The sequence below is a fragment of the Cucurbita pepo genome, chromosome LG08 (assembly GCF_002806865.2).
Source record: "Cucurbita pepo subsp. pepo cultivar mu-cu-16 chromosome LG08, ASM280686v2, whole genome shotgun sequence".
Taxonomy (NCBI): domain Eukaryota; kingdom Viridiplantae; phylum Streptophyta; class Magnoliopsida; order Cucurbitales; family Cucurbitaceae; genus Cucurbita; species Cucurbita pepo.
The window spans coordinates 5,725,426-5,795,862 of record NC_036645.1 but is presented as its reverse complement, the minus strand read 5'-3'; the positions used below and the strand labels follow the sequence as shown (position 1 = coordinate 5,795,862).

The 70,437-nt window shown below is 35.6% G+C and overlaps 7 protein-coding genes across 16 annotated transcripts in view; 4 read left to right on the top strand and 3 right to left on the bottom strand.

The window, feature by feature from the left end:
• Nucleotides 1-2,233, top strand: part of LOC111800371 (O-fucosyltransferase 29-like) — a 12,077-nt gene extending 9,844 nt beyond the window's left edge. The window contains exons 7-9 of the mRNA XM_023684029.1: nt 1-18; nt 184-512; nt 1,351-2,233. The exon at nt 1-18 is cut by the window's left edge and continues 85 nt beyond it. Of these exons, the coding sequence (XP_023539797.1) occupies nt 1-18; nt 184-512; nt 1,351-1,657 (654 nt within the window). The 3' untranslated portion in view covers nt 1,658-2,233. The remainder of the gene's footprint in view (nt 19-183; nt 513-1,350) is intronic.
• Nucleotides 2,234-3,606: 1,373 nt separating this feature from the next.
• Nucleotides 3,607-21,654, bottom strand: LOC111800653. 9 transcript variants are annotated; one of them, XR_002816002.1, is made up of 18 exons: nt 21,269-21,654; nt 15,375-17,152; nt 14,629-15,150; nt 12,715-12,816; nt 10,384-10,757; nt 9,776-10,248; nt 9,425-9,477; nt 9,238-9,345; nt 7,400-9,165; nt 7,092-7,200; nt 6,649-6,829; nt 5,884-5,951; nt 5,669-5,781; nt 5,109-5,586; nt 4,720-5,039; nt 4,400-4,496; nt 4,026-4,311; nt 3,607-3,944 (listed from the first exon to the last, which is right to left on the bottom strand). XR_002816002.1 is itself a non-coding variant. In XM_023684452.1 (18 exons), exons 2-18 carry the CDS (start codon nt 17,140-17,142, stop codon nt 4,298-4,300), a joined length of 6,432 nt encoding a protein of 2,143 aa, XP_023540220.1. In that variant the 5' UTR covers nt 17,143-17,152; nt 21,269-21,654; the 3' UTR covers nt 3,627-4,297. The 9 variants fall into 9 exon arrangements, 8 of the variants coding, with proteins under 8 accessions (XP_023540220.1, XP_023540214.1, XP_023540212.1 ...); XM_023684452.1 differs by having other exon boundaries at nt 3,627-4,311; nt 9,776-9,905; nt 10,020-10,248; XM_023684446.1 differs by having other exon boundaries at nt 3,627-4,311; nt 15,375-17,155.
• Nucleotides 21,655-25,144: 3,490 nt separating this feature from the next.
• Nucleotides 25,145-36,138, top strand: LOC111799830 (E3 ubiquitin ligase PARAQUAT TOLERANCE 3-like). Its single transcript, XM_023683308.1, has 15 exons — nt 25,145-26,159; nt 26,581-26,677; nt 26,981-27,065; nt 27,144-27,310; nt 27,403-27,479; nt 27,629-27,685; nt 27,819-27,975; nt 28,065-28,213; nt 28,427-28,594; nt 28,694-28,993; nt 29,221-29,262; nt 29,394-29,646; nt 30,779-30,898; nt 31,521-31,602; nt 35,126-36,138. Exons 1-15 carry the CDS (start codon nt 25,994-25,996, stop codon nt 35,783-35,785), a joined length of 2,580 nt encoding a protein of 859 aa, XP_023539076.1. The 5' UTR covers nt 25,145-25,993; the 3' UTR covers nt 35,786-36,138.
• On the top strand, nt 34,815-42,539 carry LOC111799829 (formyltetrahydrofolate deformylase 1, mitochondrial-like). Of its 2 annotated transcripts, none has more exons than XM_023683307.1 (9): nt 34,815-34,977; nt 38,063-38,264; nt 38,486-38,598; nt 40,024-40,174; nt 40,243-40,316; nt 40,390-40,549; nt 40,768-40,866; nt 41,474-41,560; nt 42,012-42,539. In XM_023683307.1, the coding sequence occupies exons 2-9, from the start codon at nt 38,115-38,117 to the stop codon at nt 42,156-42,158; spliced, it is 981 nt and encodes a 326-aa protein (XP_023539075.1). In that variant the 5' UTR covers nt 34,815-34,977; nt 38,063-38,114; the 3' UTR covers nt 42,159-42,539. The 2 variants fall into 2 exon arrangements, with proteins under 2 accessions (XP_023539075.1, XP_023539074.1); XM_023683306.1 differs by lacking the exon at nt 34,815-34,977 and adding an exon at nt 37,804-37,965.
• A 4,666-nt stretch (nt 42,540-47,205) lies between these two features.
• On the bottom strand, nt 47,206-47,944 carry LOC111800979 (ethylene-responsive transcription factor ERF038-like). The gene has a single exon (XM_023684920.1). It carries the CDS (start codon nt 47,906-47,908, stop codon nt 47,273-47,275), a length of 636 nt encoding a protein of 211 aa, XP_023540688.1. The 5' UTR covers nt 47,909-47,944; the 3' UTR covers nt 47,206-47,272.
• Nucleotides 47,945-55,292: 7,348 nt separating this feature from the next.
• On the bottom strand, nt 55,293-58,815 carry LOC111801044 (transcription factor KUA1-like). The gene is made up of 3 exons (XM_023685009.1): nt 58,426-58,815; nt 56,713-56,921; nt 55,293-56,140 (listed from the first exon to the last, which is right to left on the bottom strand). Exons 1-3 carry the CDS (start codon nt 58,712-58,714, stop codon nt 55,634-55,636), a joined length of 1,005 nt encoding a protein of 334 aa, XP_023540777.1. The 5' UTR covers nt 58,715-58,815; the 3' UTR covers nt 55,293-55,633.
• Nucleotides 58,816-68,413: 9,598 nt separating this feature from the next.
• LOC111800466 (homeobox-leucine zipper protein HAT4-like) lies at nt 68,414-69,840 on the top strand. Its single transcript, XM_023684172.1, has 4 exons — nt 68,414-68,605; nt 68,693-68,952; nt 69,053-69,132; nt 69,299-69,840. Exons 1-4 carry the CDS (start codon nt 68,497-68,499, stop codon nt 69,651-69,653), a joined length of 804 nt encoding a protein of 267 aa, XP_023539940.1. The 5' UTR covers nt 68,414-68,496; the 3' UTR covers nt 69,654-69,840.
• Nucleotides 69,841-70,437: the final 597 nt, after the last annotated feature.

Below are 70,437 nucleotides of genomic sequence, written 5' to 3'. Positions count from 1 at the left end.
CGATGGGCAACACTACCTGTGAGCAGTATTCTATCTGTTTTTGAGTTTTAAATACATTTGAATATTAACTATTGATCTTAAAATTTTTCTTTATTATTGCTTTTTCTTGAACTCTGTGTATTTGGACATGTACGATCGATCTAAGCAAGTGGTTGTATATAAAATTTCGGTATTGCTTTACAGGATGTAAGTGAAGAGGAAGAAAGGAAGAGAGGGAAATGCCCACTTACTCCCTATGAAGTGGGTCTGATGCTACGTGCACTTGGTTTTAGAAATGATAGTTATATTTATGTTGCATCTGGTGAAATCTATGGTGGAGAAGAAACTCTGAAGCCTCTTAGGGAACTTTTCCCAAATTTCTATACCAAGGAGATGCTTGCTGATGCAGAGCTGAAACCCTTTCTTCCATTCTCTTCCCGTCTTGCTGCCATCGACTACATTGTATGCAATGAGAGCAACGTATTTGTCACTAACAATAATGGGAACATGGCCAAGATTCTTGCTGGTGAAAGGTACCAAGCTTATTTCTTTTCTATATCTGCTGCATCATTATCAAGAATGAGATTATTGGTTAGATTGTAAAAAGGCGGTCTGTTTTGATCTTCTCTGATACCCCCTTTTGTGCTCTGCATGTGGGTATAATTCAGCCTATGGATGACTGAATTGGATCCACCATCCAAGAATATAATTCAGCCTACTGAAACTGAATATTTGTGTATCTATTCTTGGACCGTAAAAGACTGTCTTGTTCGAGAGATTGTTTTCAAACTTGTTTTTTTTTTTTTTTTTTTTTTTTTGTACAAATTATATTAGGGCAGCTCGAAAATAGATTTTTATATACTTAAATTCCTTATATTTTTCGCTATATAGCATTATTTTCCCAGGACTTCTCCTGAAATCTCTTATTAAGAACTGTTTAGTATAGAAATCAATGATTTAAATGGCTAGAGGTGCCTCACAGGCTTTTTCTCTTAAAGAGTGAAACATAAAGTGTTAGGTGATCTACAAAAATTGATAAAAACTATAACAATATTGATTGTATGAAGTACAAAAGAAGATGAAACTCACTTCTATTAATTGTCTTCTTAATTAAAGATTTCAAATTCATTCTTAATCTTGTTTATCACATGGTGTATTACCGTTGAATGTTTAAGTTAATTTTTATATCTTTGAAGAATTGACCAACAAATTGATATATAATTCTTCCCACTATTACATGAGGCCTAAGAACTTTGTAAGCCTTGAGACTGCCTTGAAAACCTTTTAAAACATTAATTGGAAGTTTTAAAGTTCCTTTGTGTATTCTTCATCTTGCCTTCCTAACACTGAACCTTGATTTGTGTATTTTAGGAGGTATTCAGGTCATAGAAGGACCATTAGGCCAAATGCAAAAAGACTCAGTGCTTTGTTCATGGAAAGGAACAAGATGGATTGGAATACATTCGCCAGAAAGGTAAAATCTTGCCAACGAGGGTTCATGGGTGAGCCTGATGACTTGAAACGGGGTAAAGAATTTCATGAATTTCCCGACTCCTGTATTTGTGAGAAACCCGTCACTGAAAAAGTAAACGAAGATGATGAAGGTAATCACCTCGATTTTCCATTGATAAATAGGCAAGGAGTAGTGGAAAAGAGAAACTTGATGGAGTTCATTTAGTTTCCACGGCATTAGAGAGAATTTTTGTCCCCTTTATGGAGAGGAAGAAAATGCATAGACGATAAGATGAGAAGAGTATCTCTATGAGGCAATTTTCATGAAGTCTGCCCTATCGTTTTCGCGCCACGGTATAGGAAGTTCGATCAAGCCTATCTTCTTCATCCATGGTACAGGAAGTTCGATCAATTGTTCATAACTTAGTCTTTTCTCTGTCAAAGAGTATATAGATATGTAGTTCTGTCCAAAACCTTCTGCTGCTGCTCTAGTCTTTTTATGCGCAAGCTAACATACCCCCGCCCCCTCCTGATTTATTTTATTAGTTTGTGGAACTATGATATATGAACTGAACCTATGTGGCACTACAACTGGAAACAGTTTGACTCGACAGCATGCTCGATACACAGCCGAATTGTGGCCAGCGTTACTGACTTCATATGATTGAACATGTCAGACATTTGTGAGCCTAAGGTAATATTGTTATTTTTTGTCATTGTTTTTCATCTATTGCAATTTCAGAGAACTTTTGTTTGCAAGCAAACATAATGGATCATTTTAGTATGCTCTGCAAGTTTTCCAGTGAAAGTTACAGTAGATGATGTTCTAATTAAGTCAGATTTGTTTTAAGTTTCAGAATTGTGATTGATTCACAGTTTTATTGAGATTGGTACAATGAAAAACATCGCAAATTTCAAGTCAGGTTATTTGGAGAAAGATAAGCTTAAGATTTTTAATTGTAGGATGATAGTAAAGCTGATCAATTAGATTTGACACTAGATGATGATGCCTATCAATCCCAACCGCCATCGCCATTGGATACTCTATCAACTATAAGATTCAGTCATGATTTTGCTAGGATGCCATAACATAATTGAGTTGGTTGACTTTTGAGAGATATTGGTAGCATTGTAGATGTAACAATGCAGTATTTATCTCATTGAAATGCATTTAATCTAAAGCTAAATTCATTAGTAAAGGATGTCGGGTTAAGTGCGGAACTATCAGATCTCACTTGGGTTGATATAAATTCATCTCACTGAAATGCGTCGCGTCGATGAAATTGTTTTCATCGTTATATTATACAACGTGAACTAAATTTTTTTTCACAACATTTTTTTTTCCCTCTAAAAGATGATTTAGTACCTTTAGGAGTTTTGTGAAGTTTTCTACTGTTTAATTATAAAACTTTAATTCTAAGGTAAGAGCATATACTCGGGTATAAATGGAACAAAGAACTCTCGTTAAACATTGCTTTCATGACTCTTAATTCCAGCCAGTTACTACAACACATCCCTTTTGAAAAGCCTGGAATTNTTTTTTTTTTTTTTTTTTTTTTTTTTTTTTTTTTTATAAAAAAAACGCATGTTTTTGGATTCATCATTAACCCAAGAACAAATATTCAATTTTCTAAAATAAATTTTGTAAATTTTGCTTTTATTTATTTATTAAGACAATTCTAGATTATTTGAATTTAAAAGCAATCAAAATAAAAAGTAATAAAAAAAAGGAAAACCAACATTGAGAGGGATCGAATCTCCAAGGTGCTCCAACTTACTTGCAATAACCCCTCATTCACTCCTCCATTTGTCCCACTTTGCTATAAATCTACTCTACCTTTTACGTTCGATTTAAGACATACTTGATAATAAAAAGATTTTGGAAGTCACTTTTCATCACGTTTTTTTGTTTGAGCGATCCAAATGTGCCCTTAAGAAATACACCCAAGTTTAAAAATTCTTCTCAGGAGGTGGATTACATTTAATGCCTCCTTGTGAATCATTTGAATTTGGAGTCCCTTCTTAATAAATATTTTAGAATGATTTTGTTCTGAATTGTTTTCTGGTACGCCCTTGTATTATTTAAGGACCAAACGCCCCTTTAAAGGTCGGACCATGTAGAACCAAAAAAATTCTGTGGTTCAGAGAGTATGAGTATAGTTTTCTCAGGTTTCAGAACAACAGCCACATTCAAATGCCATTACCAACGCTACCCGCAGTCGCAGCACTATTTTATGAAGCCAAACCAACATTTACATTTTCAATACATCTGGAGTGGGGAAGAAAATACATAATATAAGCAAAAACAAAAAAAGAAAAGAAAAGAAAAGAAAAGATTCCTACTGATCTATGGAAAACTTTACTGTTCTATATATTGTTCAGTGAACAAATTATGGGCAGTACCTGAACCTTCTGACCACCTTCTGCTAGTGTACTGGGAAAACAGTAACAATCTAAAAGCACCAAGTCTGTATTTAACTCCGCGGGAACGAAGCGGAGTCGATGCTTTGATTCTGAAATCACACAAGACTAATGTGATATTATTATAGATCAAGGGGGTGGTGGAAGAGGACATGAATGGATAGCCAAACTACCTTTTGAATTCCAAGACCAACCTACAAGGAGAGTTTCAATATACATCCTGTTATGGTAGAGGAGCTTTGAGAGAGCACAAATGTGAGGTAACTTCAATAAATATGAACAACTAAAGCTAAACTTGCAGGAGTATAACTAAGGAAGCAAGAGTTTCCTTTCCTACATTTATCTATATATTAAATACAACAATATAAAACTACTGTTAAAGTCACATTAATTATCGGCAGAGGACATTTCCTGGGCCTAGAACCAAGTTCGCTAGAGACCCCCCTTAGATTTTATTCCCTGCCACAATCAAGAAATACATTTTCATCATGATGTAACGTAAATTTGAGGCAAAATTCTGAAGTGAATCTGGCACATCAGTTCTTACCTCTAGATGCATTCCTGCTCTGGCTTCTTTGACCTTTATCGTGTGAAATAAAAGGAATTTTTGAAATTGTCAATGAGCTTTGCAGTCCCTCTAATAACTGCAAACACCGAGATTCAGAATGCACACGCACGTTACAAAACATATATGAGGGTACACCGTACGTAAAATACAAAATGAATAAATGAAACAAGTGAAAAAAATAAAACAGAGAGAGCGAGAGAGAGAGAGAGAGAGACTCCTTTCAACGTTAGGCTCAAGGGAAAACAGAATGCACAGGCATGCCAAACTTATTGATTAAGGTTCTTGTATCAAAGACTTACTCTTGAGGTCGGCTGAATTCGGCGGTTGGATCTACGTGGCTCAATAACATTAGAATTTGGTTTGTTAGAATTCCCAATGAAAACCTTCTCTTCCTCAATTTTTGCCAATTTCGCAGCTGCAGGAGCAAGTTTTCCTTTATTTGCTCGTTCAGGCTTCGAGTGAAATGAGGATGCTTTCTTGGGAGCATGTGCTGGAGGAAATAAGACCGAGCCCTCTGGTGCTTCTTCAATGCTACAAAAAGAAGGAACATCCATTTGGTCGTTCTTCCCTGAAGCACCCTCATTCTGGCTTCCAGGATCCTTGGTGATAACTGCTTCCTCTGTTGCCGAAGGATAAACATCAGCAGAAACATTTGCCAAAAGGGCTTTATTCTGTGAATTAGTCTTACCTGACAAACTTGGCTGCTTTCCGGACTTGACACCCATGGGCTTGGCGTCATTTGCATGTTTTTCCTTCGTTTCATATTTTGAAGTTCTTTTTGATCCTTTGGAGGTAGATCCTTGCGGCAGCAAATTCTTGGCCAACTTAGCGGAATCATTTGCTTCAGTAGTTCGAGCACCCGCATCATAATGTTTGCTCACTTCCATAAATTTTCTCTTTTTTCCAGGCCTGGGAACACCAATAACCACTCTTGATGTGCCCTTCTGCATACCAGTCCGACCAGTTTTTAATGGATTAGACTTGTTCTCAGTTTGAGTATGTCTACCAACATTAAATATTTTTTCATTTGCTGCTAGCGAAGGCAAACTTGAGTCCGCTGGCTTCACTGATTCTACATCCTCCACAATCGTAGGCATTTTATCCTTCCTTTTAACCTCTGCAGCTGGACTGCCCAACTTCATGCGCTTTTCCTGAGGCATAACAGTCTGAATGCAATTGCAACTCAGCATATTTCGACAGATTAAAAATTTAGAATCAGGGTCAAACAATCATAAGTAAGGTAAGAACCTCATGAGAATAGTCATTTACATATGAGCCGGATAACTCAAGCCATTCCCCATCTTTCCATATGAGAGTAGGCCGGAGATTCCAAACTTTGATAGTGGACGTTTCACCTCGAGCTGCAAGAACCAAATGATGGTTAATTTACAAGAAAAAAGAAAAAGAGAGAGCACAATCTTCATAGAAAAAGGTCAATTAAACTCTGAATCATAGTGACATGCCTGGAAAGCAGACAGTATATGTCGTTTCATCTTTTGCGTCCTTCTCAGCAACCACTCCTTCATGCCAGCTGGAAAAATATAAACAAACAGCAGATTACAGATTGAACATGGGGTGATATAAATGGTGCCCACGCACAAAATCTATATCTTTTAACAGTGTAGCTGTTGAAACTACTCAAAGCAGCTAGCCCTTATAACAGCGTAATTTTGTAATTACTTAGTCTCTAACCTATTTAGAGACGCAAGCCTCATTTGTATTAGACGTGACAAGATAACAAAAAATTACTTGCATGATGGCTCTTAACCAATCCTTATGCATAAGGACTTGAAAAATCAAGTATCCACAGGAATGTAAGGTTCTCCCTATGTTTTGGGACGGTCAGTGCTCTTATGATAAACTCCCAAATTAGAAACTCAGATAAAAGAGGTAAGTACTGGAATCTCGTAGTTCTATACTCTCTCTATGAATGTGATGAAATCATTTTCATAATTACTTGCTTTCAAGCTTTTGGAGTTTATCCAGAAAGTATTGTGAAGTCATCATTAAAGATACTGTTCTTTGAAATGACATTTGCACTATCTTAAGGAAACTTGGCTCCAAGAATATGAGGGGTTTTCCAAAGATAGATAGGTATGTCGGGGATCTGTATGATTCTCAGTGACTTTGGACAGGAGTGTATCCACCCCCTTCTCACCGTATACTATGTTGCGTAATTAAAACTATTTGCAATAAAGAAATGAGGAAGCACAGAGAGAAAACAACACCTATTCTGCATCCAAGCATCAACTTTGTCTCCAACTGACCAGATGTAGTCCCCTGCAACTGCTCGGCGTCTCTTCCTCGTTCCTTCACTTGGCAAGCTAGTCATAGGACGAGAAATTCGTATCCTTGGTGCCATACCCCCTTGACCATCAAGAGCAACCCACTCCTTTAGTTGACCTGACCCTGCACAAATCAAGAAAGTGAACAGTCAGCAAAGAGAAGTCAAGAACTGTACATGTTTCTAAACCTCAATATACTCTCAGTTTCTTAAGAGCCCAATATACTCTCACGAACTTGTCAAAATAATTTATGGACAAGAAAATGATAAAATAGTTTTAACTACATCTTCTCTTGCAAGCAAGAATCAAATAATGTGCCTTGGTCAATCTCAAATTACAAAATCATAAGATCATCAGATTACATTTTATGCTTCGCTAGTCATTACCTTGTTCAGGTTGAAGTTCAGTGTAGGACACATAAGCTTTCCCTTCCTTCACACTCAGCACATTGGCTGTGAACCAAGAAGCTTTTAATCCATTTCCATCCTTAAAAACCTAATTCATAACCAATCCAGTTAGTACAAAATCAAGAGTCAGAAAACATCAATAAATGATTAGTAAATACAGATGCATACTTCTTAGCATTTAAATTCCACATTGGAACTTCTACTCATAGCTTCAGCAACTCAAAAGAAGAAAGAATAAATATCAACAATGGTGAGACTTTAAAAAATTAAATATAACAATCTCATACCTCGACATGGGAACCTTCCTTGATGCTACTTTGTCTTAAATCCTTGGGCTTTTCACACTCGTTCTGGGAGGATCTTTCTCCAACCTCAGATTCTGGAACAACACCAATGGTTTTTGTCAGGCCAGAAGCATTTTGGTCCTTGTCCCCTCTCAGATCATTTTCACGAGGTGGTACAGAACTTGGGATACCTTCGACCAATCTGGGATGATTCTCAACAGAACCCATAGATATGTCTCCAGGAATAAGTGAAGTGACATTGACACTTGCCTGAATTTCATTCTTACCTGACAGTCCCTCTCTAGGATGCTTAATTGCTGAATTGGAATATCCTCCATTAACATCATCAGATCTCATAACCATCTCAGATGAAACTTGAGGGACTTTCCAATAACCCTCTGGACCAGCTTCTACTAACTTGCCCAAGGGAAGAGGATCGCTCATGGCAACTAACTTTCCAGCTTGTGACACCGCAGCTGCTGCCAGCTCGGCAGCTTTGACAATGGCATCCACATTTTCAGCATGCTTAGAAGCAGCTGATGCAGCTTCAACCCTCTTTCTAGCTGCCTCCCTAGCAGCAACAATAATAGAACTGGAACTATTTCCTCCATCTTCACCCCTCAAGATGGACGCTGGAGTGGCCTTCCCTACACCAACAGCACTTCCATGAACAGGAACTTCATTGCTGTGACAAGAAACTTCATGGCTAGATGAAGTCAACGCCTGATCAGCCATCAATTTTGCTTGACGTGCAGCATTTAATGCCACATTGGCAGCAGCAGCTGCAGCCTTTGCGACGGAAGCAGCTGCTGCTATTGCAACAGCTGCAGAAGCTAGTTTAGCTTCAACAGCTGATACTAATTCTGAATTTTTCTGTCTGTCCAATTGACTCCACAATTCTGCACTGTGTTTAACAGCTTCAGATGCAAACAGTGCAGCATCCTCAGCCACTTGCTTAGCCTCCGCAACCTTGCCAAGTGTTTCCTCCGAAAACATAGTTTTCCCTCTCAAATCTTGACCGGCGTTCTTTGGGTGAGTAGGTGGACACAATGAAGATGCAGATAAAATCAAATTCTCAGAAGGTGCCTTAAGGTAGACAGATGGAGATGTTGCAAGAGTAGAAATTGTAGTTGTAACCACAGCTGAAACTGGTTTTAAATGTGGTTGAACCTGCATAGTTATAAGGCCCGGATCCTCAGAAACTGTAATCTTCTTTCTTTTTCTCGTTTTTGATTCAGTCAAATTTTGCCCGGTGGTTACTGACACCTTTTTTAACTCGAGCAGGGGGGATGCCCCAGTTAATGCATTACAAGTAGTTCCACCGTGAACCATTGAACCAGAGGGCTTCACGGTGGAGGATTGTGGCATAGATGATTCCTTCACTGGCGTTAAGAGAACTGGCTCAGTATTTGGCAAACCAGAAAACTGTGCACCAGAGTCAGGTGTCGATGTCTGAGTAGCAACCCAGGTACTATGTAATGGGGTCTGAGAAAACCATGACAGATTATGACCAATGAAGTTCCTGACAGGAGGAGTCTGATACGGATGCAATGGAGAAAGTGCTTGCTGATAGTCTATGACTGGACTTCGAGGCATAATACTAGGTTGCAAAGTACTTGAAGGTGTGGAAATATTCCAGAGTGGTGAGGAAAGAGGGATAATAGGATTTAACACCGTTGAAGTATTCTTACTGCTAACTCGACTGACTGGAGGAGATACAGCTTTACTTTGTAGTGTACTTTGTTTATTTCCTTTCTCAGTACTCCTACCTACAGAGCAAAATTTTAAATTCAGAGAGAGACAAATAAGCCTAGAAAAGTATAAAATGCCTCACAAAGTACCGGATTGTGATTGCAAAGGTGTCTCTGGGTTAATAGGCTGAGTTTTTTTTCCATGAAGCCTGTCCACACACATACGCCAGGCATTCTCCCAAAGGTTTGTTCTACCATCTGAATTTAAGAATCACATAAATAAAGAAAAACCGACATCCATATAGTGAACCAAATCAATGATAGGGGAAAATTTTACCGTGTCCTCCAAATGCAGCCAGCATGTATGCCTCATCTGGTGCTGTACCTTGACTGCAGCAACGATTAAATCCATAAAAATTACATAGTAGAAAGAAGCTCAATTAAACGAACTGTATGAGAAATTTTCTGTGTTTATTTAAAAGGATGAAGTGCCTTTTTTTCTGTCTGCCTCTTTTTTTACTAGGACAAGACTTCAATCTCTTAAAACGTTTTTCAACAGTAACGAATGGTGAACAATTACAATGGCTTTCAGTTCTGACACGAACTTCTCTAAAACATATACAGGAAACTGAGAAAATTATAATTTTATTGGGTTGTTTTAAGTAAGAAAAATAAATTAAGAACTCACATCAAAGCTCCATAAACAAAAATCTGAGCGCGCAATTGAACTTGCTGCAAGTCTGTGAAAGGCTGTAGAAACATTTGAGATGGGGAAGCAGAATTCTTCAAAGAATTGTTCAAGTCTGGAATGCTGGAAGCTGAAGCACCAATAAAGACAAATGGTTTAGCACCACTGGACTCCACATGCCCATGATGTTGTATCTCATTAGACTGTGCAAGCTGGAAAATTCCAGGATTGCGCATGGGCGTACTTTTAGATTGCTCTAGTTTCTCTGATTTCCTCATGTGACTACCCTTTGCAGATGACTCTTTCCCTGATCCTTTGGCAGAAACACGCCTATTTTTACGCTCAGAAGTGCCCTTGGAACGACCACGTGCAACTTTTACCTCAGACACCTGAGGGCTCCTATGCGAAATTTCCTGAGCATTCTTGACGTCCAATTTGGATAGGCCAGAAGATGATTGAGGTCCCGCCACAACCTTCGATAAAAATAACCCACAATGTGAAAACAGAAATGTGAACAGAAAAAATGTATATATTATCCTGTGAACAGAAAGTTGTTATGAAGGGGGAAAAGATCTAATGGCATCCATGACATGAAGGAAAAGAATCACCAAAGAAGCATTGGCTGCTGGTGCAACTGCAATATCAGAATAATTTTTTGGCAGATCTACCGATGAACTGGACACAAAGGTAAGAACTGTCTCACTTTCGGAGGCACCGTTTCCTTTGGGCAACTGGGAACCAGACGATGCATTGCCAACCACCGTACCATTGGCCTCTGGAGCTTCAACATTCTTACTTAATGGCCCATTATTTGAATCCTTTTCATCTGGATCACAAGAAGCCACAGTAGTTTTGACAACATCAGGTAAATTAGGATGTTTATCAGTATCAGTACAATTATCACTCTCCATCACAGTCGTCTGTTCATGAGGTTGAGGAAAAGTAGCTGAACATAATGAACCTTCCTTTAAGCCAGCAGCATCTGCAACCGAGTAGTGAGAGAAAATTCAAGTTTAAAGAAATTTGGAAATTATATACAAGTTTTAACGGCATTTCCAGTACCACAGCACAAAAACAAGAACATATCATTCAATTTTACTTCATCTAGAGGAAAGACTAAATGCCCTTATTTCTTTTCCTACATTTGCTCAGAATGTAGCCTGCCGCATGCAAATTCTTTTCCATGCAAAACGAAATTCATGTCAACAGAGCATTTACCAGAAGCAATCAACAATCTGTACAAAATGATAAAAGCGATGAACAGAATAAGCAGAGTAGAAGGTTCAATACTGAATTCCGATCCAAGTCTAGTTACATATTAAAATGCACGGATAACAAAACAAGAGATGCTGACTATTGGTTTGGTTGTATTTGTTTTCTTTTGGAGGCTCCATCATTAAAAGAAAAGGTGAAAGGAATCACTATGATAACACTACTAAATGGAAATATTTAAAAAAAATGAAAAAGGAACAAAACATCTAATAACTCTAGCAAGTGTTTTATGCTATTCTAGTGCTTTTATGATTAAATCTCCCTAAATCTTTGGTTATAATTGAATATATATTTGAAGAGCTTTGATTGTTCCATCTAAGTAATTGAAAGCTAAGAAAAAACAACATTATGCTAATTTGGTGTTACAGTATCCATGGAAATAGTTTACCAGTAAACTTGTAGGTTGAAACATTTCTAGGAGCAAAGTGTACTTGATATAGTACGAGGAAAAATAACTCATTAATTGATTTCACGCTTTTGTTACATTCAACCCAAAACAACTAATGAAAAGCTGTCACTCTAGCACCTCAAATTCATTTGGAGGATTATAAGGATGGAGTAGCTGTATTTTGATGAGAGAAGAAGATTGGGGGGATTGATTTTGAGAGGAAAATGAGGAGAAATAGCAGAAAGTCATTCCCAAGGAGATAAGTATCCAGGAAAAAGGGGCAGCATTGCAACTTGTGTTCTGACTACTCGGTGGAATGCAGATTCATGAAGACATTGACAAGCAAGATGATCACCCTGGAAGTAGAAAGCTAGACGCGATCGAAAATGTGAAAGCCAAGATTCAAGACAAGGAGGGCATCCCACCTGACCAACAGCAATTAATCTTCATGGGTATAAGCCAATTGAAGATGGCAGAACTCAAGCATATTACAACATCCAAAAGGAATCAACTTTGCATTTGGTGCATCAACTGCGCGGTGGGATCAGATTTTGTGAAGACGTCGAAGGGGACGGCAATCACATTAGAGGTTGAAAGCTTGGACACAATCGACAATGTGAAACTGAAGATTCAAGACAAAGAAGGAATACCTCCCGATCAACAGAGACTAATCTTTGCTGGAAACAATTGGAGGATGGTTGGACTTTGGTTGATTACAACATTCAAAAGGAGCCCACCCTCAACCCGTGCGGAGGCTTTTAGGTGGTTCAAATGATTTTAGGTGATCAAAAGGGTTTAATAAAAAAATAAAAAAAATCTTAACAAGTAAAAGGCATTAAAAAAGAAAAAATTTATCTCTTCTTGAACAATCACTTGGAAAGATAAATTATCCAAAAAAAAAATGACTGACTGAAAAATCTTCAAGATATGTAGTAAAATAATTTTTTTTAAATAAGTAGAAACACTTCTCAATGGAGTACAATCAAACATATTTAAAGCACTTTCTAAAAAAATTAAGATATAAAAACAAATTTATTAAAAGTATTTTAAGAAGCACTTAAACTAGAAGGTATGTCAAACACACCCTTCATCGGCTGAAGGTCTATAATGCTAAAGGAGTTTCACAAAACCAACCACGAGAAGAAGCTGCTAGCTGAAACAGAAAATTTACCACAAAACTAAAAGATTTAAACTTCAAGAACCAATAAAATCAAATAATTTATCGTAACATATTGTTTCACATGCATTTATCTAGAAGTTAGATAATTTGGTTACTCACTGTCGGTGTTCGCTGCAATAGCTTTCTGACAATTTTTTCCCACAGATTCCGATAAAACTTTAGTATTTTCCTGATCTTCCTGATGAGTATCAAATGTTTCTCCTGGCAATGGAGTTAAAGATGAGTAGTCATGAAGCAAAAAAATTCTAAGAAATCATTTAACAACTTGGTCGTTAAAAACATGGAAAAGATACACTGAAATAATTGTGCAAGTTAAGTGATCAAAACCAACAATGTTTAAAAAAAAAAAAATTAAAATGTCATGGTTTGAAGGACTCTAAACAGAAGAAAAATCAGAAAACAACTGGCAATATAACACATTTTCATATTTTTTTCAATCGCATTAGTTATTAGCAGTGTTCTACAAGAGAATTGAAACCATCGGTGTGCAGGCAAGAGAATCATTGGAATGTAATTATCTATCAGATCCTTTCTCGAAGGTCCCAAAGTAACACTCTATGACGATGGGAATAGGTCAGACCATGTAAATCAAGGGGGATTGACAAATGATACATGGAGCCAGTAAAGTCGATAACACATGTTGGCTGCTCCAAAGTGCAATGCGCACACATTGGAGGATGGAGGGTGACCAACCCTTACCGACTGATTAAGCCCTTGTATCCTTTACAATGTTGGGCCTTGTATAGAGGAACCTCAAGAGAGATGGAAATCGGGAACTTGCGAACACACCATCAATGAAAGGTAACTGAGGCCACCCAACAAGGGAACGAAGCGCAAGAGATACACATAGTCGTGATGGGGCGTCGGTGTTTCAGCCGTCCACAAACTCATGCACACCACCTAGACGCCAGATGCCGTGAGGAGAAAGACCAGCACACAACAAACATGTGTCGTGGGGCAAGCAACATGCACAGTAAGTGCATTCAACGTGTCATGCTTATCCAAGGCATGTTGCCAGTGGCCGTGTGTCGGATTCTCCGATCATGCTTGTCCAAGACGTTTTGTCCATGGCCGCATGCCCGTTCCAAACTCCCTTAACTTTCTTTCATGTATAGTTAGGTCTTTAATATTCATGTTGTGTCAATACGAGGGTGTATGACCGTTCACCAAAATCGTGTCTACACTAGCCAAAATGTACTATAGAAGGATATGACTAGTTGTCAATTCTTTCTACCTGAGTTAGATACTATCAAAGTTGTGGTTATTGCTTATTCGCTTTTAGCCTATAACATGGCTTTCTTTCAAATTGTTTTTTAACGCATTTCTTTACTCATGTTTTCTAAAACATTTCTCTCAAACGTGACCTAGAGACTTGTGTCAAGATTGTCCACAAAATCCAACCTTCACACGGCCGACTTATTTGCTAGGTTAGAACAAGTGCTTCACAATCGCTCTCCCGCTGCCACAAGAGTGCGATTGTGACACAACACACGATGCACTATGCAAAGGCACATGATAACATTTTGTGTACACGTCTCTCTTATCTTTGATTTTTTATATTGTGGCAATTGGTATCTAAAATTCAGATTCTGGGTACCATCTACAAAGAAAAACAAGATAGGGAAAACTAGCCAAAATAAAGCTGTAGAATGCAATACAGCACCATAGGAATCCGTCTAGGGTTTCAGACCAGAGTCCACAAGTCTTAACACATAGGGAACTCTGCTAAACACTAGGAAAAGTGATAGTCCTTAAAGAAAAATAAACCTAACTCGACTAGGACACTTGTTAACTATTACTTATTAGACTGAAGTTAAGTATATTCCAGTTACAAGTTAATCAATATTAGATTTTCAAGAAATTACTTCTACTTAAAGAAATCTAGAAAGACTTTGCTAGAAAAAAAAGTAAAGAATATTAAATTCACTTCAGTTAGTAATAAAGAAAACTAATAATTTAATTTCACAGACACTTAAAACCTTTAAACTAACTCGCAAATCCAAAGAGACGCACCTGACTTTTTAACACCACCACATGCTTTTGCAGTTGTCTTCAAAAAAGCTGGATCAATGTCCATTTCCTGTCCGCAGTCCTGGATAAGATTATTGGCAACGTCTACTTGAGGAATAGGTTGGCTCTCTGTGTTGCAGCCATCTGTATTCAAATTCTTTGAAATAGATTGATCAACACTTTCATCTAATCCCTGGCCAGCAGTAACACAAGCAGATTTGTCAGCTTGAGAAAGAGGATGAAACTCCGCCACAGGTTGAGAAGTATCCAACAGAGAACTTCCTTCAGCAGGAAGTATCACAACACTTTCTTCTTTTCTATCTGGTTGAGTAAACTCCACTACATTAGGTTGCAATAGATACTCTTTGTCATCAGCATCTTTTCTGTCTGTCAAAGCTTCAACTAAGGGTAAGGAGTCGCCCTGTAATATGCCACATGGTCTCACATTGGCATCCTCTAAGCCAGAAACTGATATAGCACATACTGCCTCAGATGTGTGGTCAGAGGTAGAAACTGACACTGCAATTATAGGAAGGAGAAAAAAAAAAAAGTAAATGGCTCAAATATGCTGCATATATAACTTTTTTTTTTTTAATAAGAAACAATTTCATTCATGTATGAAATTTACCAAAGATGGAAAAAAAAAACTCTCTAAATGAGTTACAATAAACTTCTCCAGTTTGAACAAAAGTGAAGTATAGCTATCTGACATCAAACATGCACAAAAATTACGTATGAAGATCACATACCTGATTCCTCACCAGCATTAACACTGGACTCCAATTTTGTATCTATCGTCTCACTTTCGACACCACTCTGTTGAAAAGACGGGGATACAATTCTCTTATCTGTGACAGGAGACTCAGTAGTCTTGTCATTCACACTAATAGAATCAGAAGATAACCGCCTTTCTTCCATGTCACTGACAGAAGCATGTTCAGCATGGCTATCAACTGGCTGGCACGGTTTATTTTCCTCGCATAAGTGTGTTGATTCAGCCCCCGTGGTAGGAAAGTTGTCTGAGGGAAGAGTGCACTCACAAACATCTCTAGAACTAACAATACCTTGTGTTTCCTTTGAAAAATTATCAGGAATATCTCTGATATGACCACTGATGCTTTTGTCGACCTTAGAGGAATTACTTTCATCTATGGCAGATGCAGAAGACTCAGACTTACTATTCTGTATCTCTATGTCCAAGGGAAAACATTGCTGCTCTTCAATAAGTATTTCCTGTGTATTAGCCATCTGCCCAACTGAATGAACTTTAGGCCCTTGAAAGGCACAAACTTCAGCATCAATGTTTTCCCCCTCACCTGCACAAGCCTCCGTTCTAGCATCGCCTTCAACAACTGTAGGTAATACCTCATGCATGTTTTCTTCGGACGGATTCCCGATCTCCAAATTGTTACACAAGACCTTATCATCAAAATTGTCAGTTTCAGCAGGAACTCCAGATGTAAACTCTCCACTACCTGAATGGAACTCACAATCTCCCTTCAAGGTCATACTTGCATGGGACTGAAAATTCGCAGTAGTAGAATCCACAATCAATCTTTCTACTGCAACTGTAGGTGATAAAAGAGGGTGGTCTTCTTTACTAAAATCATGTGAATCTTGTTCAATATTTTCAATATGTGTGTTAACAGGATTCTTGCATAAATCTTTTATTTGCTGTTCAATATTCTGATTGCTCAACTTTCCACTGCCTGCTTGCGTGAAAGTAACCAAATTATTTATATGCTTTCCTGAAGCGGTAAAATCATCTTGCCCTTTATCTTCCAATGATATGGCAGCAAAAGTACCAGGCGTACTTGGACATGTTAGCTTACTGTTTTCTTCAATAACTGGACTTCCCTCACTTGCTGGAATGTCATCAAGTTCATGGGAAACACCGGGATCATCCTCATCCAAACTTCCATCAACAGTTTGAATCCCTTGAAATTCAGTAGGGTCGTCCATTTGAGGCTGTTGTTGCTCCCCTCTTATGTCCTCATTAACATGCAATTCCTCAAGACTTATATCTGGTAGTAGCGTAGGCTGTACATCGCCTACTTCAGAAAAACTACTACCGTCATCTTTTAAAGTAGGGTCCATTGGGTTTGTTAGGTAGTCCAATTTCTCACAAGCATTTGACTTCCCAGTAACCGTTGGTGCGAGATTGATATCTTCCTGCCCAACAGATTTCAATAACATTTCAACAGATTCAGAGGAAGTGGCCTCCGACCAAACATTTTTCCGTCTCAATATAGAACAAGATTCTGCTGCACAAGAACTAATCCCTATCCCACTACTTCCACGAGAATAATCTTCAATCCACTGATTATCTTCGTTATTCTCAATACCCAAGAACACCTCAGCTTCAACCAAACTATCAAATCTTACATGCCCCTGAAGGGGGTCGTCAAAATCAAACTTTGGGAGAGCATATTGCCGAAGAACAGGAGGAAATTTGGCACTTCCTTCACCAGCTAAATGAAGATTCTGGCTTTGAAAGTCATTGTCATCATAATCCATGGGTTTATCTCTGCTTTAGAAATGATTGGGAAAAACAATGGTTAGAAAAGGTAGTTATGATACGAATATTTATATCCACATTTAGAATAAATTCGTCTTAAGAAATTGGGAACTTTCAAAATCCTTATACTGCTCTTAAAAATCTTCAAACCAAGTAAAATACAGGGATCATGCAACGTATATTATATTAGAAGTCATTCATCTTGTGTTTGGACTTGTTTAACCATCACAGAAATGAAATGTCTTTTTTTATATATATAAGAAACTGAACAAACATTCAAAACACCAAGGCACCCAAAAAACAGCCTAAAGGACAAAGGGAGACAAGGCTTCCCTTCCCAAAAGAAGGACCTACCTAAAGCACTCCACTCAGTTCATAGTGTAAAAGGAAAAATTACAGGAAGAATTGTGTAAGGCACTCGAACTGTAAGCCGTGAACTGTACAAGATCACAAAAAGGATCAAAAGAGATTGACTTATCTGTAAAAACTCTAGCATTACTTTCTTTCCAAGTCAGCCAAAGGATTTCCTTTGAGACACTTGCCCAAAGCACCTTAGCTTTATCTTTCAGCAAACAACTGGACAGAGCTTCAACCAATATCCCTCTAGAGTATTTGGAATATTCAAAAAAATCTACTCAAAAGAATCTACTCAAAAGAATCCCACACCTTTTTCACAAACTTGCAACGAAGAGATGAAGTTTTATTGTAACTATGATTCATATGACAAAGTTTTATTCTAACCATGATTCATTCCTAATCAGTTTAACCTAACTTGATTTTCCTCTTCACAGGTAATTCTTTTTTCTTCAACTTCAACTCCCCCTCGGTCTTTTCCTTCTAAACTCAGAATCCTCCAGGTATAGATATTCCATCCTTTAAAGCTAAGTTTTACCCAAGTAACATTATCCTCCTTTCCATGAAATTTTCCTTCCTTCATTCCTTCCTAATTTTTTCCCCCTCCACCACCATTTTTAATTAAATTTCCTTTCATGATTCGTACAAAAGATTTCTACTCTTGCTGCCAAGACCAGAAACATTTCCACCCAAATTTTGCCATTCCAGCACCAAATTTTCCACCTTTCACCAGCATTTTTAATCAAACTTCCTTTCACGATTTGTACAAAAGATGGCTTCTCTAACGCCTTAAATCAGAAACAATTCTACCCAAATGCTGCCATTCCAACACTTCCTACTCGTCCAATTTCCTCTTGAAATCTCCCAACAGCTCCCAAAACGCACTCCACCCACCCTTGTTAACCTTGCTATAACCATAGTACATCTTTGACACCTTCATTAGAAAGAGAAGAGATTTCCATAAATCGTATAAATTGATTTGATATTCTTTCCATACAAACATAAATTTCTTTCTTAAATATTTACCGATCTAAGAATAATGAAGAAAGATCCATCCATATTTGTTCCAACCATAGAATGTGCTCCCATTACACTCTAATATGAAACAAAGCTCTGTTTTTTCTGCTCAGCAAACTTCATCAAGAAACCTGGCGAGACATTGACTACCCAAATGAAGAAAGATCTGTTTTCACCCTTGCAACTATTATAATCAATGAAAACTCACAAGATTGAGTTTTCTTTACACCAAGAAGAAAAGGTAGAAAAGAGAGACAACAAATAGAACACACCTAATGAAGGAAGACTTGTTTTCCACATAGCTACTACTGTAATCCATAAAAACTCGCAAGAGTAAATTTAATTGACACCAAGAAAGATGAAAGAAATGAGAGATGGTGAGAGAGAGACTGAGAGAATAGAATATAACCAAACTTTGATTGAGAAAACAAAAGGACACAAGGACATACAGGAAGAGAGCCCACAAGAAAGGAAGCAAACTACCTCCAATCCTGTAAAATAAAACCTAATGTAAAATTACAAAAAGGCTTCACCGCAGAAGCTCGCAAGAAATATAGAACCAAAAGACAAAACCTCACTCAAAAATCTCTCAAACTCTCTAACAATTCTATTGTTCCTCTCACTCCAAACCTCACCAATTCTAGACTAGTAAGCAAAATCACGCCACCAAAGAATATGATCAAGATCCTCAACGGCCCTCCTACAAAGGATACAGCACAATGAGCCATCAAGTTGGGCACTCTCTTCAACACCATAAGGTGCTAATTTGTCCATGGAGGACCTTCCAAATAAAAAACTTAAACCTTCCTTGCAATTTTCACCTTTCACAACAAGGGAAAGATGGAATCACCTAGGGCAGGACTAACTAGACAAGGAAAAATGGATTTATACAAAAGCCCTTTAAAGGAATAGGATTCCAATTACGAGTATCCCTTCTACGAGAAATACAATAAAACTTCCAACTTCCAAAGCAAAGAAAGAAGGTCGTCAAACAATTCACACAGAAACCCCAATAAAGGCGAAGGAAGAAGACATGGGCTGAGACAAATCAGCAACCACTGAATGATTTTTTAAACTTCTAATAATTTCATAATTTTACAAACTCATGAAATTGCTAGAAGTTCGAAAAATTCAGCACACCTTCATCATAAAGTTTATTTTTACAATAATTGACAATTATGTAAAAATAGCTTGGATATCATCTATTAAAACATAGATTGACGAGTTGAATGATTACTGTTAACATAAGAGGAATTAGAATAAAAAATACTTTTAAACATTTTTTATACATTGAAATTTGAAGGAACATTGTAAGTTGGGAGAGGATAAGAAAAGATATATTAACCACATTACTTTGAAGCACGCGGATTTCTTTTTTCTTTTTTCTTTTTTCTTTTTCTTTTTTTCTGTTTGCATGGTATTTTAAACCTCATGACCAAACATGACCATGAAATTATGAACCAACTGCAAGTGAACAAAATCTTGCTTCCTCTTGCTTTCTTTATATTCGAAAACATATGTATGAATCAAAAACCAAAGAAGCCATAATTACCAGCAAAAAAGAGAGGTAGAAGAAAATGACAAACACATAGGATTTAGGCCTAGGTATGGTCAATAACTTTTCAACATAGCTCACCACCAAGCCTCTTCAAAACATAATTCGTCATGTATTTAACCGGTGCAAGCTGATTTATGCTGGCTTTGGTGGTTCTTTTGCAGTAACATATACAACTTGTTTAAAGTGGACTATGCAGCGTGCAAAACTAGCATGCACAGGAGGAAAAAGGATAAAAGTACTGCTGTGGATTAAAATATGACAAGTGCGAGAAGCCCATGAGACTTGTGGACATCGTTGGTTAAATATATCCATGTTCTATATGCAGGCAACAACACGTCAATTTCAAATATCAATTCATGATGAAATGAGATTGTAAGTCCTTTCAATTAAATCTTGCCCCTCCTTGCATACCATTGAGTACCATTGTGTTATTTATCAATACAAAGAATGTTAAAAATAGGAGTTCGCCAAAGCAGAATGTACATAGATATAAAGTTTTTTATTCAACTTGTTCTTCAGATATATAAAATTCCACTAATGTACAGTAGCTGAGTTGATTTATCTTTCTCGTTGGTTGGAATATCGTTCAAGTAGACTAGCACAAATTTTCCATACAAAAAGGCTGTACATTTTTCTACTTCTAATTCTGTTCAGAGAGGTTTCTACCCTTCCTTGATCCATGAGACCTTGTAAGAAGTAGGAAGACTAGGCGTCTACATTTCCAATTATTATTTACACAGCTCAAATCTCCAGCAATAGAATCTACAAAAACTAGTAGGTACCCATTCTAGAAACTAGTTCATCGATGCAACACATGGGACGAGGTTACCCTACTAAGTACACATACTATTGGCCATATACTCTCAGAGAACGGTTTCTGACTGGAATAATTAGTATGAGAAACTCTCCTAAATCCCCATACTCACATAGCTGCGAGACACGAATCCAACATTCCACGACATTGGCATTTGGCATGTATCAAAAACCACACCGAAGTGCTAAAAATCAATGAAAACTGATCTCGGGATAACTTTAAAGAAAATCCTCGATAACATTATTCATAAATCCAGCCTTACAGCTCATCGTTTCAAAGCAGACTAAGAGGCACACTCGCCCTAAATAATCGCAACCAAAAAAAACACACATAATCAACAAGCCAAAAGAATTTTTTGAAAAAAAAAGGAAATGAACAGTACCAGAAGAAGTAAGTCTAGAGACGCTACCTCCCTCCATCCGGTGATGAAAACCAACCCGTTTGATCTCAGCTATTCACTTGTCTTACAGTCATCTACTGCTTCAAACAAAAACCCTACGCTTGAGTCGGTCTCGACCGCAGCAACCAACCTAGTACAAGCAGTCGCAGCACTAACTCCTCAAACGAAAATAGAAGAAGAAAACCCAAACAGCATTCAGCGAGAAATCCAATAGGCTGATAAGAGAAAAGACAAAGAGCTTTGGGTTCTCCGATTATGGAAATTAGGGTTCCGGCAAATCGACGGTGAGATATGATGTCAGAAGAGTGAGATGAAGAAGAACAACAACAGAAAGAGAGAGAGAGAGATATAGAGAAGCAAGAGAGCATTCGTACCCTTTTTTTTCTTTATTTATTTATTGTATTTATTTATTTATTTATTGTATTTATTTATTTATTTATTGTATTTATTTATTTATTTATTTATTTTTGGTGGTAAAATTGTAATTATAAATTTGTGTTTCGGTATAATAGCTGCAATCGAGCTTGGCTTTCTTTTCGTTGAAGTAAAATAATAATAATTAAAATTAAAAGTGTGCACCAAAGAGAACACGACACGTGGTATCTTGCGTTCATGAGGAATATACATTTTTCGAGCCAAGTACAGTTGTCTGAAATTTGTTTAAAAAAATAACTAACTTTTTAGTTTTAAATTCTAATTCAATTCTTGAGAAAAGTAAATAAAATATATTTTTTTTTATTTTTTTTAGCTATATAATGTTATGTATGTTATTTTTATAAAATAATATTTAAAAAAATGCAGTAATATATTAAATTTCTATGTAAACCCATGTATGTTATATTTGTAAAAAAATATTTGAAAAAAGCAGTAATACACTAAATTTCTATGTAAAGTCATTATGTTGTCTTTGTAAACAAAATATTTAAAAAAAATGTTGTAATATAATCATTTATGCTAAATTTATTTGTAATTGGACGTAGTTTAAATTTATGTTTAGAATTATTATTTGAATTTCAATCTGAAATATTTGATTAATAAGGTAATATTGATCTTTCTATAATGATTTATTTTTTAAGAGATTTAAGCTACTTACTATCACTTCCTAATATAAGATATATGAAAATCTATGTAAATTTAAATCTGTAAAGACGGGGTGCATTTAAAAGAATCCTAGTAAAACATCAGTCAAAATTACTGAAAATAACAAATGTAAAACAACTATCTAGTCTGACGTATATAATCTTATAGCTCATGCACGCATTTGGTCCGATCATTCTGTCTAACCTTCATTTGAAATATGAGTTGAAGTATCGTGGATGAGTATGAAAATACTTAGTAAGTAGTTTACCTGCAGTTTTTAATTCTTTGTTAAGTCTTATATCATTGGTTCGTTGGTTCGTTTGATGTCTTAGACATATTTAGGAATTCGTTCCTAAGTTGGAGGACTATAAGTTTACTTAGTCACTTACGCTCAACATAGGGTCATGGAGTGGAAACCGTGAGTTCTCTTTCTTTGGTCGTAATTGATTGGTTGGAACTTATGATTCATTCTTATGGCTATAAGAGTTCTTGTTTAGGTGTTCTAGTATTCCCCCTCTCGTTGTTATTATCATATTTGTGAACCTTGTCATCATTATCATAAACTTATTGCCATAGGCACTCGAGGCATTACCTCGATGTTCGTATTCCAACTTATAGTTCTTATCATACGATTATGAACACTATTTTCAGATTTTTTAAAAGGATTCAATTGGCTGTTGGATGAAAATAAAAGTCTCACATTGGCTAATTTAGGAAATGATCATCAGTTTATAATCAAGGAATACAATCTCCATTGATTTGAGGTCGTTTAGGGAAGCCCAAAGCAAAGCCACGAGAGCTTATTCTCAAAGCGGACAATATCATACCATTGTGGAGAATCGTGTTCATCTAACACGGTATCAGAGTCATGCCCTAAACTTAGCCATGTCAATAGAACAAATGGCTCCAAAAGGAGGATCCTCTAAGGGGAAGCCCAAAGCAAAGCCATGAGAGTCGTACTCAAGCAGTATAAAAGAGGTTGTGACCCTTAATCTCGCTCTCATCGAAACAAAATCACGATAAAAGAATGGTTGAAAACCCTTTTCTAATAGTCCCTATAAAGTACACATAAAATGTAGTCTGTTATATTATGTTATCAGGACCCTTGACGACCGTGTTGAGTTCGGAACTAAGGGTTAGTTAGTGAACTTCTAATTGCTCCTATATAACAACATCAAACATCGGATACATGAATATTTTATCACAAGTGTCACTTTACCATTTTATTCTTCAGCATGTATGCATCTACACTCGAGTTCTTCTCCAATGTTGTGTTGCTTCCTACCATGAACGCATGGGGACAAGAAGCAGTCCTAACCGTTGATAAACAAAGACAATTTAGATCCGAATTGGTTAGAGTTTTCATATCATTTGATATAAGAGAATTTGACGGTGAAAAATATGCCTTTTAAAACTTGGTTTTATTTTCATATCAATCTTATATCCGTGGATTCATCTCCAACTTGACCAATCGATGCAAACTCTTCAAGGTTAATTTGGAAAGGAGATAATTTTGAGTAAGATCAAGTATGTTAGTACGCTTTTGAAAGTCTTAAGAAGTACCTACTGAATTCTCGTATATTAGGTGTCTTCATAGCAGGAAAGCCACCGATACTGTAAATTAAATTGTCGTGCAAGAAAATTAGTTCAGAGCATTGCTAGTACAAAAGAAAGAAAGAAAAAGGAAAGGAACGATTCTTTTGTTACACAAGTACGACTCTAAATCGAATCATGATTTAACCAAATCGTTTTTTCACTTTAAATGATGTAAGCAAGAATCCCGATTAATATAGAATTTTAAAGATTCATTTGACACCGATCGTGGATTCTTTGCCACTTCTTCATAATGTAGCTCATGTTAGATGAACACAACCCTTTACGATGACATGATACTTTCCACTTTAATCTCATGGCTTTGAGCTTCCCAAAAGGTAGGGGTGTACATGGTCGGGTTGGGTTGGGGGATTTTTTGACCCAACCGGGTTGGTTGGATTGGTAACCCAACCCAACCTAAAAAATTTCACAACCCAAACCAACCCAACCTAAAAAATTTCACAACCCAAACCAACCCAACCTAAAAAATTTCACAACCCAACCCAACCCAACCCTCTATTTTCGGGTTGAGTTGTGGATTATTAAAAAAAATTATTTATCCACAATTTATAATTATTCCGATACCATTTTTAACAAAAGATAATTAAAAGTTCATAAATCAATCTATAATTATTAAAAAAAAAAAAACCAATCAAGGACTCAGAGCGAAAATGGTAACATATTAACGTAGTTCAACATTATTATAAAAATAAAAACAACTAAAATATCGACATTCTTTGATGTTAAGAATGAGAAATAGAAAGATAATTGAAATCGAAGGTATGTTTTTATTGATATTCATATCATTCAAATACGATATAAGCTAGCAACTAATGCCTATAAATAAATAAGGTAATTAAATATTGAGCATAAAATAAAATATAAAATTTTCTAAGATATATTCCATAAATAATATATTATCTAAATATTACCGTAAGGAGTAAGAAATAATTTTTGGTGCAATCGTAAAAAAAAAATATATTTGGTAAAATTTAAATTGATAAAAATCCATATATCTTACCCGAGATAATTAGGGTCGACCTCATAAATTCAAATAAAAAAACAGTAATAATTCCAAGCTTGAACTATTTTCCGCGGCAGTTAAAAGAACGCGGCGTAAAAACTCGGCGGTTTAAAAGAAAGGAAAAAGGAAAACTCGGCGGCTTTATAGGAAGAAGAAAAAAAACCCGAAATTGACAAGTAAATGGGGGCCCTTCGTTCTTGTAGTCTCAATCTCTTCAATCTCTCTCAAAATTCGATGCCTTTTTCTCTTTCCAATTCCCAAATTTCCTAACCCTAACGCTACTCCCAAACCCTCCTTTTCTTTTCTGGCGCCAATTTTCCCCTTGGACTTCACTGATTTCTCTTCCTGTTTGTGATTTCATCGCCGCGCTGTTGAACAATCCGACTGATCTTTGCTAATTTTCATCTCCCGCCACTGGGTTTCCTGGATTTCGATTGCTGCTTGACGACTGGTGTTGATTTGAGGATCTGATCTCTCGCTGCTGCTGTTCTTCTGTTGGGTAGATTTGAGAAGATTAGATTTCTGATTCTGTTGAATTTTTTTAATGATCGGGCTGAAGACTCTTGGTGCTTGCTTGTTGCTCTGGGAGCTTTAAGGGTTTTGTTTATCTCCCTTTTGAGTTAATTGTATCTCGACGGCCTCTTCGATAAAGAGGATCACTACTTCTGCCACGGCGATCTACAGAACTCCATTGAATTTGAGAGGAGGTTCTTATTGTCCTCGGGGTTTCGACTGAATCCATTGAGACATATTGTACTTTTGTTGGACGAGAATAACGGGAATTTTCAGCGAACGAAGTTCGTAGAAGCCCTCTTTTCAGCAGTTCGATTTGTTGCATCCCGGTTTTGTTGAAGGGAAAAGTGTTTGATAGTTTGTATTATTTCATTTCTTCGAGTTAAATATAGGGCCCCTTTTTCTGAAGGCCTTCGAATTTTTTCTTTTCCCATTTCCATATATTCCTTGCTTGTTCATCTGGCTTTTACATATTATTTTTGAAAAAAAAAAGTACTATGGCGGTGTATTATAAATTTAAGAGTGCAAGAGATTATGATTCAATTGCTTTGGACGGTCCTTTCATCTCAGTTGGTATTTTGAAAGAAAAAATTTTCGAATCGAAGCACTTGGGAAGGGGCACTGATTTTGACCTTGTGGTCACCAACGCCCAGACTAATGAAGGTGGGTTTTTGTTCTAATTGAATTTAGCTAATTTTCTTAGAAACATTTGAAACGATTATGGGTTGCGGGCTTTAGATGAGTTTTACATGCGATCACTAGTTATCTCCTCTAATCTTTTGGGAGATATATCTTGGTTTCTATAGTCTTAACATTCTTGGTTTGAGGTCACTAACTTGCATAAATGCGGAAGTGAATTTGACTTTTATAAAACAAAGAACTGTTGAATTTGGCTGGGATTTAGTCTAATTATAATAGTCAGTTTAACACTGATCGATTGTACCAGATTGCTTGCATGAATCTGGAAGATTAATAATGGGGCTTTTATGACCATCGATGGATAATCACATATTCTAAGTCTGGTTTTTGGATTGATATCTTATTAGTGTTTTATAGATTCTATTATCTCCTTTCAAATTTTCAGAATATCTCGATGAAGCAATGTTGATCCCAAAGAATACATCAGTTTTAATTCGTCGTGTTCCTGGAAGACCTCGGTTACCCATTGTTACAAAACAAGAGTACGATCTTAACCTTTAATCAAATGGTTTTTGTATTGAGTTGGTGTTATGTGTGTTTGATTTTTTCTGAATTATCTCCTATCATCTGCTTAAATTGACATCCTATCTTTCTTCCAAGAAAGATAAGATGTTCATTGTGTTACATGAGTTAGTGGCACTGAGTCGGTGCCTTCCATGTATCTTGTAAACTGTAGCCTAAAAACAAGTGAAACTGCTGAGCATGGAAATGCAAATGCCTAGTCAGTTTCTTTTGGAGCAAACTTTTGAAGATTTGACACAATCAGCCCGTTTCTGATTTTGCAGGCCAAAAGTGGAAAATGAAATTGAAGAGACTGAACAAGAAAAGTCAACTGTTCCAGTTGCAGATTCATCATCCGCCCTGAGATTTGTGAGCCTTAGTCTTCATATTATGAAATTTTCTTGATTCAGTTCTCTCTCTTTACTGACATGTCTTTTGATGTTACAGCCTGAAGATTCTGAGTGGGATGAATTTGGTAATGATCTGTATGCAATTCCTGAAATGCATCCTGTTCAGCCAAGTAATCCAATTCCAGATGCACCTCCTACAAATAAAGCTGAAGAAGACAGCAAGATTAAGGCCTTAATTGATACCCCAGCCTTAGATTGGCAACAGTGAGTTAGATTGTACTATTTTTACAATTGTCAGTAGTGGTGTATTTAGTTATGATAGATTCTGATTACCAACGTGCCTTGATGAATTGCAGTCAAGGTTCTGATGGCTTTGGTCCTGGTAGGGGTTTTGGGAGGGGTGCTGGTGGAAGAATGGGAGGACGTGGTTTTGGTATGGACTTGTCCCTGACCAATTTATAATTTATTAGATGATTCATGTCATGGCTAGTGCCTATATCGTTGCCATCTGCTTGAACCTCAAAATGGGGGAAAAAAAATCTCTTAAATCTAATCTCAGTATCATTTGTTGAGGTTGTGCAGGCTTTGAAAGGAAGACACCTCCACAGGGATACGTGTGTCATAGATGTAAAATTCCTGGTGCGTTCATATTTTTTCTGTTGTTATGCACCAAAATCATCTTAATTAAGGCATTGATTGTTTTAGGTATTTTTCTTATTTCATTTTCCTTTTGTTTGCGGGGATCTGATTGTGCATTAACTTGTACGTCCAGGGCACTTTATTCAACACTGCCCCACAAATGGAGATCCAAATTATGACATAAAAAGAGTTAAGCCTCCCACTGGGATTCCAAAGTCTATGCTGATGGCCACACCTGATGGCTCATATGCATTGCCAAGTGGTGCTGTAGCTGTCTTGAGGCCGAATGAGTAAGATATAATACTTTTCTGCGTGCTTCTGTTTCATTGTTGATTTGGCCGATTCTAGCCATTCACTCAGTATGTCTGAACTGAAACAGGGCTGCTTTTGAGAAGGAGATTGAAGGATTTCCTTCCACTCGTTCAGTTGGTGATTTTCCCCCTGAGCTTCACTGCCCTCTGTGCAAGGAGGTTATGAAAGATGCTGTTTTAACAAGCAAGTGTTGCTTTAAGAGCTTTTGTGATAAATGTAAGATCACCATTTTATAACTTCTACTACCATGTGGTACTTATTATCATCTTGTAGTTTTAGTACTCCACTTATTTCATGTATTAGTTACCTGAATTCTGTTGTGCTTGATCCTGTTAATTACTTTGAGTTCTGTACACATTATGCAAGCCTCTCAAGTCATGCACATACCAAATGTTAGATTTTTTGAATGTGTTAAACAATTTGTCACAGGTATTAGGGACCACATTATTTCTAAGTCAGCATGTGTATGTGGAGCAACCAACGTTCTTGCAGATGATCTCTTGCCAAATAAGACACTCAGGGATACAATTAATCGTATTCTGGAGTCTGGTGGTAATAGTAGTGCTGATAATGCTGGTAGCACCTTTCAGGTGCAAGGTATGATAATTCACCCATTTTATAGTTTTGGTCTTTCATTTAGACAGTGGTGTTTCTTTCCCGTATTATGACTTATACCGATTGATAATTCATGTTTAGATATGGAATCTGCTCGCATTGCACAGCCAAAGGTTCCTTCCCCTACCTTATCTGCTGCTTCGAAGGGAGACAAAATTATACTGTCAGTCAACGAACAGACTACAAAGATCAAGGAGGTAGAGGAGGAAAAGGCTATTACCTCTGGACCTCCAACTGCAGAGAAAGTGAAGGCCACAAAAGTAGTTGACGAGTCTGAAGCTACGCACGAGTCAATGAGCGTGAAGGAACAAGCTTCACAAGGGAGCGCTTTAATAGTTGATGAAGAAGTGCAGCAGAAGATGGCTGCTGCTAGTGAGGCAGGTAATATTTATGAGGAATAGAGCGAGTGTTTGAATTGTGTTTGTTTTATGTTCGATTATAACTGAAAGATAAGTTTCCATATAGCACTCTTTGGCAATTTTGGAAAATGAATTTTGTGGCACACACCATGTTGGTGTTCTCTCTCTTTTAATATTTTAAAATTTTTAAGTTTTTTAGTGTTATTATAATTTGGATTGGAACTTATTACCTTCTCTTTTTTGATGCAGTAAAGAAAAAGAAGAAGAAGAAAGTTCGCATGCCTACAAATGGTACTCGAATCTGTTCCATGATGTTTTTACCCTAACGTCTCTACAGTTTTGGCATTTAATTCTTTTTTTTATTAAGAACTTAGTTGAGTTTGCTCTGATTTCTGTGATATTATTTTTGAATGTTCTTGCAGACTTTCAATGGAAAACTTCGCAAGATCTTGCAACGGAAAATTATATGATGCCCATGGGTGGCCCAACCCCATATAATCCATATTGGACTGGCATGCAACCTGGATTTGATGGATATATGCCTTCATATGCTGCTCCAATGCCGTACATGGGTGGTTATGGTATGGGTCCCATGGACATGCCATTTGGACCTGTCATGCCTCAGGACCCATATGGCATGCAAAGTTACATGTTTCCTGTTGCTCCACCTCAGAGGTATGTCCTCCTACTTTATATATGAAATGGCCGATATTTATTTATTTATTCATAATTTTGTTAAGAATATGAAATGCAACGTTTGCTAAATTTTTTAAGGAAGGGCAAAATTCTTGTGTGGTATTTGTAGTAGCAGAATCCCTCTGGTGTTTTACGGATGTCTTGAAGAGTCCCTTCTCCCTCCCCCTCCCTTGAAATGTTAGGAAGAAAATTTATTTCCTTGAAACCATCTCTTTCAAAGGCATTTCCATGTTGTACCTTAAATGCTCTGATATCAATTGCTAGCAGAAGCGGAAACAAGATTGATCGTACTCAGACACCCATAAATATAAGTTAAACAAAGAGACTCAAAGATTTACGTGGTTCAAAGAGAAGAAATTCCCCTACATCCACTAGTGGAAGTCAATTACTATAATCAAAGTGTTTACGAAGTGTATCTCTCACACTCTCACACTCTCACACTACAAAGTCTCGTAAGTTCCTCTCAATTGCCTCTAGGCAAATATAAAACGGCAATGACTCCACATCTCAAAACAATGCTAGACAAACCTTTATATAAGCATAACAACACTAATTCTCATACATGAATCAACGCAACATTAATGCTCATACATGAGTCAAGATGATTCATTTACCAATATGAGAGAATGTACCAATATGGGAGATGAACCAAATGAATCCTATAGATTCATGTATCGAAGTGGGGAATGTACCAAAGGTATTCATGAACCAAATCTTCTTGACTACAATCTACATGAATTGTATTACTGCTTTTTGGCTAGAGCCTCTGTGGCTACTAACTTCTTTCCTGATATATATTAGAAACTATTAGAAACTATTTTGCTGATGTATATCTTACCTTTCAATTATAATATATACTAATGTTTCCTCGCTTTTTATCTACTTATCTACTTAAATCAACTGCTTCCCATTTGTTGTGTTCGGCTTGATGTGCAATTCCTGTGCCGTTGCTAATGAAATCTACTGTGTTTTTCTGAGCTTGTGACTTATTGTGTATTATCATATTATCCAATCTATTCTATATATTTGTGCTACTTTATTAAATAAATGCTGTTGAAATTTCATATTGTCATATCATCACTGAAGAGATTTTGACTTTGTACACATTTAGGGATCTTGCGGACTTTAGCATGGGTATGAATATTGCACCTCCTGCAATGAGCCGTGAGGAATTTGAGGCTCGGAAAGCTAGCATGAGGAGGAAGCATGAAAATGAGAGACGGGTTGAAAGGTAATATGAAACTTTATAATGGCTCCTGTTCATCTAGCCTTTTATTTTTTTCAAAAGAATTTTAATTTCCTGTTGTTGGTTTCAAATATATTAATAGGTTTAATTACTGAAGATGTTACGTTCCCTTATGAATGAATCTCCAGTGATGAAATTTATTCGCAGTTGACCGCACTCTAGAATATGAACTAATACTTCATTTGAAAATAAGAAACAAAGGAGGTGGTACGAATGATTGTCACACTGGTGAGATGGGGAAGTCTTAGGTAGAGATTTGTCCTAAAAAGCCAAACAAAATTGGATAAAAAGAAATCTCTAATTGGCTTGCATATCTGATGAGAGTGGACAAACGAAAATCTTTGGTTCCAAACAATCGGATAGAAAATTTGATCCCGTGTGAAATCTTCAGCTGTTAAAGATCTTTGCATAACCCCATTTCTGTTTTTTAAAGAAATTTAGTCGGCGTGGGTTGGGGGGAGGGGAATAGACTTCAGCCCTTTGTTCTTAGATTAGCTTTGTCCATACATGAAGTTGTTAATATTGTGCAACATATCGGGTTTATTTTTATTTTTTACTTTTAATATTAATTTATTTACTAAATTTTTTGTGAAACATCTTGTGGCAGGGAGCGGGAGCCTCCGAAAGATCGGGAGTTTGGAAGGGAAGTGAGTAGCAGTGGCGATGTCTCTTCAGTGAAACAAAAATCTGTATGTCATGTTCATAACTCTATAGCACTTCTAGTTCTGTTATGAATTCTTTGTGGCACCAATTTGGTCAGAAAAATAGTAAGTTGCCAGAGGAAAAGACAAGTTTGCTGCATGAAATTCTTCCTCCTTTTTACCTGTAAGATAAACAATGGCAAAGAGTTACCACATTGATAAATCCTGCGGCAGAATCTTGTTTGGGCATTCTTGTTTTTGGTTTGGATTGGAAAGAACCATAGAACTTTTGAGTCGGTCTTTTATTGGTGTAAACTGAATTCTCTTTTTCCTCTGTAGTTTTTCTCTACTTTTGAGCTTTATTGTCACTCTTTTTGTTTGGAGATTTCCTTCNTTAATTTTGTATTTCATTTTTACATTTGCAATTTCCTCTGTAGTTTTTCTCTACTTTTGAGCTTTATTGTCACTCTTTTTGTTTGGAGATTTCCTTCTCCCTCTCTTCTTGTAAATTTTGTTAATTTTGTTCATCAATGAAACTGTTTCTTATCTAATTTTTTTCTTAAATTTACTTTGGAGCTCTGTTTTGTACCAACTGTTCTATATCGATATCTGATGTACTCTGGGTATGCACACATTGGACAAGGACTATGGACATAATAAATAGCTTAGAGAAAATGAGTTCAATCCATGATGGTTACCTACCCTTAAGATTTTAATATCCTACGAGTTTCCTTGCAATCAAATATAGAGGATTAAGATGGTTGTCCTGATTTGTTGAGATGTGCGCAAGCTTGACTCGAACACATGAATATCGGTGCTTCTGCTAATAGTATAGGTGTTTCTGTTAATATTGGTTCTACTATTTTCCTTGAATTTCTTTCAAGTCCTTCCCTTCATTTCCCTGATTGGATTATGTCATTGGATCTTTTCTCTGTCTGAGAGCATGATGTTCATCTTTCTTGGAATCTTGGATAGCTTGCCTCTTTTTAACAGTATTTTATTGTCGTATGATTTATTTTAATCATTTTATTTTCTTTATTGAGATGACATACACAAATTTGAATCCTCCGTCAAAATAGATTGTCCGACTCTTTCTTATTATGTGCAGAAGTTTGCACCCCAAACGTCAACTGGTGAACACAACCAGAACCGTCGCCAACCTGAGAGCTCCCCTGACATTGCAAGGAATGCTGGGCCGCCTTGCTTGCCACCACGCAAAAGAAAATCTGAGCACCATGATCATGATGTTGACAAGGATGACAATTCTGATCTTTATGACCATGGCCACCACCGCCATCATCGTCAACATTCAGAGTCCAGAGCAGCCTCTGAAGCTTCTGCTAAATCTGCGGCCAGTGCAGCTGCTGATCGCAAGCAAAAGATGAGCGTGTTCTCTAGAATTAGCTTCCCAGCTGAGGAAGAGATGGCGAAGAAACGGAAATTGCACTCTTCAAAGGAAGCACCACCAAGTGACACTGGTGCTTCAGCAACACACCACAAGACATCATCCAATGGTTACTACGATGACTACAAGGCGAAAACAGTCACAGCAGGGATGAGCAGTCGTGGGAGGAGTAGTGCTACTTCGCTTGATTGTGAGTCGAGCGACGAAGATAGGCATTTCAAGAGAAAACCATCTAGGTACGAGCCATCACCTCCTCCACCATCNTTTTTTTTTTTTTTTGTTTTTTTTTGAAAAAAAAAAAAAAAGAATTACGAAATACTCATGGTAACCCTTCAAGCAAATGAAATTAGTAATATTATCCGTGAACGTATTGAGCAATATAATAGAGAAGTAAAAATTGTAAATACCGGTATTGTACTTCAAGTAGGCGACGGCATTGCTCGTATTTATGGTCTTGATGAAGTAATGGCAGGTGAATTAGTCGAATTTGAAGAGGGTACTATAGGCATAGCTCTAAATTTAGAATCAAATAATGTTGGTGTTGTATTAATGGGTGATGGTTTGCTGATACAGGAGGGAAGTTCTGTAAAAGCAACGGGAAGAATTGCTCAGATACCAGTAAGCGAGGCTTATTTAGGTCGTGTTATAAACGCCCTGACTCTTGGTTAATTGAATCTCCTGCTCTTGGTATTATTTCGAGACATTCCGTATATGAGCCTCTTCAAACAAGACTTATTGCTATTGATTCGAAAGCCTAGATTCATCCCCGTGAGGTCTGATGAGTCCTAAAAATAATTCAAACCCTACTTCGGAACACTTAAGTTTAAAGAAGTCCACAACTTTTGCCCGAGATATAATGAATTATTCTAAATATAATATAAAAATAGCCTCAAAATCTATCAAAGAGGGTACGACAAGCCATTCTAAAGAATATCGAAGACCTAAAACCTTTTGACCTAAGGAAACTTAAAATGATCCCTACGAAGTTCGATTGGTTATTCTAACAATAATCTTAAGTCTATTTTGGAGCACTTAAACTTAAAGAAGCCCACAACAGTGCTCGGATGTGAGACGATTTATTCTAAAGATAATACAGAAACATCCCTGAAGTAATAAAATTTAAGAAAGTCGAAAATTAATCTAAAAAAGCATAGGTAAATAACGTTAATTATCCTAGAATTTAGAGCTATAACTTTACAACATTTTAAAAAATTATTGTGAGTAATTGACTATTTTAATCTTTTTATTAAAGAATATATGCCAAAGAATAAAATAAATTCAATTTTAAAAATCTTTAGGGAAAAGAGTCCTCATTAATACCTTTCTATCCTTTTGTTTCACTTCCTCGCTATATTTATTATATATATATATATATATATATATATATATTTATTATATATATATATAAAAGATTCTTAAATTTTTATATATATAATATTTATTTAATAGATAATATATAATTATGATGGTTTAGTTTTTCAATCGAATTAAAAAAAAAAAATTATACTATTTTATTTCATATATGTCAAAAAAAAAAAAGAATTTATATATTTTATGGTCTATTCTAGAAAACAATAAATTTTTAATAATATTATTAGAATTAGTAGGATATATATATATATATATATTTTTTTTTTTTATCATTTATGTATTAATAAATGTCAAAAATATGTATTTAAAAGTATAATTTTAAAAAATAATATTATATTTGTTTAATTTTTCTTTTTAAAATATCTCTAAAAATTTACAATTTTAGTAATTGATGAGTTCAATATTTTTATTCATGGAAGTATTATATTTCATGAGATTTGAATATTTTGGGAAAGAATATAATGCGAATTAAAGTGATCGTGAAGAATATATGCTCTTTTGCTTCAATTTCTCTGTGGCATTGGCGTCGATTTGATTGAGGCTAAGGCCTGGTTCTTCTCGAAGTAGAGCAGCGATTGATATCAAAGGGGCTCGGATTTTTCATCGTTCAATGGAGGGAGATAGCATTACTCGATTTCAGTCCTCTGGTACTGTTCGTTTCTATTTCTGTAGTGGATTTATGGAGTTTGTTCGTGCTTCTTTTCGAATCCCCAAAATTTGATTTCGTTTGCTGTGTTANACAAATTTGAATCCTCCGTCAAAATAGATTGTCCGACTCTTTCTTATTATGTGCAGAAGTTTGCACCCCAAACGTCAACTGGTGAACACAACCAGAACCGTCGCCAACCTGAGAGCTCCCCTGACATTGCAAGGAATGCTGGGCCGCCTTGCTTGCCACCACGCAAAAGAAAATCTGAGCACCATGATCATGATGTTGACAAGGATGACAATTCTGATCTTTATGACCATGGCCACCACCGCCATCATCGTCAACATTCAGAGTCCAGAGCAGCCTCTGAAGCTTCTGCTAAATCTGCGGCCAGTGCAGCTGCTGATCGCAAGCAAAAGATGAGCGTGTTCTCTAGAATTAGCTTCCCAGCTGAGGAAGAGATGGCGAAGAAACGGAAATTGCACTCTTCAAAGGAAGCACCACCAAGTGACACTGGTGCTTCAGCAACACACCACAAGACATCATCCAATGGTTACTACGATGACTACAAGGCGAAAACAGTCACAGCAGGGATGAGCAGTCGTGGGAGGAGTAGTGCTACTTCGCTTGATTGTGAGTCGAGCGACGAAGATAGGCATTTCAAGAGAAAACCATCTAGGTACGAGCCATCACCTCCTCCACCATCGGACTGGGATCAGGAGGAATCTAGACATCCCAGAGGCTCAACAAGAGAGCGGGATCGCGATCGCGATCGTGAGCGGAGTAGCTACAGCAAACACAGGTAGTAGTTTGAGGGAACCACGAAGAATTGCGGCACCCAAGAATGCAGCGGCCGACGCCCACGTAGGGTAAGGTCAGGAGATTCAGCTGGAAAATCCAAATGGGATTGAAGTGAAAGTACAAGCAGCATATGTATGAATGAGATTGCATTATTTGTGGTATCTGGTGGGGATGCTAACTGTAATAGAGGCTTGTGCGTTGTGCTCGAGCTTCTTCTTCTGTATTTGCTTGTCATAAATATACGAATGAAATTTTCGTTCTCTATTTGGGTTCTGAGGAATCTTTATATCACGAGAAATTTGTTTGTCTTCCTTTATAAATAAATTAGCCAAGGCCTTGTTTAAGGGGCGTTTTCGAATTTTCTTTCGAGTAAATGACTCGATTAAAACTCGTTATGGAATCTGCAACTTTCAAATTTTCTTTCGAATAAATTAGCTTGCCCTTCCTATTTCTTCAACATGTTGATTCTTGCTCTCATTGTCTTTTTCATTTTGTTCATTTTCCAACCATTTTTTGGTATCATTTACTTTGATGTGCCCTCATTCGTGATATTCTTGCTATTGGTATCATGATATGATATTCACAGTTAGATCCCATTTGAAAGAAAATTTTCATAGTATGTGAGTGTAGACAAATCACGGTGAAAAAATTTGTGTTGGTTTGTGGGGATAGTTTTTTATTCTTAAGAAACAAGGAGTAGGAAAATGTAACCATGGCAAAAGAGTGCGCTGCTGATACAGGAGGGAAGTTTTGTAAAAGCAACGGGAAGAATTGCTCAGATACTAGTAAGCGAGGCTTATTTAGGTCGTGTTATAAACGCCCTGACTCTTGGTTAATTGAATCTCCTGCTCTTGGTATTATTTCGAGACATTCCGTATATGAGCCTCTTCAAACAAGACTTATTGCTATTGATTCGAAAGCCTAGATTCATCCCCGTGAGGTCTGATGAGTCCTAAAAATAATTCAAACCCTACTTCGGAACACTTAAGTTTAAAGAAGTCCACAACTTTTGCCCGAGATATAATGAATTATTCTAAATATAATATAAAAATAGCCTCAAAATCTATCAAAGAGGGTACGACAAGCCATTCTAAAGAATATCGAAGACCTAAAACCTTTTGACCTAAGGAAACTTAAAATGATCCCTACGAAGTTCGATTGGTTATTCTAACAATAATCTTAAGTCTATTTTGGAGCACTTAAACTTAAAGAAGCCCACAACAGTGCTCGGATGTGAGACGATTTATTCTAAAGATAATACAGAAACATCCCTGAAGTAATAAAATTTAAGAAAGTCGAAAATTAATCTAAAAAAGCATAGGTAAATAACGTTAATTATCCTAGAATTTAGAGCTATAACTTTACAACATTTTAAAAAATTATTGTGAGTAATTGACTATTTTAATCTTTTTATTAAAGAATATATGCCAAAGAATAAAATAAATTCAATTTTAAAAATCTTTAGGGAAAAGAGTCCTCATTAATACCTTTCTATCCTTTTGTTTCACTTCCTCGCTATATTTATTATATATATATATATATATATATATATATATTTATTATATATATATATAAAAGATTCTTAAATTTTTATATATATAATATTTATTTAATAGATAATATATAATTATGATGGTTTAGTTTTTCAATCGAATTAAAAAAAAAAAATTATACTATTTTATTTCATATATGTCAAAAAAAAAAAAGAATTTATATATTTTATGGTCTATTCTAGAAAACAATAAATTTTTAATAATATTATTAGAATTAGTAGGATATATATATATATATATATTTTTTTTTTTTATCATTTATGTATTAATAAATGTCAAAAATATGTATTTAAAAGTATAATTTTAAAAAATAATATTATATTTGTTTAATTTTTCTTTTTAAAATATCTCTAAAAATTTACAATTTTAGTAATTGATGAGTTCAATATTTTTATTCATGGAAGTATTATATTTCATGAGATTTGAATATTTTGGGAAAGAATATAATGCGAATTAAAGTGATCGTGAAGAATATATGCTCTTTTGCTTCAATTTCTCTGTGGCATTGGCGTCGATTTGATTGAGGCTAAGGCCTGGTTCTTCTCGAAGTAGAGCAGCGATTGATATCAAAGGGGCTCGGATTTTTCATCGTTCAATGGAGGGAGATAGCATTACTCGATTTCAGTCCTCTGGTACTGTTCGTTTCTATTTCTGTAGTGGATTTATGGAGTTTGTTCGTGCTTCTTTTCGAATCCCCAAAATTTGATTTCGTTTGCTGTGTTATTGCAGCGGATTCGTTTGTTGGACATGAGTTGTGAGCCTTGTGGAGCTCGGAAGAGATATGGCCCTCATTCGGAGAGTTTCGTCGAGCTTTCCTCGAGTTGTTGGGTTTGGTAACAGGGCCTTGTATTCTTTGAATTCTCCTTGTGAGTCGTTGGACTCCCCGACCTCTTCCTCTTTTGTTCATGGAATCCATGTCTTCCATTGTCCTGTAAGTTCTGCTGTAGCGGTAATTTTCATTACATTTTTGGTTCGGTTGCTGATTGAATTAGACTGCTTCAACAACTCTATGCTCTGTTCTTATATGCTTTGATATTTCCAAGTTGGGATATAAAGATAAGGCGCAAATTTCTTGTTGAGACTTATATTGTTGTTCGTGGGGGTGTACAGTTTTGGAAGTATAAGGTGCAAATTGAATTGGTTTTGTGATAGGATGCTGTGGGAATCGTTGCTAAGTTGTCGGAGTGTATAGCTTCAAGAGGGGGAAACATACTAAATGCTGATGTTTTTGTACCTGAAAACAAGAGCGTCTTCCATTACAGAAGGTAATTTTTGGCTTCTTTTGCTTGTGGTGCTTTCTGAATAAGTCGTTTTATATGCTGGTACTATGTAGCTGCCATGTTTTTTTCTCTGTGTTAGTACGGGGTTTATAGATGATATGAAGCTAAAACAAGGAAAGAAAGTCAAGCTACAGCTAATAAATAAATCACTCAATTGATAAAGAGTATTAATAAAGTACTTCTTAGTAGGAAAGACAAGTTTACACCAAGAAATAATAGTCGGTAGATGCTATAGGCTAATAAATAAATAACTCAAGTGACATAGAGTATTAACCGTGAGCTCTTATACCATTTGTACTGGCCCAAGCCCACCGTTAGTAGATATTGTTTGCTTTGACCTGTTATGTATCGCCATTAGCCTCCCGATTTTTAAAACGCATCTATTAGGGAGAGGTTTCCACACTCTTATAAGGAATGCTTCGTTTCCGTCTGATATGTGATCTCACAATCACACCCATTGGGACCACGTCCTCGTTGGCACACCGTCCGGTGTCTGGTTCTGATACCATTTGTAACAGCTCAAGCCCACCGCTAGTAGATATTGTCCGCTTTGGACCGTTACTTATTGCCATCAGTCTCACGGTTTTTAAAATGCGTCTGCTAGGGAGAAGTTTCCATACCTATAAGGAATGCTTCGTTCCCTTCTCCAACCGACGTGGGACCTCACATTATAGATCCTATTATTCCTTTGGACTCGAAGATTCAAAAAAATGCAATTTTTGTAACTATACTAGTCATGTTGCGGTGATCTCATTAAATTAAATGACATTGCAACTTGATTAGGGGTCTTTGAGGAATTAACAAAAAATATGATCCATTGTCGATTGAATAAAAAGGAGGTGTCTGTTAATGCGTTATCATCGACAAAGTTGCAGACTCATTTCTTGGCCATAGTATACCCAACTTTCAATTTTGTAATCTAACTTACACAATTGCATATAAGGCTTAAGTCAATCTATTCAGACAAGAAAGACGTCCATGTTCATATTTCATTTTCTACTAGATTTTTTCTTATATCTCTAGAAGTCATATCCTCCTTTCAGAAAGCATTCCTTATATTCTATCAGGAGTAGTCGATAAATTTCAAGAGTGAAACTTTATCTTGTATTCAAGGGTGTTACTGAGGACTTGCATTAGTAACTACAATATTACAATCGTACAACCAGAATACTTCTTCATTTCAAGCTAGAAATGCAAGTCATGAATTGAATCAGGCTAGTCTTCAATAATATCCCAGAAAGGAACAAACCAGTACAATTTTTGGTTTGTGGCCAGTCAACCTGGTTGTGATGAATATTAGGTTGAGCCTTATATCTTCGGGGAAGTAGTTTGAATTTCTCTAGTGCACTATGCTGTACTTTTCTTGACATTCAAGCTTGAACTCATGTCTGACTTTCGCTTTATGTGCAGCCAGTTCCTTTTTGATCCTCGTAAGTGGCCAAGGATGCAAATGGATGAAGATTTCCTTAGGATTTCAAAATTATTTAACGCTTGGAAGTCTGTTGTCCGGGTGCCAGATCAAGACACCAAATATAAGATTGCGATTCTTGCTTCAAAACATGTATACCTCTCAATTTCATGTCATAAACTTCTTTTGTTTTGATATTAACATTACTTTTCCCATTGCAGGATCATTGTCTGGTTGACCTACTTCATCAGTGGCAAAGAGGGAACCTACCAGTGGAAATAACTTGTGTTGTCAGGTAAATTTTCTGAAACTTCTTTTAATTAGTTTTGAAGTGCCCATAAACTTTCTTCTCAATCCACTTGTTTCAGTAATCATGAGAGAGCCCCCAATACCCATGTGATGTGCTTTCTTGAAAGGCATGGTATTGCTTATCATTATTTGCAAACATACAATGACAATAAGAGAGAAGGAGAGATATTGGAATTGGTGAAGAATACTGATTTTTTAGTACTTGCCAGGTACATGCAGGTAAATTAGATCATAATACTAGTGCATTTTTACCAGCTTAGTTCTTTAGAAAAAAAAAAAACTTGTGGATAATTGTGTTGTTCCAAATCATACATACAAAGACAGATGAACAAAGTAAATGGATGTTGCAAATGAAGTCTGATGCAGTTTCTTTGTTTTTAAGTGATTGATTGTGAAATTAAATATCTGATCCTGGTAATTTTCAATTTTCTTTGCAGGTATTATCTGGTGATTTCTTGAAGAGCTATGGGAATGATATAATTAACATCCACCATGGTCTCTTGCCTTCATTCAAAGGGAGTAATCCTTCAAAACAGGTTCGGAACATTGTCTGGTTTTCTAGTTACATAATCCATCAACCCACCCCAATTATCTGGTGAGATTCCACTTCGGTTGGGGAGGAGAACGAAACATTCTTTATAAGGTGTGAAAACCTCTCCCTAGCAGACACGTTTTAAAAACCTTGAGGGAAAGTCCAAAAAGGACAATATTTACTAGCGGTGAACTTAGGCTGTTACCAATGGTATCTGAGCTAGACACCGGGCGATGTGCCAGTGAGGAGGTTGAGCCCCAAAGGGGGGTGGACACGAGGCGGTGTGCTAGCAAAGACGTTGTGCCCCACATCGATTGGAGAAGGAAACGAGTGCCAGCGAGGACGCTGGGTCCCGAAGGGGGATGGATTGTGAGATCCCACATCGGTTGGGGGAGGAGAACGAAACATTCTTTACAAGCGTGTGAAAATCTCTCCCTAACAGACGCAACATTTTAGTTGCATTTTAAAATTCTGAGGGAAAGCCCGAAAGGGAAAGTCCACACAGGACAATATCTGCTAGCAGTGGACTTGGACCGTTACATATCTTTTTTGCTTTTACCATAACTGTGCAACTGTCGTTGATTATTTAATTTGTTATATTACATTGACAGGCGTTTAATGCTGGCGTAAAGTTAATTGGTGCTACGGCCCATTTTGTGACCGAAGAACTTGATGCTGGACCCATCATTGAGCAGATGGTATCTTTTAGGCTGTTTGATGCAACTAAATTTGCTTGTTCTCTATTGTCTTGGTCTTTATTTGTGAACCATGAGTAGCCCTTTTTTCTGAGATTATAAACCATTTCATTCTTAACCCTTTTTTTTCTAGTGAACTATTAAGGGCATGTTTCATAGTGTTTTTGAACCGTTAAAATCACTTTTGTCGTATTCAAGATAACTTTGCACTTAATCATTCAAAATCATTTTAATGTTTGATCGTACCTTTTTAAATACGATTTACGCACCATCAAAATTGACTTCTAGTGACCAAATAAATTATAAAATTACTCTTTACCTTTGTTTTTTTTTTTTTTTTAAATATATCCATGTTTTTTTCAAAAGTTGATGGTGATATAGCTGCTGTACAGCTCTAGAAAGCATGTTAGAATCTTTTCATCAATTTAACTATGTTTCTGTTCAAAATTATCAGGTTGAAAGGGTTTCCCACAGAGATAATTTGCAGAGCTTTGTACAAAAGTCAGAGAACCTAGAAAAGCAATGCCTAACAAACGCAATTAAATCATACTGTGAACTGCGCGTCTTACCATACGAGAAGAACAGGACTGTCGTCTTTTAAGAGAATGAGGAAGTATTTTTCAATCAATATACTCTTGATGGTATACTTCATATATTGATTTCAAATTTCAATTTATAGATACCTATACCTCTACCTCAACTTGTTTCAACTGAACTAGCAAGTTACAAGATGAATAAATAGATCTTTTTAACTCTCGTTTTTGCAATTTTAGAAATGTTGTAGTTTGACAGCTAAAATATTTCATATTATCTTGTCTATTCTTTTGATTGTTTGGTCTGAGAACATTCGAGGATGTCTGAGTTTTGAATTTGGGGAACTGTTAGATTCTAGCCAAGTGTTTCAGGCTGTTAGGACCCTTTTGTATTCTGTTTGGGACAACTGAACTTATATTAAGACATTTGAAAGGATCTCTCTGCAAAAGGACCATTATACAAGGATTCATTCATTGAGTTGATCTTGATGAACTCTGTGTTTTATGATCTGGTTAGTCTTTCCCTCTCTGTTGGTAAACTTGTGTATGTGTGTAGGTGTATGTTTATCTTTCTTGTACTTTCCCTTTAAGGTTTTTAAAACGTGACGGTTAGAGAGAGGTTTCCACACCTTTATGAAAAATGTTTCGTTCCCCAATCTAACCAATATAGGATCTCATAGCGTATATAAATGTAATTGCAGGCTTCCTTTTTTAGAAAGTGTTCGGCTTACAATTTAGTTAAGATGTCCAACCGATATAGGATCTCATAGTGTATATAAATGTAATTGCAGGCTTCACTTTGAGCATAAGCTCTCATGGCTTTGTTATGGGCTTCCCCAAAAGGCCTCAAAGTGGACAATATCATACCATTGTGGAGAGTCGTGTTCGTCTAACATGGTATCAGAGTCATGCCCTAAACTTAGTCGTGCCAATAGATTAGTAAATCCTCAAATATCGAACAAAGAACTCCAAAAGAAAAGGAGCCAAGCCTCCTCGAAGGCAATAAAAAATGATTAAGACTCCAAAGGAGTCGAGCCTCGATTAAGGAGAGGCGCACTTTGTTCGAGGGGAGGTGTTGGATGATGAAAGTCCCGCATCGGCTAATTTAGCGAATGATCATGAGTTTATAAGTGAGGAATACTAACTCCATTGGTACGAGGCCTTTTGGGGAAGCCCAAAGCAAAGCCATGAGAGCTTATGCTCAAAGTGGACAATATCATACCATTGTGGAGAGTCGTGTTCGTCTAACATGTAATTGCAAGCTTCCTTTTTTAGAAAGGGATCGGCTTGCAATTTCTTTTTTGCAACCTCCGGAGTTAAGATGTCAAGATTACATACGTCGCTACGTAAACTCGAATTATATCCTTATTGCTTCATCATTAAAAGTGTTATCTATTGAATTATTCAAATCTTGATCGGATACACTAAGAACATTTATGACTATGTAATTACCCGTTCCGAATGTCCTCCTTAGCGATATTACTTACTTAAAAAAGATACTCTATTTTTTCGTAGCTCAAGTTTGGTATCAAATGAAACAAATTTTATCGTTTTTCTTATGATGAATCGAAAAGAGGGTACATGCCAGGTACTGTACCTGCTTGAAACATATCTTCTTAAGGCTATTTCGATGGCATATTTTGCTTCAAAATTAGGAGATAAAAATTCAAGTCTCTATATAAAAAATACGAATTTCAAGTAAATCTATTGTATAAACCATAAAAATAGTGCAAAATTCTCTAAAATCAGCGTAACATAATGGATTTGAACAATGTGGATAGATAGCGATAAATGCGATCTAGCTAACCGTACTATCGTATTTAAAATGACAGCATGGAATAGCATAAGAAAAATTTGAGCTGAAAAGCTATAACATAGGTCGGTCACTGTGCCATTTCCTTCCTTGTCTTCCAAGATTTGAACTCTTTAGTACCAATGGCCACGCTTTTCTTTTTACTTTTCTCACTTTGTCTCCTGCACGTACCATAGATACCGACATCTTTTCTTTTCTAGTGTCATCACGTTCGCTAATATGCCACGTACTTCTTGTTTGATCAGTCTTTTCGCGTTCATCGTGGATATTATTTCGGGGATAGCTTCAACAATAATATACTTAAATTTAAAACTGATTTGTGACGGTGGATTAAATATCATATCTTTTAAAAAATGGTCAATGTTAATAAAATTATTGACCAAAAGCGTTCAAGTTTACTACTATCAGGGTCGCATTTAACACTGTCATCTCCACTATTGTCTTGTGGCTAGACTGTTGGCCACGCCTCTAATTCGCACATGATTTACCCGATTGTTGGGAACTTAGTGTAATCGGGTCAAACCTCCACCTATGTCTTGAGAAACTTGCTAATGTCGTTTCCGACCAAGTCCTCTTCCATCATTGTGGCTACTCTTAAGGTCCCAATGTAACCTACAAGTGCCAAGGGGACAATAACGTCTCAGACCCCATCATCTAAGCCTATTATAAATCTTTTCACCTTCTTGGTCTTTACCTCGACTCACTCAAGAGCAAACCTCACCAGTCTCATAAAATTTCTTTCATATAGGCGAATTAATTACCCATTTTGTTGCAACTTCATGAATTCGTGTTGCTTTCAATACTAGGCTACACTTGAGTTGAGACCATACTATTACGTCTCCTTTAAGAATAAGATTCTCCTATGTCAACTCTACACTATACCGTCTTGTAACATGAAAGAAGTACATAATACCTTCTAATCTCCAGGGCAGTCAAAATAGAAGTTGTCATCGGACTAGAAGTCCAAGCAATTACCGATACAACTTTTGTAGTTGAGGAGGGTTCGTTGAGGTATTTTAGGTGGACGGATTCGTTGAGGTAACTTATTTTGTTACACTTAATTTTGAAATTTCTATGATTGAATCGCTGAAAACAAACAGTAAGATCCAATCCTTTTAAACTTTTCTTAGTCATCCTATTATCAGAATTACTCTCATTCAGATATAATCTCGGTTCATTCATGTACTCGTTCTTTACTCAAACGTCACAGATACAATTAATAATATTTGTGGGTACATTGGATTCCAAGCCTCTCATGTGCTTTATTCATATTTTGACATAGGACATGACCATTTCTTGCACACCATGTCTTTATAACATGCCCACACCCTATATTCCATGCATTCAAAACACCCAACCTCTCAAACTAATGCTACCCACAAATTTCCCTCTTCTATCACAAACCCATTTTAGATCATAAACTTGATATCGCATAAATGCTCGATACCCGAGTAGTTCAAATTCTTTATTATTATTTCGTACCACATGTGCACCGTACAGTTTTAGTCTTTGAAAGTGATTGGTCAGCCTGGCTCAACCGTTAGCTCTATAAATTCTATATATAATATAAATTGCACGAAGATTAAATCTTCCGTAATGTTCTTTAAAAAATTCTATTATAAATTTAGCGTTTGAACGTTTATCAAAATAAAGTTATTGAAATAAATATAAAAATAGTTGGTAAATGAGAATTATTATTTTTGAAGGTTACATGATAGTTTGCTAAGTTTGTCGTTGCAAACAAGTCCAAAATTGCCAGCTCAATAGTTCTAAAACGAAGCTCATTTATGTTGGATAGTGAAAGAGATATTTGAGAGAATTTGGTTCTCTCTTGATAGTTATTATCCGCTTTGACTCGTTACGTATTGTCATCAGGTTTATAGTTTTAAAACCCGGCTGTTAGGAAGAGGTTTTCACACCCTCGTCCCTTTCTAACTGATGTGGGATCTCACAATCCACCCCCGCTTGAGGGTCTAGCGTCCTCGCTAGTACACTGTCTGGTGTCTGACTTTGATACGATTTGAAACCGTCCAACTCCACTGCTAAATAGATATTGTCCGTTTTGGCTCGTTACGTATAGTTGTTAGCCTCATGATTTTTAAAACACGATTATTTGAGAGAGGTTTCTACACCTTTGTAAGGAATATTTCGTTCTTCTCTCCAAACAACATGAGATCGTACCGAATCTCTCACTCTATATGTTGTAAAACAAAATTTGAAGATAAACATATGATTAAATCTTTATTAAATCATCACCCATATCCATAATCATATCAAGTTCATCATATGGAGTTGATTTGTAATGAAAAATATTAAAATGATTGAAATGATAGTATAGATATTGAAAAAAATAGACGACGTCTCATTACTATTCGTATGATTGTTGATAATTGTCGTCGGTTATCTGAGTCATCACAAAACTTTTATCAATATCACAAGCCTCATAGATTCTTCTCTCTTTAGTTGCTACCAATGTAGCCTCGTTGCCACCTAGTCGATGTCGAGCCACCTATTCCCCACGGTCTTTGGTATCGTGGGGCGTTACAATAGCCACCAATTGAGAAATTCGAAGGGTATAAGAATGCTTTCAAGTAGCTTTGGTGCTGGAATTGGTTCAATTTCCATCTTTTTTTTTTTTTTCTGGGGAATTACAATGGGTTTGGTGCTCGAATTAGTTGAATTTGATTAGATTTTTCTTTTCGGTTTAATTTGAGTTGATTTTTTAAAAACTCGAAAAATTAATTCGATTTGTAAGTTGACATTTTTTCGATCAGGTCAACCAAGTCAACTCGAGAATAAGGTTATAACCCAACTCAAACCTACCGTACTTTAAAAAAGATTATGAATTTTTAACATCTATACCTGATGTTAATGTTACATTGTTACATTGTAACTTGTAAATATTTGATATTTAATTGTATATTTACCGTGGATAGATATAACTTTTTAAAATAATTTAAAAAATAATAATTGAACAATATAAACGAACCTGAAAATATCCGGTTAAGTTGAGTTATGAACTCAGTAAGAGACGTAAATGTGAAACAAAAATAAAAATGTGGACATTATAACAAACTTAATTACACACAATGCCACTGATGAAGAAAAACAACAAACCTATACAACAGAAAATGACGAATTTCATATATTTATTTATTTATTTATTTATTAATCTCATCCTCAGATTTATTAGAAATTTTCATACGATTGTAAAATACAGTAATAATTTTAAATCACAATCATTCGAAAAATAATAATAAATCTGAGGATGAAATTAGAAAAGGAAAAAAAAGAAGAAAATTTTCCTGATTTGGTATTAGAAATTAAAAAAAAAAAAGAAAAAAATTCAAAATCTGCAGCCTTCTACGATCAAGGAGGAGTGGCGGCGAAATATTCCGACGGCGACGGCGGGCGGCCGAAAGCAGAGTCGAAGCCGTCAATCGGAAGCATTTGGGAGAGACAGAATGTACCAATTTGGTGATTGGGATGAAGAAACAGATCGGGAAGATCGAAGAACGGATCATCGATTTCTCCGGGAGATTTCGCGGCGGCGGCGGCGGCGGCGGCGACAGAGGAGGGAGAGCAATTGCGGTCGGATTGAGAGGCGGCATCGTCGTCGTCGTCTTCATCAGTGGAATTAATAGGAAACGTCGCGGCTTTGGCGGCGGCGGCTCGAATGTCCTTAGCGGAGGAGCTAGCGGGACGAGGGAAGCGGTGAGCCAACTCCGGGAAGTTGAGGTAAGCGGAGTGACCTTTGATGGTTCTGGCGGCGACGTCGTGAGCTCTGGCGGCCATTTCTGGAGTGGAAAATGTCCCCAACCAAATTCTGGATTTCTTCTTGGGTTCTCTGATTTCTGATACCCATTTTCCCCATTGCCGCATTCGGACGCCGCGATATGTCGGATGTTTGCCGTCGTTTCCAAGCTTCATCTTCTTCGAGTTCTTTTCTTTCATGTCCGACGACGACGACGACTGAAACTGGAATCTCTGAAGAGGATCTTCCATTGGAGTGAGCTCTGTTTTTTTTTTTTTTGAGGTTAGGGACGGAATGTAAAAGGCTAGGGGCCTTAAAATAGAGCTTTTATTTATATATATATATATATATATATATAGATATAGATATATATATATTTATATTGTAACCGTCTAAGCCTGCGGCTATGAGTAAGTGTCTTGGAGCAAGGTTTTAAAACGTCTCTCGGAGAGGTTTCGGGGTAGATATTGTCCTTCCGTCTTATTAACTTCTGTCTGATCTCATAGAACTTCAATTGAGGCTTTATGATCCGTGCTTGATCTTACAATCACCGACTTGAAATGGGCTACCAAAGAGCAAATGTCGGCATATCCTCATCATTCGGCTGGGCACTAGGATGTGAAGCTGTAAACAAAGATTCTCTTAGACCGCTCTGGCTCGATACTCTGTCGATTCGGGGGTTCTCTCGGAAGTTTGAGTTCAGTTTCTTCCTCTTCCTTTCAGTTTAGTGTTCAATGTGTCTGTTACGAAGAGATTTCTGTTTCACGTGTCCTTCCAGATTTGTGTTTCACATGTCCTTCTTTTTTAACTTTACAGGTTTCTGGTAAGTTTTAAAATGCATTTATTATGGAAAGACTTCAATACCCCTAAAAATATATTGTTCTCCTCTTAAACTGATATGTGATCTCACAGTCCATTATATATATATATATATATATGGAATAAGAATTAAATGGTGATGTGCTAAAAATTTATTATTATTATTATTAATTATTAATTTTATTTTATTAACAAATAATTTTAAAAAAGAAAAAAAATATATTTTTGGAAGTCAATAAAACCTTTTTCTTCATTTAGTGACGGCATAATTAATTTATTCAGATGCAAGTCATCATAAACTTAATTTCTCAACTCCAACCTTGTTTTTCATTTATTTATTTAAATAATAAATATAATATTAAAAAAATTTTAAAAAATTCAACTCATTATATTAATTATTTTTATTTATTAGTGGCAATATTTATTTATATTTGTTTCGACGTGTCAAAAATAAGCACGGGTGATATAAAAAAGTCTTTGAATAATATTTTACAAGAAAAAAACATAATTGAGTAATTAATTGTGAGAATATTTAAAATAAAATGGTAATTTAATTATTCAAATTAGGTGGTGTTTTGCTTAAATTATTAATCCCATTTAACAATTAATTACTTTATTAATTTTTTTTTAATTTTATATAAATTAGGTTAAATATTTTCTTTGGTTATTTTTGGTCCCTCTTGTTGTCTTATTCAAATGACTTTAGCAATAAAAAGGGTTGGTGGGTCACCATTAAAAATACAAGAAAATTAATTAAAATAAATAAATTGTTGGCAAATTTCTATTGGCCAACTTGGAAATTTTGACTAAAATGCATTATATATTATATTTTTAAGGGATTATTTATTAATTTTCCTTTTTTTAAGGTGGAGGGACAATTGAGAGTTGTTGCCTTGTCACTTGATGGCTCCTCATGTTTAGGAAATTTCCCACATGTTGTTTGAGATAGTAAATACGACAAACTCAAAAATTACTTTATATTATTCCGACAAAAACCAAAGTTTCTTTCCGTTTATATTTTGATGTTATATATTTACTTTCGTGATCTATATCTATTTATAATCTTTTTATCACATAAATTTTGATCGCTACAAGAAATAATGGATACGATAGCTAACGTAGACCTTTTATAAGTTTTTTTTTTTTTTGTAGGTATTGAAAATCGAACTATGATATCCCAAGCACAACACTGTTAGATATTGTCCACTTTGGGTTTTTCCTTTCCAATCGATTTGAGATCTCAAAATCCACCCCCGAAGGGGAACCTCTTGATCAGATAGAGGAATAAGTGCCGGCGAGAACATTGGGCTCCAAAGGGAGAGTAAATTGTGAGATCCCACGTCGGTTTGAGAGGAGAACAGAGCATTCTTTGTGAAGGTGTGGGAACCTCTCTCTAGTAGATACGTTTTAAAACCTTGAGGGAAGCTCGAAAGGAAAAGCCCTAAAAGGACAATATCTAATAGCGGTGAGTTTGGACTGTTACACAAACGTCATTAAAAGTGTCAGACTTTTTGTTAGAGTAGAGTATGAAGATACATAAACTAAAAAAATATTTTAGTTTGTATAGGATATTCTCTATCGTTAATATGATGTAACAACTCATACCCAAGATTCAGATAAGGATTCAAAATCCATGTCGTAGGGGATACAAGAGAATATCGAGACCATCAGGTGTCAAATTTAAATTCCGAATCCTGGACATGGGTCGTTATACATGAAACATTCAGAACAAACATCATAAAAGACACAAAGTAAACCGTTCACGAGAACTATCAAAATCAAATGTAAACGACGAGATTATATTTTGTTGGTATATAATTAAGGTTTATCGAAGAAGGAAGACAATGGCACATGGTAGTTTGAGAAATTAGGTATCCAAGAACTCTACATGGTAGGGTCAAATGTTTGTACACATTACTATACAAAATAATTTAACCCTAATAATATTTGGCAATCATTAAAAATGAATGAGAAATTATGACACATGAAGAACTTATAGTAAAAATTATAACCCAAAGTTTTAAAATTATTTAGAACTTAGGGTAAACAAAAATAATTAAGAGCATAATGATTGCATAAAGATCAATGAGTTTGGTCCACACAAAAACCATATTTGTTGTCCAAATTTGGTTGGTTGATATATATATATATATATATATATATATATATATATATATATATTCATAATGATTATATTAAAATTAGTTGTATTTAGTCTTTTTATGATAATTTCTTTCTAATTAAAGAAGAAATTCAATCCTTTTCTTCATCATTATAAAGTCAAAAAAACTTTCTAATAAAGCTTTAAAACCAAATTATAAAATGACAAATTGAAAATAGTGATTCTTATATTCGACAAAATTTTTCACCTTAGTTTAAATATCTATTTGTTCCGACTTTTGGGTCACTTCGGTATCATTTGCGACTGTCTTTTTACTCTTCAAATGAGTGTCATTAGGACGTTCAGAAAATTTTCTTTTTCGTTTTGATATCTTACTATATCCACTAGCTCTCGGGCAACTTTTAGGTCATTTTTCATGGGAGTACCATTGACGTCTTTTTTCATTTGTCAAACGAGTATGATTTGGACGTTACAAAAAGTTTCTTTCTAATTTTGGGTTCTTGCTGTATCTATTAGTGTTTTTAAAGTTTATCTTTTCACGAATCAAGTTGGAGTCTTCAAATTCAAAAAAAAAAAAAAATAAAGAAAAAGGATTTTTTTTTTTTTTTTTTTTTACATATTAATTTCAATTTTTTTTTAATGTTACTTTACAAACATATAGAATAGAGAAGATTTTTTACTATAACTCGTAAAGAGAAATGTCACCGTGCTCACTTTAAAATTTATTTTTAAGTTAAACATCTTAAAAATTATATTATTTTACATCCTTGAATAGTATTGAATGGCACGAGAGTTTGCTCGAGTCCGAACCGGGACCAACCGAGCACTTGCAATATCTATGTTAGCTTATTATTGGGCCACAAGGTTTATATCAACTTTATTTTTTGAAAAAAAAATTATATATTTACATATTATATCAATAAAAGTACTGAATTTGTAAAAGCTGATAGGATTTTTTCTTTTTTTTTAGATCCAACCTCGAGTAAGATAAAAAATCGAATCATTTAACTTTTGTAACAGTAATTTATATTTATTTACTGAACTAGGTTGAAACGTACGAGAGAGAAAGAGAGAGAGTTGGTATACCATTGTTGACAGATAAATTTTTGTTAATAATATTAGGTTTCGTGACAACAATATATTAAGCTTAAATCATCAACGGTATCTAAGTTCTAGAAATATCATAACTTTCATGACATGTTCGATTTATGTATCTTACTGTATTGACTAATTAATATCGTTGATGGTTTGTCACAATCATTAACCTCGACTCTCCAATATGACCATTCGAATCAGACGTTTATTAAATTTTTTTCATCATCGAAAACATAATCTCTTGACAATATTTAAAATATTATAAATATACTTATATATACGCTAAATTCCACTTCTTTTTATAGTGTTTCGATCGTTCTAGAATTTTAGTTCAATTATTATTTTTTTAATGAGATTAAATTAATAAAAATATTCTTCAACTAATATATATATTTTTTTTTATCAATTTGAATAGAAACCGTTGATACTTTATTGTAAAAATATCCTTAAATTTTAAAAATATTTCAAAAATACCATCCAACTTTTAGCTTTCATTAAGTGTATTTTTCAAACACTTATGAAATAAAATACTAACGGTTTTCGTTCAAGTGTATTTTTTCAAAACACTTTTAAAATGAAATACTAACGGTCTTTATTGTAAAAATATTGATTTTTACTCGATCAATATCCCACATTGATAGAGTAGAGAATGAAACATTGCTCGTAAATGCGTAGAAATATCTCCCTAACATACGTGTTTTAAAACCGTGAGCCTGACTACGATACGTATCGGGCCAAAGTGAACAATATTTGCTAGCGATCGGCTTAGGTTGTTACAAATGGTATTAGAGCCAGACATCGGGCAGTGTGTTAACTAGGACGTTGGGCTCTAAGGGAGTGGATGCATTTCTTATAAGAGTGTGGAAACTGTGCTAGTAATGACACTGGCCCCAAAAGGTGTGGATTTTGAGACCTTACATCGGTCGAACAATTCAACTAATTTGGTACTAAACATATGTTTTATAATAATAATAAAAAAATAAAAAAAATAAAAACACATGAGAATATATTTTAAAACGACTGAAAATTAATCGATATAAAATAATAAAAATTTAATTATTTTTATTATTTGAAATGGAAAGTTTATAATAAAAATTTATAAAATTTAATTATTTTTTTCTTTTATTATTATTATCATTATTATTATTATTTTGGGACAATCATTATTATTAACCTAAAGCATAAAGGCTAAAAGGAAAAATAGATAAAGACAAAAAATAATAATAATAATATAAGACTCGAAGTATGTGCTTGCTACACATTTCGAGAAGAATAAGTTAACTTTAAGGTGAAGTAATATTTCATCGTTAACCATAGTTTATTTACTAATTCTTTAATATAAGTTGATTCTAACCTCTACTTAATTTTAATCGAGCTTCATCTTCACGATGAACAAAACACTTAAGTTTGGACGTATTAGTGACAGTTACCTTTAAAAAATTGTTCAAAAAATCTTTGTTTTCGTTCATTTTATCAGGTAAAGCAAACCATTTCCATTGATTGATGCACGTTTCATGTTTTTTTTTTATATAATTTCGTGAAGATTGAATATAGTTGTAGACGAGAAAAGACAAAGTCGAGGTGTCCCGAGATGTTTAGAAAATGGTTATGTTGGTAGCTTTTATAAGATGATTACCAAAATCAAGCAATCAAAGACAAATTGCACACAATATTAGGAAACTTAAGAGACTTATAATGTTATTTTATTTTGGGAAATCTTGAAGAATCTTTGGTGGGTTTGTTGGGAATGGCTCAATTTTGTGGATTTGATTAGTGGATTTAGTGACATAAAATAATTCTTTTAAAAATATGGGAATGGCCCAAATTCAATTATAATATACATGAATTAAGATCTCACCTTTGTTTATAATGTTTTTAATTTGAAAGACAATATTAAATGAACTTCCGATAAAGAATCAACCTAAGAGAGCTCTAAGATTTAGATTGTTTTGAGATTTGAATCACTCTATAAATAAGATCGATCATGTCTAGCTTGAATGATTCTAAACTTGTAATCTAAACTATTTAGAATTGCAAAGAAATTTAGCGGTGAAGGAGAGGTAAGAACACTTGGCTCTAATAACAAGGAATCACTTCGAAAGAAAATAAAATTTGAATTAAAGAAATATTTTCGGGCAAGAACACTTGATTGAGATTCGAATCACTTCAAAAACTAGGTTGATCATGTAAAGTTTGAATTATTCTAAACATGTAATCTAAACTGAATAAAATTGAAATCATTGACCTTTCGTAAGTCATTTCAAGAGTTCGTAACCTTCATAATTTATGACATAATTACTTATTATGTATATATAATCTAAAAATAAATAAAAAGTTTTTAAAAGTTAAAATACATTAATGAAACATTATAAATTTGTATCCATTTAAGAATAGATGAAGTGACATCTTGAAGTATTTTGAAGTCATTTTTGCATCAATAAGATTTGATTCTTCTTACTTTGAAATTGACTGTCATTTGAGTACAAACTTAGTAGAACTTGACTTTATCTCGTAGTAATTTGAACAACATTCTTCACAACTTCCTTCAATTCCATATTGTATGATTGATGTAACAACTCAAGCCCCGAAGCGAATAATATCTGCTAGCGGTGGACTTGGACCGTTATAAATGGTATCAGAGTCAGACACCCGGTGATATACCAGCGAGGAGGCTGAGCCTCGAAGGGGATGGATACGAGGCAGTGTACTAGCAAAAATGTTGGGCCCTGAATGGGGTGGATTAGATGGCCTACATCGATTGGAGAATGGAACAAGTGCCAACGAGGGCGTTAGACTCCGAAGGGAGGTGGATTGTAAGATCCCACATCGGTTGAGGAGGAGAACGGAATGCCCTTTATAAGGGTGTGGAAATCTCTCCCTAACAAAAGCGCTCTAAAATCCTTGAGGGGAAGCCCGAAAGGAAAAGCCAGACAATATCTGCTAGTGATAGACTTAGACTATTACAATTGAAATGTCTTGGTTCATATCAATTTCTCTCTAGAATCTCACTAATGATTCGTTGATTAAACTTAAACATAACTCAAATAGTTAAAACATATACGCTAAACTAAAAGATAAGAAATTCGTACGTTTCAATCTTCTTGATTACTTCGTCAACTAATATATGTTTATCCAATACCCCCTTGGCTAACATATGCCATGTGACTTCTTTCGACATCGGTCGATGTCGATGTCGGCCCATCAATACATAACTAGTAAAAGGTAAGAACAAAAAATGGTTGCTCCCTCTACCAAAGGAAACACATTATCTTCAACATATTCCCTGACAGAAAAGTTGGGAGCAATGACAACTTTTTGTCCCAATGCTTGAGAAAACAACCATAGGAAATTTCTATATTTGGCCTGAAAACACTACTTTTCTTAGCATAGTTCCAAAGAAAATAACGACAGTGACCTAAGAAACAAGCATTCATTCAGCATCATTCCAACTATGAATGGCCTTATACATTCAGCTTAAGAAACAATGCAATCTCCTAACTAATAGGATTACACATGAAGCGTACCTGTTCTTCACCCAATTTTCAACCCAACAACTCCTCTTTTAGATTTAGGAAGAAAAATCATAGACATGTTCAACCAGATGGAATTCGGCTCGAAACCGTTCCTGCATCAATGAAAACGTCACAAAGTATATAAATATGCATCAAGTCCAGAAACTGATGATAAACAACATACAATCTTTAAGAGTCGCAACGGATACTTTCTAGAGCCTACAAGTTACAACCAACCAAGTTAGTTAACACAGGTGGGACGAGGTGGGACGGGGTGGGGCGGGCGAGGGTGGGACGGGAGAAAATGGAGTGACCTAACAGGAAAATATTAATAAATCCAAACCAGACTGCACATTATTTTGTTGTTGATTGACAATAACCTGTAACTATAACCTACAATCTGAGGTTCAGAAATATACTATCATCCATTATAGAGCATGGATTGGACTGCAACCAGAATTCATGTTTTCACTGCCAGAAGCTGCCTTTGCATGGAAAGCAGACCGTCTAGACGCCCCCTCGAGTAGTTTCAGTGAAAGAGATGAAGGGCCAGCATGACCAATTGATTCTCCGAGACTGAGTTTCGACATGCCAATTAGCTCATCAACATTGAGAGGAGTCTTTGAATGCACAGCTGTTGGCTTAAGAACCTCATGTGTCTCCTTATTAGCAGTCTCTGCACTGTATCCTGAGTAGAACGGGACCGAAAACGGAAAGAACGGTGCTACATATGCAGGATATACCATTGGATAACAGCATTGGGGACCGTCTAGCTTTGCAGGAGCTGACTCTCCATCATTTGAGTGGGTCGAATCCATCGATTCACATTCTTCATCAACAGTTGGAGGTGTAGGCAATGGGTTATTGCTTTGTGTTTCAGCATGTGAACTGCTGACTGATAGGAACTCCTGCTGCGCAATTGAATTCTCAACAGGCTGCAAAGAAGTTGAGGGAAGTGGAAAGAAAGAATCAGTGAAAATAACAAGGCTAATCATGTTACTTAATTGGCATGTATGCATCAAACAGAAATTTCAACATCTCGATAACTACACTATCATCAAACACATTTGAGAAATCAAGATAATAAGCCCGTGGATATCAAGGTTCCACAAGTGGTACTTCCTGATACTGTATTTGAAGTAGTTGTTTGAATTCCTTAGGATATGCAACTGACACAAGTTCTTGCGATTGGGAAAAGAAGCAGTTTAAAGGTGGGGGCGGTTCTTATTTTACCTAAAGGGTTTGAATTAGCCCCCCAATCGTATTTCTCCCAAGATTAAAGAAAAGATGGGCAATCTGTCTTTCCAAAGCTATCGTCCCACTAAAAAAATATTCTTGTGATAGGGCCCTGGTGATCGATCATTGACATTTCTAATGCTGAAGACTAGATGAACCGTACGACTAGAATGTCTGGACTTTAGTAAAGGGTTAGCATCCTTGTGATATGAAATAGATAAAAGACGGAAACGTATATGCATTTACAGATGGATTGATGGAGAGTACAAACTTCGTCTGCAACAATGTCGAACAAACTGGAGCGCCTCTTTCTTCTTGATACATTGGTCTGCCTTATGAAATATTTTTGGGCATGACTAGCCACTTGAGTAGGTGTCCTAGATACAACATAATTACGTGCTATCCCACGCCAGTCTCCTTTTCCGAGTTTCTGTAACCCGAGTAAAAACATCCTATGCTCCTCCTCAGTCCATGGAACACCTGTGCATTACCAGACACGCATATAATTCAAATAAAGAATCGACCTATTCTTATTAACTGATCAAAGGTATATTGTAGAGAATTCAGTACAATTCAAATATCCTACTCCTGGTTAACTTTTTCCAGAAAATACCAACAATTAATACAATACTGGCATATAAGGATATTTGTAATCCATGCTAAAAGAGTATGAACAAAATTATTTTCAAATTCAAAAAATAGAGAGACAACCTACATGAATGGTTGTGTCATTTGAAATAACAAAAAAAATGGAAAAGTTCTTTCATCGGGCACCAGCAGATGAGTCAATCCATGTGTGAGATCCCACATCGGTTGGGGAGGAGAACGAAGCAATCTTTATAAGGGTGTGGAAACCTCTCACCAACGCGTTTTCAAAACCTTGAGGGGAAGCCCGAAAGGGAAAGCCCAAAGAGGACAATATCTGCTAGGGATGGGCTTGGGCTGTTACAAATATTATCAGAGCCAAACACCAGGCGATATGTCAGCGAGGAGGCTGAGCCCCAAAGGGGGATGGACACGAGGCGGTGTGCCAGCAAGAACGTTGGACTCCGAAGGGGGTGGATTGGGGGGTCCCACATCAATTGGAGAAGGGAACGAGTGTCAGCGAGAACACTGGGCTCATAAGGGGGTGGACTGTGAGATCCAACATCAGTTGAGGAGGAGAACGAAGCATATGTGTGGAAACCTCTTACTAACCGATGCATTTTAAAAACCCGAAAGGAAAAGCCCAAAGAGGACAATATCTGCGAGCGGTGGGCACAATTACAACTTTTCCATCTTAAAGGTAAAGTGTTTCCAAAATTCATCTTCTCATAATTTTTCTTTATTTTTCAAAGTCAAGTACATATAACATTGTTCCTTGATTCCTATATTTAGAGTGTATTAACAAGAACATAAGCTTGCCTTGTTCATCATTAACATGGATAGGGAATAATCTCTAAAAAAAATACTATGCTTGGTAGTGCACATTGAAAACATAGAAACAGGACATGTTTACAAGACAATAGGATATTCTATTATTCAACGCCACTCAATGTTTCATGAACATGAAACTCCTAGAACAAAGAAAACATCAGAACATGTGTTTTTTCAAAATTGAATCAAAAGCACTGCAGATTTCTGAATTCATTTCCAAATACAGACCTATCACATAAGTTCAACAATTTCACAGTAACTATTGTTCTTCCAAAAGCATGAAAAGAAAAATTGATTAGGTACCAAACAAATCCTACAGCTTATCCTAGCCAAACAGTTCAAAATTTTTGCTCAATCAAGCAAAAAATACTTTTCTTCATTCCACATCCATACTCGAAATTCTCTACTTAGATTCCTTTCATTTACCTAAAAACATGCCGATCACAAAGGGAAAAAGAATGAACAACAATCAATAACCAAAAAGAATCCAGCAAACACCAGGATTGAAAAAACAAAAATCAAACAACAACAGCAAAATTAATTCAAATTAATGCATAAACTCCCAAACCTTTCTTCCTCTCACGGCAACTCGACGAAGAACCAGGAACGAAATCCTCCGATGCATAGCCGTCTGCCGCAACTCCATGGTCAGCAGTCTCCCCGGGAGAAGCCGGATTGTTCGACCCGCCGTGCAGTGCACCCGACCCGGATCCTGCATAATGGCTCAGATTCCCCATACTAGCACTCTTCCTAATGGAACCATCGGTCAATCGGACTCCGAAAAGCTTCACGCCGCGATTGGGACAAGTCCGAGAGTTGTGCCCATTGTGGCTGCAATGCGAGCACCTCCGCGTCATCGTTCCGCCGCCGCGTTTCAGAAATCGAACTGAAGTAGAATCAGATCAGAAGATCCCAGTTACATGATCCAATCAAAACCAGAAATTAGGGCTAGATTTCCTCGTCGNTTTTCCTTTTTTTTTTTTTTTTTTTGTTCTCTCTAAGCTTTCGCAGGTGCGAGAGAAAAAGAGAAGACCGACTAAATCCAACACTATCCATTTATCAGCCCTGGATAAATGTGAAATAATCCCCTGCTTCGTGCCTATCTTTCTTCCTATACTCTTCCATCTCATCCATCAATTCCTTCATCATTCTTGATGGTCGCATTAATCAACGGCTGTGATCATTTCATGAAAAGTTGCACCACCATTCGGATAAGGTGTCTTTGTCGTTCAGTATTTATTATTTATTTATAATTTAAATTTTCATAAATGTTTTTTTTTCTAATATATTAAGAAGACGTGCATTTCTCGGTTGTAATTAGTTTATTATTATATATTTTTTTTCAATGGTACAATGAATTAAGAGAAGAAAATATATGTTAATTTATAGATGATGTTTATTGAAAATGATATTTTATTTTTAAAAAAAGAATTTTAATTTATTTTAGCTATGACATTATTACCCAATTTTCGTTAATTGGATTAAATCGGGTTTAAACATTTTTTATACTCGGTTCAATGGCTGACATTGTAAATATTTTCGATTCAAATAAATTTTATTTTAAATAATAAACTCAATTCAGTCATAAATTTTTTAGGTCGCATTCATTTAGTTCTAATTATTTATTTGATTTTTTAAAATAAAAATAAAAAATCTATTCGTAAAATACTTATTTATTATTTTTAAGTATTTAATTATCTTTTTCTAATTTAATTTTTGTGGAAAAAAACTATTTTAAGAGTTATTAAATAATAAATAAAAAATTATAAAATTGAATAAATATATCTCTATAAGGTTGGGTACAAATTAAATTTGGTTAATCGAATTTTTTGAATACCCGTCTTTTTGTCACACTTTCTACATATATAAAATGCATTTTATTAGTGAAGATAGTCATTTATATATTTATATATCCATGACTACTTTTTTGAATTGAGGAATGATTTTGGCGCACTCTCAATAAAATTTAAAATAATTAAAAAAATGTCACGATATAATTTTTAAAATAGTTTAAAAAGCATGAAATGCCATGAATGTCTGACCTCATGACACATTTAACGAATAACTTTAGTCACTCATTTTGTATTTATTTGAAAAGATTGAGTATTAAATCATATAATAACCGACTTCATTGTTAGGATTATGATATACAAACATAAATCGAGAGGTGTCTACAGAGTAGTGCAAGTCCCGATTTCTGTCCAATTTTAATTTTTATTCTCGTGAAATTTTCATTTTTTTTTTTTTTTGTGAGGATTAGTACGAGTATTTCCCATATCAATGTACGGACATCGAGCTCCCCATGAAAACCTTTTCAAATACATAATTTCAGTTTCACAATATAATTTTTATAAAAAAAAATGTAAAAAAAAACCTAATGTAATGTAATCTCCGTCCTCGCCTCATTTATCTAATAGGGAGAAATCTCTGCTCAGTACTCTCACATTTCACGGGATTCCCCAACCTATTTGGGATGGGTACCATGATACTCGGTCTCATGGAGTAAATGGACATCTCTACCTAAACCAATAACTTACGGACTATCGTGCGCCTTAAAATTTAGTTTTTTTTTTTTTTTTTTTTTTTCCTCATTCTAATTGTTTCATGTCGATCACTTCATGTATACCTAACCCTTTAGACATGCATCACTGTTTTGAGCTACGGTTAATCTAATTCAATATCATTCAAGGTAACACCTTAGATCGAGGGTAGCAAGAACGAGCAAAGAAAATAATAATCCAATAAAAAGTTTTCAAAATTAAGTATTTAAGATTTAATTAAAAATCTATCATACAAAAATTAAAAAATAAAAGGAAAATATCGATAATGTATATTCCAATGTTATTGGGTGGCATAGGAAAGAAGCTGACTTTTAAACCATTTTGTAATTAATTGAATAAAATAATAGACCACGTCAAAAGCAGATTTGGATAGAGACAACTCGATGATGAAACGTAGACGGTCGGATTTGGTCAACGCTTTAATGGTCAAAAAGGTACAGGCGGCTAAAATCTGAGATCTTGGTGGATTGTGCCACGTAGGAAACTCCCATTGGACATGTCTTCGGGCATATTCTATCGCATAATCCCCCGGACAGTCACGTCTTACACATTAATCACATTTTTTTTTTTTTTTTTTACGTTAAATTATACCAATATAAAAAATTCTATTTTTATTCTTAATATTTTTCTACTAAAATAAAGTATAAAAATTAATGTAAGAGCTAAAATGTAGAAATTATAATGCATGGATGAGTATAGAGACATGACTTTGATACCATTTTAGATGAACAGACTCTCTATAATGGTATGATAGTGTCCACTTTGAGCATAAGCTCAAGCTAGGGCTTCCCTAAAACGTCTCACATCAATAGAGATAGTATTATTTGATTATAAGCTCATGATCACTTCCTAAATTAGTCGATGTGGGACTTTCATCCAACACTTACAACATAGAAAGAGATGAGCTAGCGTTGGTCAAATCACCTCTACTCTGGTGCTCAAGTCAAGAGTTGAGTCCATAATATGTATAGATAGCAATAGGTTAGTGTTTTGATGTCCTTTTCTATCTACAATATTGTTTTAATTATAGGATGGTTTAAAAACACTTATCATACTAAAGTGTTATAATCTTACGGTAATTCTTGCAACGGGTTAAATCTGAAAAAGGGTTACAAAGTTGACTTTTACTCGGTCACACTCCTTCTCAAATAGATCTTGACTAATCTTTGTAGAGACTCAAGTCTTAGTCTTCTCAGCCATTGTTGATCCCCGTTAGATTGGTCAATTTACCCTTGACCAAGTCTAGTTAGGACGACCTCAATCTTAGTCAATGTCCAGGGTGGTAAGCTTTTGGCTCAATCGATAATTTCACCCATACAATAACACCCACTCTCTAATCTATCACTAATCAACATATTTGATTTAGAATTGAAGAGTCAATTGGATTTTGACTTATTCACGCGGGTTAGCTTGGACTAGGTCTTGGTTGACCCATGTGGGTTGACCTCACTAGTGTTGGTCAATCCACTTGGTTTGGTTCAAGTTGGGCTTTGATCGACCAACTTGGGTTAGCTCAATCTTTGGCTTGTCTAAATCACCGGGGTTAGTCTCCCTGAGCTTTGATCAACCACCTATGTCGACTCATGTTAAGCCTTGACCAACCTATTTGCGTTGGTTTTTGCATTCCTCACCCGACCCACGTGGGTTAATATGTTCTTCAGCTCAATAGATGACATGGGTCAATCTTCTTATGCCCGCTTGACCCACATGCGTCAACTTCTATTCGACTAGGCCTATCCATGTGAGTTAGCCTCCTTAGCCTTGATTGACTTAGGAGGCAACATAGAAATAAGAAGACGAAACAACAAGCAACTACCTTGAGTTAGAGGAAAAGTGTGTATGAACACGACTCTCCACAATGGTATGATATTATCCATTTTGAGCATAAACTCTCGTGGCTTTGCATTGGGCTTCCACAAAAGGCCTCGTACCAATGGAGAGAGTATTCCTTGATTATAAACTCATGATCATTCCCTAAATTAGCCGATACGGCACTTTCATCCAACAATTATAACATAATATCTTATTTTATATCCTATTTAAATATTATAAGACATCCAATATATTAAACTAATTTGAATCTCATTCTAAATTTTAAATAAATATTTTTATTTAATGTATTTAATATACATTAATTATTTTATACAATAAATATATATATTTTTCTTTTATATTTTATAGATGTATGTAAATTAATATTTATTATATATTTTCCCTCTTTATATTTAATATATTTAATATATTAAACCTTCAACCTATCAAATTAAATCTATTTTCTTATTTTGTATTTAACATATTAAATATTAATTTAAATACTTCAAAATTTTCTTTCAATTAAATTTAAACATATTAATAATTGAGTTTGCATTCATTAATTAAAGGCCTCAAATATAAATCTAGAATTGTATCAATTGATATAATTATTACAAGCAAATCGATCATTCACGAGTGGTTCATAATTACAATTGAGTCAAAAAGTTTGTTTTACCCCTGTAATTATATCTTACATCTTAAGTATAATTGATTTTTAATGAACAATTTGTTTATAATCAAAGAAGGTGGGGACACATTACTCAAGTCCCGAGGGAACTACTTATCTATTTATTTTATAAGAGAAGGAGTGAATTTCATCTCATGAAGCTATTTTAGAGCTCCCTATTTCGTGAAGTCCCATAACGAAGGTATATTAAGTCGGCTACAAAAGTCATTCTCACCCGTACAAATCAAAGAACAAGCCCTCATAGACAGAAGTTCATAACTCACTCAAGATCAAGTCGCATATGTACATGATCATCTTGTGAAATATTACCTTCTCAATTAAAGGATCTACAGACAGAGATTAAATATTTCGTAGTCCAGAATTACACAAATTCAATGTATAGGATACCTTTACTCACATATCTCCAATGAACGATTCAGATAAAATCATTTGTAACAATTAGAAAGTGGAACATAACAATATCAATAGTGATACCAAGATAAAGCACCCGATTTATCCACAGAGTATAGACCCTTAGGTTGTTACTTGAGTGTGATCATATTTTTATGTCAACCACATACTATTCAAAATTACACGAATAACATTAAATAATTAATTACGATGTTTTAAGACAAATCTCAACACTCAGTGGTTTCGTTTCGAAGTGGCGTTGGGTTGGTTTCGACGAACCAACCCAAGACCCACATAGCAAACACTAACAGCCTAACACAAGTTGTCGACCCAACAACCACACGACCCTCACATACAAACATTGCAACCGTAAGACGAAGGCCAACAAAGCCTAGTAGCCATTCAAACACATGGCGTACCACAACACTACAGCAGACCTAGGCGTTCGGTAGTCCAACCCCGACTCCTTTTGACGTACGACGCGCCCATGCAGCACGTCGGAATAAACTGTTTCACTCCCTAAATCCATAATGATGCCTGAAAAAAGGTTTAGCATCTTATCTACTAAGGTAGGTAGCTTGGATTGATTGACATTTTGGGCCACACTGATATTGGGCCCTCGATGGGCCGACCATTGGAGGCCCAAAGCCGCAGGCCTATTAGATGGTTTGAAACAAAAATTCACTCACACGGACAGTTGGAGAACACGTGCGGTTTGAGACAAATAAATCTAAGAGAGAGAATAATGCATGTGGAGTCCATTAGAATAGAATCTTCAATATTCATATAATAATGCAAGTAGACCACGTTTATGAATATCTTATCATACACCATGATATGGAAATGGTACGATTATATTTATTCACCTTATAACATATATTTCGACTTGTATTTTTCTACATATTATTCTTTTTTTTTTAATTATTTAAAATTAAAATGTCCACCAACCAAACATGCCCTCAGACAAAATCCTCGAAAATCATACTTTTGTAATTGGATTTCCGAAAATGCCCTTGCGTAAGCATATTGTTAATGATTATTTTAATGGCTTAGCATGGGCTCGTACGTCTTTTCACTTTTTTCTTTTGGAAAGGAAATTAATTTTGGGGATCTTTGGTACGACGCACGTGTAGTCCAACTCAAGACGACAGCTTTTTTTTTTTTTTTTTTTTAAAATTTATTTTCATGTTTTTCGATTAACGAAACGATTCGTTTTTGGCGGGGTGAATCCCAGAATCACATGGTGACCAGCTCAGCCGGTCACATGGTTTCTGATACGTGGGGCCCACGGATGCTTCTTGGCAATGGGGAGTTGCACGTGTGGTGGGAGAGATGGACGGCGGAGGTGGGTTGAGGACGGCTGAAAAAAGAACTGGCTATTCCGGTAGAAGGGGGAGGAGGGGGAAGGGTATGATTGGGAAAAAATAGTACAAAATAATTGTTTATTTTATTATTTTATTTTTATTTTTGTTGGCAGTTTGACCGTTGACCGATCTGGGTTAAGACATTGTTACTTTGACTGAACGCGAACGTGCGGGTTAGTTACCATACACGTGTGCGTGCTGTCCGTTTGATCCCACGTAGGACCCACGTGCTACTTGAGGGATAACGGAGAGAGAGAGAAAAAAAATAGTTTTTTATTATTTATTTTTTTTCTTCTCTTTAAATTACCTATAACTCAAACATTTGGGGAAAGTGTGTGTCTGTGGGGCCACCACCTCATCCATCAATGATTGGACAAACTAGAAAAGTAAGGAAAGGGCAGTTTGGGAATTAAAAGATAAAATTCGGTGACCAACCAACGGCTGTGACGGGTTCGTTAGTTTCGTGGTGACTTAATTCACGTGCGGGTCACGTGCCACCCTATGTGCTTTATCCTTTCCGATTAGTATTTTCTTTCCTTCACGTGAATTTTTTGGATGTTTCTTATAATTTCTTTTCTCCTTTTTATTTTTTTTCTTTTTAATCCACAAGTTGATGGATTACAATAGGGGTAGGGGCAAAATGGGGTTTTCATGAGGAAATAACGGAGTCGGGGTGGGGGCGAGTTCACGTGCAAATCACATGGGAGGTGAGAAGCCTCGTACGGGCTGCGAAGAAGCGTGGGGGAAGCAAGGAAGGGGAGTGGGTCCCACGTGTGGGGTAATTTGTCGGGTAGTGGTGAAAATTTTAAATTAAATTTAAAAAAATAAATAAATGAGGAGAGATGAAGGGGACACGTGGGACAGCTAACACGCACTAGTGGGGACACATTAATCATAATCCAACATCTTGTCTGGTTTTCTTTATTATTATTATTATTATATCATTAATTCTCTCCAATTATTATCTGATTGAAACACTTGAATTGCTTCTATCATTGCATCCTGAGAAAATATTTGCTCTTCTCTTCTCCCACTTTCTGATTTGGAGCGTTTGCTTCACGCGCTATTGTTCCAAACTTATTTATTATTAATTTTACAAAATATATTATTACTTACTATACAATTATACATAACTATATTTTGATTATAAATCCATGATCATTCCCTAAATTAGACGATGTGGGACTTTCATCAACCCCTCGAGCAAAGTACAACTCCCCTTAATCGAGGCTCGAATCCTTTTCCTTTTTGGAGTCGTAGTCATTTTTACTATGCCTTCGTGGAGGCTCGACTCCCTTTTCTTTTGGAGTCCTTTGTTCGATATTTGAGGATTTACCGATCTATTGACACGACTAAGTTTAGCTCTCATGACTTTGCTTTGGGCTTCTCCGAAAGGCCTCAACCCAATGGAGAGAGTACTTTTTTTTATTATAAACTCATGATATTTTCCTAAATTAGCCGATGTGGGACTTTCATCATCCAACACACCCAACCAAACTCACGAATACCTCTACTAAACAATTAGATTCGATTCATTATTCTGTTTCAAATCAATCTAATAAAGTCTTTTCGAGTCATGTGTTCCATTATTATTAAATAGAATTCATAGCTAAGTGTATAGTGTCTACCTAAAGACTTCCCACTTATAATATTATAATATTAATGGCAAATTTTTCAAAAAAAAAAAAAAAAAAAAGAAAAGACATGTGAATATGGACTAATGTCTTTTTAACACTAATTTTGTCGAAAGAAAAAGCACCAACGATAGGTGGCTTAAAATAAATTTTGTTTTATATATTTTAGATTTATTCTATTTTACTTTAAAAATAGGTCAACAAAGAGGCACGTGAGATATACGCGCTGAGAAGGGGAAGAAATGGGAGGGGGCGAGATTTTGATAATATTCATAATTACGGGGGGGAGGGGGTTATTGTAGTTCAAATGATTGAGGAGAAGGGGCGTGTCGGGACCCGTAGTGACAGCGTGAGATGGCACCACCACTTCCAATTTCTCGCGCGTGGGACCCACGTCACCCTCCAGATATTAGCAAAAATAAATAAATAAATAAATAAATAAATAGTTGTCCGTGGTGTGAGTGCACGTGTCACATGTTGCTACCCCACGTGACTTTCCTTAATATCACGCTTTCCTTAAACCCCCTCCCCACGTGAAAACCACCGCCCCTTGTCCCCATTTTCTCTCTCTCTCTTTATCCTCCCGACATTCTCGCCCATCTTTACCCCTTTCTCTAAGAAACTAAATTAATAAAAATACTGTACTTTTTTTTATTTTATATATAAATATATTCTTAAAATTTTAAAACTTTCAAAAATATTAAAAAAGTGTAAATAACTTTACAACTTTAAAAAATACTCATAAACTTTTTAAATCTATATTAATACGGTCATATAATTTCTTTTAAAATTATTATTTTTAGCGATAAAATATTAAATTTAAAAATATTTTTATTAATTTAGTCAAATATTTAAATTTTTAGTATTAAATATAATGATTTTAAAATTTTAATTTTTGATCCCTTAATTATTATTATCTCTTTTTTAGGATATAGAATAGATTTTTTTTTTTTGAATAATTTCATTTGGGATCATGTATTATATTGTAATAAATGATAATCAAATCATTGCTGTCTCCTCAAATTATTATTTCTTTTTTTTTTCCTTCATAAAATATATATAATTTATTATTATTATTTAAATACTGAAAAAATAATTAGATCCATGGGGTTCCGAAATAGATCCGTATTTGTTTCTAATCCTTCAGAAACACGGTTTTATTAAATGCTGATTTAAACAATACCCACCAAAATAATAATAATAATAACAATAAAATTAAAAAAAAAATAGAAAAAAGAATAATTTATTATTTTATAACAATAATATATTTGTTTATTTTAAAAAGGTAATTTTAGAAGAAAAAAAAAAGGAAAAAAAAAAACAGTGTAATGTGGGGCCCACAGGGAGGAGACTGAATGAACGAAATGAAAAGGTGAAGTGTCGGATTCGCTGTCTTTCTTNTTTTTTTTTTTTTTTTTTTTTTTTTTTTTTTTTTTTTTTTTTTTTTTTTTCCTTCCTCCCATGAATTGGGTCCCACTCCCAGTCCCTTCATCACGTCCGTTGGTTTCATCTCTTTCCTCTTTCAACGATTCAGATTTAACCTCTTCCTTCTATTATTTGCTTCTTAACTCATATAATAAATAAATAATATATTTATATTATATAAAATAACTAACTAAAATAGCCAATGGAATGTTTTATTATTATTATTATTATTATTATTGTTATTATTATTATTGGAAATGGAAAGTAAAAAGCGAAAATAGTATCAAATATGTTTCATTTTTTCTATGAAAAATAATTGTCGGTGTCTCTATCTATTATTTGAAAATATTTTAAATTAATAATATCAAAAGATAAATGATTCTTTTAAAATGGGTAATCTTTTTGAGTATAGTAATAAACATTTAATAATAAGATTTAGTTAAAAATGCTTATATAAAATGATTATATTTTTATTGTAACACTGTAAAAAATGCTTCATCTACGGGTTAACATGATCATAACTCAATTAATAGACAAGGATGCATTTAACCATGGTTAAGTTAAAGTAACCATAGTTAATAGAGAAGAGGGAAATGATTGGGGATAATTGGAGGGTCTTTCCTCTGACACACACTTTAATTATTTCCCCATTTTCTCCTCTTGTTTTTGGGTCTATATAATCCTCTGTTTTCCCCTTCTTCTTGGATCACACCTTTCCTTCATTTTCTCTCTCTAGAAGCTCAAGAAATTTGCAGCGATTGAATCATGATGTCTTCCAAACACGACAACCTTAGTTTGAGCCTTGGATTGAGCTTTGATTCTCATTATTTGCAGCTCAATCTCCGGCCTTCTTGGAATGATCATGCCTCATCAGGTTCGATTTCATTTTTAATTACGATTTTTTTTTTAATCGATCAGAACAGAGGATGAATTTCTCAGTGTTATTGTTTTTTTGTTGCAGATCGGACATCGGAAAACCGGATGCCGCCATCGCCGGTGGATTGCGAGGAGGAGGAGGAGGAGGAAGAGGCGGCGGTGTCGAGTCCTAACAGTACGGTTTCGACTGTAAGTGGGAAGAGGAGTGAACCAGAGACCAACAACGGCGAGGATCTTGACGGCGATGAAGAAGACGCTGAAACTTCTAGAAAAAAGCTTCGTCTCACTAAAGATCAGTCCGCCGTCTTGGAAGACAGCTTCAAAGAACACAACACTCTCAATCCGGTAAGTCCAAAACCCGACCCGACCCGACCCGTTTTGTTCCCAAAATTTTGTCGGCATCCAAACAGAAAATTTATGGGGGTATTTTGGTAATTTTACGCAGAAGCAAAAGTTAGCCTTGGCTAAACAATTGGGTCTCCGGCCAAGACAAGTCGAAGTCTGGTTCCAAAACAGAAGGGCAAGGTGAGGAAATTTCCTTAATCTCCAAGGGTATTTTAGTCCAAATTATAAATTAAATCTAAAAATTTAAAATCCCTCCTATTTTGACCCCTATACATTTTTTTTTACCAATTTAAACCCATGAATTTTCAGATATTCATATTTTGACCCATGATTTTGGTTTGAGCAGGACAAAGTTGAAGCAAACGGAAGTTGACTGTGAGTTTCTAAAGAGATGCTGCGAGAATCTAACGGAGGAGAACAGGCGGTTGCAAAAAGAAGTTCAAGAACTGAGAGCACTGAAACTTTCCCCTCAGTTCTACATGCACATGGCCCCACCCACCACCCTCACCATGTGCCCATCATGTGAGCGCGTGGCGGTCCCATCCTCCACGTCGGCTCCACTTAACGTAACGAGAATGGGCCCGGCTCAAGCCCAAGCCCAAGCCCAATCCAAGGCCCTTCACTCTCGGCCTATCCATGTCAACCCGTGGGCCTCCGCCATCCCGGCCCGGCCCTTTAACGCTCTCCACCCTCGCTCGTAAATACTTTCCATTGGGCCGGATTTGGTGGGCCTCTTTTTTGTAATATTGGGCCTGTCTTGTCATATTAGGGTTCAGTAGTTTTATTTTTTCTTTGTAAGATTTAGGGAAAAATAAAAATAAAAAAAATAAAAAAATAGAGTTGTAAAGTGAGAATGAGATTCCTAATTTATTACTATTATTATTATTATTTAATTGAAACTAATTTTAATTCAAGCTCATTCTTGTAATTTTTTATTAATAATTATTTGATCGTTATTTTATTATTTTTATTTTGTAATTATTACTAGTATAATATATAGATAAGGTTGGATGTATTATCTTGATAACACCGTTAAGACAATTTTAATTGTTTACCGTCTATTTTGTAGTAATTATAGCTATTTCTAATCTTGACGCAGTTGTAATCAATCACAAAGCCCTTAAACCCATGTAGGTAGTGTCTTGCCATTGCTTCGAACCCGTGTAAGTAGCATCTCAGCTAGTAACCAACTCTTATTGCAATCTTGTCATAGTGGGTCACCAGAGACTTATCCTTTCAATTCTAGGGACAAAACTTGCTTCTTTTAGACATGGATAATGGTCTTAGTCTATGCAGTGAGATTTCTCTCTTTGGGACATCATAGTATATGCTAGCCTGCTCTTCCATGGGATGATAGCTGGCAAACCCTAACCCACATGGCTACCTTGTCACCCGTGATTGGGGGAAGCCACTCCCCCTGTGTTGGCCAACTACTAAAACTACATGAATATCTAACTCTCAGTCTCAAGATAGATCTGCTATGCA

Bases quoted from the DNA above. Each gene is read 5' to 3' on its own strand.
- LOC111801044 (XM_023685009.1), bottom strand. From the start codon at position 58,714: ATGACGCGGAGGTGCTCGCATTGCAGCCACAATGGGCACAACTCTCGG. The intron at 56,922-58,425 runs GTTTGGGAGTTT...GGTAATGCACAG, and splicing joins TTGCCGTGAGAGGAAGAAAG to GTGTTCCATGGACTGAGGAG. The intron at 56,141-56,712 runs GTTTGTACTCTC...ACTTCTTTGCAG, and splicing joins TCGACATTGTTGCAGACGAA to CCTGTTGAGAATTCAATTGC.
- LOC111800466 (XM_023684172.1), top strand. From the start codon at position 68,497: ATGATGTCTTCCAAACACGACAACCTTAGTTTGAGCCTTGGATTGAGC. The intron at 68,606-68,692 runs GTTCGATTTCAT...TTTTTGTTGCAG, and splicing joins GAATGATCATGCCTCATCAG to ATCGGACATCGGAAAACCGG. The intron at 69,133-69,298 runs GTGAGGAAATTT...TGGTTTGAGCAG, and splicing joins TTCCAAAACAGAAGGGCAAG to GACAAAGTTGAAGCAAACGG.
- LOC111799830 (XM_023683308.1), top strand. From the start codon at position 25,994: ATGGCGGTGTATTATAAATTTAAGAGTGCAAGAGATTATGATTCAATT. The intron at 28,214-28,426 runs GTAAGATCACCA...AATTTGTCACAG, and splicing joins TAAGAGCTTTTGTGATAAAT to GTATTAGGGACCACATTATT. The intron at 31,603-35,125 runs GTATGTCATGTT...TATTATGTGCAG, and splicing joins CTTCAGTGAAACAAAAATCT to AAGTTTGCACCCCAAACGTC.
- LOC111800653 (XM_023684446.1), bottom strand. From the start codon at position 17,142: ATGGATTATGATGACAATGACTTTCAAAGCCAGAATCTTCATTTAGCT. The intron at 9,478-9,775 runs GTGAGTTCTTAA...TCGTTGCTGCAG, and splicing joins TTTGTTTATGGAGCTTTGAT to TCAAGGTACAGCACCAGATG. The intron at 5,782-5,883 runs GCATGTCACTAT...TGGTTCTTGCAG, and splicing joins ATATACTGTCTGCTTTCCAG to CTCGAGGTGAAACGTCCACT.
- LOC111800979 (XM_023684920.1), bottom strand. From the start codon at position 47,908: ATGGAAGATCCTCTTCAGAGATTCCAGTTTCAGTCGTCGTCGTCGTCG.
- LOC111799829 (XM_023683307.1), top strand. From the start codon at position 38,115: ATGGCCCTCATTCGGAGAGTTTCGTCGAGCTTTCCTCGAGTTGTTGGG. The intron at 40,175-40,242 runs GTATACCTCTCA...TTCCCATTGCAG, and splicing joins CGATTCTTGCTTCAAAACAT to GATCATTGTCTGGTTGACCT. The intron at 40,867-41,473 runs GTTCGGAACATT...TTACATTGACAG, and splicing joins GGAGTAATCCTTCAAAACAG to GCGTTTAATGCTGGCGTAAA.